General features: G+C 27.9%; 7 protein-coding genes across 8 annotated transcripts; 4 read left to right on the forward strand and 3 right to left on the reverse strand.

Annotated features, from left to right (window-relative positions):
• Window positions 1-6308: 6308 nt before the first annotated feature.
• Window positions 6309-7804, reverse strand: LOC128963472 (uncharacterized). The gene is made up of 2 exons (XM_054309984.1): window positions 7421-7804; window positions 6309-7336 (listed from the first exon to the last, which is right to left on the reverse strand). The coding sequence occupies exons 1-2, from the start codon at window positions 7644-7646 to the stop codon at window positions 6309-6311; spliced, it is 1254 nt and encodes a 417-aa protein (XP_054165959.1). The 5' UTR covers window positions 7647-7804.
• Window positions 7759-10924, reverse strand: LOC128963122 (mucin-2-like). Its single transcript, XM_054309602.1, has 3 exons — window positions 8633-10924; window positions 7938-8539; window positions 7759-7819 (listed from the first exon to the last, which is right to left on the reverse strand). The coding sequence occupies exons 1-3, from the start codon at window positions 10788-10790 to the stop codon at window positions 7802-7804; spliced, it is 2778 nt and encodes a 925-aa protein (XP_054165577.1). The 5' UTR covers window positions 10791-10924; the 3' UTR covers window positions 7759-7801.
• A 524-nt stretch (window positions 10925-11448) lies between these two features.
• On the forward strand, window positions 11449-15810 carry LOC128963106 (uncharacterized). Of its 2 annotated transcripts, none has more exons than XM_054309582.1 (7): window positions 11449-11843; window positions 11948-12748; window positions 12828-13298; window positions 13524-14528; window positions 14601-15071; window positions 15157-15626; window positions 15686-15810. In XM_054309582.1, exons 1-7 carry the CDS (start codon window positions 11664-11666, stop codon window positions 15702-15704), a joined length of 3417 nt encoding a protein of 1138 aa, XP_054165557.1. In that variant the 5' UTR covers window positions 11449-11663; the 3' UTR covers window positions 15705-15810. The 2 variants fall into 2 exon arrangements, with proteins under 2 accessions (XP_054165557.1, XP_054165566.1); XM_054309591.1 differs by having other exon boundaries at window positions 15157-15552.
• An 8079-nt stretch (window positions 15811-23889) lies between these two features.
• Window positions 23890-27214, forward strand: LOC128963481 (ATP-binding cassette sub-family C member 3-like). The gene is made up of 8 exons (XM_054309996.1): window positions 23890-24302; window positions 24366-24602; window positions 24735-24790; window positions 25014-25477; window positions 25616-25730; window positions 25810-25844; window positions 25936-26482; window positions 26582-27214. Exons 1-8 carry the CDS (start codon window positions 23957-23959, stop codon window positions 27212-27214), a joined length of 2433 nt encoding a protein of 810 aa, XP_054165971.1. The 5' UTR covers window positions 23890-23956.
• Window positions 27215-28191: 977 nt separating this feature from the next.
• Window positions 28192-31669, forward strand: LOC128963491 (probable serine/threonine-protein kinase iksA). Its single transcript, XM_054310008.1, has 7 exons — window positions 28192-28251; window positions 28304-28795; window positions 29780-29903; window positions 30153-30236; window positions 30325-30438; window positions 30487-30853; window positions 31561-31669. Exons 1-7 carry the CDS (start codon window positions 28192-28194, stop codon window positions 31667-31669), a joined length of 1350 nt encoding a protein of 449 aa, XP_054165983.1.
• Window positions 31670-32720: 1051 nt separating this feature from the next.
• On the forward strand, window positions 32721-33373 carry LOC128963502 (uncharacterized). Its single transcript, XM_054310020.1, has 3 exons — window positions 32721-33006; window positions 33096-33283; window positions 33353-33373. Exons 1-3 carry the CDS (start codon window positions 32727-32729, stop codon window positions 33371-33373), a joined length of 489 nt encoding a protein of 162 aa, XP_054165995.1. The 5' UTR covers window positions 32721-32726.
• A 22823-nt stretch (window positions 33374-56196) lies between these two features.
• LOC128963513 (RCC1 and BTB domain-containing protein 2-like) lies at window positions 56197-58420 on the reverse strand. The gene is made up of 3 exons (XM_054310031.1): window positions 58357-58420; window positions 57260-58123; window positions 56197-56759 (listed from the first exon to the last, which is right to left on the reverse strand). The coding sequence occupies exons 1-3, from the start codon at window positions 58418-58420 to the stop codon at window positions 56197-56199; spliced, it is 1491 nt and encodes a 496-aa protein (XP_054166006.1).
• Window positions 58421-72089: the final 13669 nt, after the last annotated feature.

Below are 72089 nucleotides of genomic sequence, written 5' to 3' on the forward strand. Positions count from 1 at the left end.
ACGATATTATTAAATATAATCATATTAAAAATAACTAACAAGATCAAATATTATATTATAAATGTAAACTTAATCTAAATAATTTTTATTTTCCAAAAAAAAAAAATATTTTAGTACATATTGTATCCAAATACTTAAACAAACAGCTATTATGTGGATCAATAGCAATACTAGTTGGCATACTGGTCACCCTGGTACCAAATTTATCCACACTAACCCAGTTTACTATTGTCCATACGTTGATAATATTGGCAAACATTGGTAGCTATATACTGGTTAATGTATGGATAGTTGAAATGTGGGACCGGCAATGTGGGCCATACATACAAGGGCTGAGTATGGTTATCAGTTTATCAAGTGTTTTTAGTCCACTAATATTTAAACCATTTCTATCATCGGAGATAACTGTTCACATGGATAATTGTACCAGTAGTATCAATATGACCATGCTAAATAATACTAGTAGTCTATCATCATCATCATCATCATGTGAGATGACCCAGATAACCGATACCCATATATATATACCATATATTATTAGTGGATCTATAATCATATTGTGCGGTATATTAGTGCTAATTGTTTTTATGTTTAGCCGATATATTCCCCGACGACATAGTTATAACAAATCTAATAATCAAAATAATAATAATCAAAATAGTAATATTAAAATTAATTGTTTGAAAAAATTATTTAAACAATTTATCAAACAATTCAAACAAGATTTATATCCAACAAAATGGATATTTTTTCAATTATTGATTATATTTATCATATATTTCTGCTATTATTCAATGAAACATTCGTTTAACGTATATTTTCCGACATTTGTCCGCTTGTATGGCCAGAATGTTACACAACAAACGGCTGCCCTGATGTGTACCGGTTTAGGTATAGCCCTAGTGGTCAGCCAATCGACGTGTATTGTACTGACCAAATTCATACGACCACAGCCAATGCTAATGGTATCGCTATCGTTGACTACCTGTGCCTTTATTATCTACCTGTTCACCAACGACTATACCGTCCTATGGTTGGCTACCATAGTCTATGGTTTAGGTTATGCACCGCTATTGGGATGTTTGCTGAATCTGATTGAATTGATTACACCAATCAACGATTCAATTGGCCTGGTAATTACCTTGCTAACATGTTTATCGGAATTTTTTGTACCATTATTGTTCGGTACGTATATTGAGGATAATCCCCGTGTGTTTTTATATTTTAACATTTTCATATCCGTAGCCTGTTTGGTATTATTAGTGTTAATTATTTATCTAGGTAAATATGTTAGCAAGTTTAATGATAATAATGATAATAATATCAATGATAAAACTACTATTGATGATCAACTTAATACTATTGATATCGATTTAGTTGATGAAAGTGATGATCAATTGTAAACTAATAATAATTATAATTATTAATAATAATAATAATAATTTAAGTATTATAAGTATTATGTATATAAATTTTTCAACAACAACAACAACAAAATTTAATATTGTTATCACAATTTTTACCTTTTTTTTAATAAAAAAATATATTTATATAAACTATTATATAATTAATTTTCTACTCAAACATAAATTCATGTATTTTTTTATATATTTGTTAAATTTATAATAATTTTGTTTGTTTGTTTCTATGTTATAAAAAAAATAACTTAATATAAAATAAACAACAACAACAAAAATTTAATATAATAAAAACTTGTAGTTACATATGTATGTAAACTGTCATCACCCCACCCCATCCCACCCCCTCCACCCAGATCTCAACCCTAATGATTATAGTAGTCAACAAATTATTAAATATTATTTAAGGTATTTATAAATAATTTAAATTTAGTAGAAATGTATATATATATATATATAATTTAAACATACCTGTATGAATAATTAAATATATATTTTTTTGAAAATATTTACTGCCACATGATGAAACGTAAATTTAAAAAAAATAAAAACATTAAATCTTTTTATTTAAAAAAAATAACTTTAAAAAATTTTTCAAATATTGTTAATGTCATGTAATATAAAATTATTATATATATATATATTGATTTACAGTATATATATTACATTTTTATAAAAAAAATTAATAAAATATTTTATAACAATAATTAATAATAATTATTATTATTGTAATAATTAATAATAATTATTATTATTGTAATAATTAATAATAATTATTATTATTGTAATAATTAAAATATTTCCATACACAAAAAAAACTAATAATGGATCCTGGTAAAACTAATAGAAAAATTGATAAATATTTAATAACATTTACAATTTTTATGTGCGCTTTTTTCCAGGTAATCTAAAATATATTTGATATTTGTATATAAATTAATTAAATAATATATTTAAAAAAAATAATTTTAAACAAGTTTTTATTGTTTATAAATTAGAAGCAAAAAAACATAAATTTTATTTATTTATTTTTTTAAATCAATCATAAATAGTCAATACCGCCTATAATTTTCGGTGTAGTCCTAAATGATCTGGCAACCATATATAAAACTGATCTAGCTGGCATATCGCGTGTATTGCAAATAACATCAATTGCTACAATAACTGCATCATTAAGTAATTTTTAATTTAATTTTATTTAAAAAAAAAAATTATATTAAATTATTATTAACTAAATAATTATTTATAGTTTAAGTAACTTATTATACCAGATAATGCCAATTAAAAGTTTAAATTTGAGTAAACAATTAACTTTACGCTAAGCAAGGTAACTTAGTATACAGTTAGCTTATATTAGGTAAGTTATATACTGTATAGTACCTTGATAAAGCATTATATAATATTACTCAAATTTAAACTATTACAGTAAGTGGCATAAACTGTATATAACTTTATTAGATATTTAGATAAAAATTTTCAAAAAATTATTTTTATAGTTTTTATTTTAAGTTATTACTATTTTAAAAAAATATATATATAATTAAATTAATATTAATATATACTGTATAAAAAAATTATATAAAATCTAATCTACAAATTATTTTTAATTTTTTTTTATTTTTAAAAACACAACAAGTACATATTGTGTCCAAATATATAAACAAACAGTTATTATACGGTTCAATAGTAATACTAGTTGGCATATTGAATACACTGATACCAAATCTGGCAACACTGACCCAGTTTACAATTGTCCAGACACTGGTAGCATTGGCCAACATTGGTAGCTATATATTGGTTAATGTATGGATAGTTGAAATGTGGGACCGCCAATGTGGTCCGTACATACAGGCGTTGGGTATGGTTTTTAGTTTATCAACAATTACTAGTCCGCTAATTGTTAAGCCATTTCTATCATCGGAGATAACTGTCCTGGTGGATGATAATTGTACCAATAGTCTAGTTGTCGATGATATGGTCAACGATATTATGACCATGCTAAATAATTCTACTAAATCACCATCATCATCATTATCATCAACATGTATGATAACACAGATAACCGATACCCAGATATATACTACTTATATAGTTATTGGATCTATAATATCCCTGAGCGGTATTATAATGCTAATTGTTTTCATGTTTAGACGATATACAGGTGAGGAGAATAAAGTTGAAAACGTTTTTGATGAACGATTTACAAAATATGGCAAATATTAGATATTATTTTTTTACTAAAAAATAATCTCCAAATATGTAAAATTGTTGTGATAAAAATTATTTTAATATCCGATTAAAAATTTGGCTACAATTTACTTTCAAAGTTGGAATACACTTTTAGTGATTTTTAAACAATAATAATTATTATTATTTAATAATAAAATATTTTAAAACAAAAAAAGTGATAAAAATCATAATTTCTAATATTAAATGTAAACATTAGTTGAAAAAATTGCATAAAAGTTCTAAAATTCCAAGTCCAGAGACAAATAAAATAAGTTAAATATACCTCAAATAAATGAATTTAAATTAATAATTGTTATATTAATAACTATAATTAAAAAATTAAAATTTAAAACAATTAATTAGTTCTAAAACTTCAAAATCCACAGCAAAATTTTATAAAAATTTCTTAAATTAATAAAGGAAAATCACATTAATATAAAAAATTATACTCTAGTTAAAGTTCGGAAATAAATTATATTTTCCGCATTTTATATAGTCATGTCTAATGTATCAAAATTAAATTATATTTTAATAAATATCTAAAAAACAAATATAGAAAATCTTGAAGATATACTCAATCTTATCATTGTTTAAGACTGTAAAGTTTTAGACAAAAATTTTCATCATTAATTTATAGTATTTAGTATTTTTTTTAAAGATATCTTTAAATTATTAATATTATTTTTATTTAAAGCATATTTAGTTATTTTTTCACTATTATTAAAGATATTAACTAAAATAATAACTTTAATGTCTATAGAAATTTTAAATGGTCAAAACGACTATTGCTTTTATTAAAAATTAATTTTATTTTTTAGCAAATGATGCCTCTAAGTTTTACTATGTTCCCAAAAAATAACAGTTTTTTAATATTTAAAATACTCTTTTAAACAAACAAAAATCACTAAAATAATTTTGGTTAAAAAAGCCTAAAGGTATATCTCAACTTTGAAAGTAAATTGTAGCCACATTTTTAATTAGATTTTAAAATATTTTATATGATAACAATTTTACATATTTGGAGATTATTTTTTAGTAAAAATCTATTATCCAATATTTGCCATAACTAGTAAATCGTTCATCAAAAACGTCTTCAACTTTATTCTCCTCACCTGTATACCCCGACATAATAGCTATAGTTATAGACAATCTAATAATAATAATAATGATAATCAAAATCAAAATAATAATAATTGTTTGAAAAAATTATTTCAACAATTTATCCAACAATTTAAACAAGATTTATTTCCAACAAAATGGATATTTTTGCAATTATTGATTATATTTATCATATATTTCTGGTACTATTCAATAAAACACTCGTTTTACGTATATTTTCCGACATTTGTCCGCTTGTATGGCCAGAATGTTAGCCAACAAACGGCTGCACTTTTGTCGACCGGTTTCGGTATAGCCCTAGTGGTCAGTCAATTAGCATGTATTTTGCTGACCAAATACTTACGGCCACAATCAATACTATTGGTATCGCTATCGCTAACTACCGGTGCCTATATTATCTACTTGTTCACCAACGGCTATGCTGTCCTATGGTTGGCTACCATAGTCTATGGTTTAGGTTTTGCACCACTATTAGGCTGTTTGATGAATCTAATTGAATTGATTACACCAATCAACGATTCAATTGGTTCAGTAATCACTTTGCTCACATGTTTGGCTGAATTTTTTGTACCATTTTTGTTTGGCACGTATATTGAGGATAATCCCCTAATGTATATTTATTTTACTATACCAATGTCAGTGGCCAGTATTGTATTATTAGTGATAATTATTTATCTAGGTAAATATGTTAGCAAGTTTAATGATAATAATAATAATAAAACTACTATTGATAATCACCATGATACAATTAACAATAAAAATCATGATGATTGTGATAATCAATTGTAAATTGAAACTAATTTATGATATATTTTTTGAATATTTAAATAATTATTTTTCATGCAAATTATTATTATATAACAGTATTTTGATTTTAATTTTTTATTAACTAGCTAAGTTTTATTTGTGTGTAATTTTTTTTCTATTATTTTTAAGTTTTTATTATTTATTAATTATTTATTAAAACTTATTAGAAATTTAATCCAAACATAAATTCAATTATTTAATTAATTTTAATGTTTATTATGTATTCAATATAAAAATATATATATAACAATTTGACAATATTTATAACAATCAATGAGATCTATAGAGTGGTAATTGTAAATCTAAAAATATAATTGTTTTTTTAATAATAATAAATTTTATATTATCAATATATATATATATACTGTAACATTATTAGTAAATACAGTTAAAATGATTACTGTATATAAAATTAATACATTTTATTTGTCTACTGTATTTATTTAATTAATAATAATAATAATAATAAAATATATGTATTGCAAAAACAAACTAAAAAAATATTATAATACTAATTAAAAAATTATAAGTCTAATCAATCAATCAAAAAAAAAAACAATATAATAAAATAAAATACTAAAACAATATTATAAATTATTTTTGTTGTAGAAAATGTGTAATGAATTCTATAATGAGATACAAGAAAAAATCATAAAATAATTATTTTAAAAAAAAATTAATAAAAACATTAATTATTATTATTATTATTACTATAAGACATATTATTATTGGTAACTATTTTCTCAGATTATAGTTATTATTTTTATGGCTTTTCGAGTGTAAATAGAGTGTCTCTTTGAATGCATAACTTTTATTGCAGCCCTCGTAATCACAACGATATCGGCCCTTCAGTGTTCCCGCCACCGCCGCCGCCGTCGATAATGATGATGACGGCGACCGTTTCGGGTCAGCCAACGACAGCTGTCGCGATCGGGCCAACGGTTTATCGGTACGCAACTGATAGGTCAGTCGTGAGCTACGGTTATGCGAACGTCGATGTAAATGAAGTTCTGTTTGGCTGTCAAAACGTTTTGTACAGCCCTTCCAATTGCATGCCAGTGCCGGAGTGGGCGGCGGCGGAACCGATGATACCATGACTGGACTACTATTCATCATATGTTCCTCTGTCTTATGTTTTTCAAGCAATGCACTGCTGGTGAATGTCTTGGAGCACCTGTAGTTGCCGTTATTGTGTCGACACTTCCAGCTGTAGCCGCCGCCACCACCACCGTTATCGTTGTCCACTTTTTTCGGACTACTCTGTTGTTTCGGTGACGACGACGATACCACTGTTGCCGGTATTTTTGGCTTTAGTTTTGTACGCAATGAATACCGTTTTCTTTTATTACTATTATTATTATTAGTAACTTTGTTGGCACTGGTAGTAGTAGTTTGTGACTCTGCAAGTGGTCTCTGAGCCGATGATCGATGACTACGACTACTGGTTTTTGGCCGCAATTTTCTATTGTTTTGTACAACAATTGTTTTATCGGAATTATTCTTAAGTCTCGGCTTCGACTTCGACTTCTGTCTTAGCTTTCGATGATATTTATTCTGATGGTGTCTAACATAGATCTTAAGGGCAAACGTTTTGCCACAAATATCGCACTGGTATTGACTACCATTGTTGGTGTTGTTGTTGGTTTTGGTGTAGTGTGTAGCGTAATGTTGTCTCATCAGGTACTGGTAGATATGATTAAAATTGCAGTCCCCATGCTTGCACTTGAAGCCCAATTTTTCATTGCTATTCGCAGCGATAACGGCTAATTAAAAAATCAATGGACAGTTAGCTTATTGTATGGAAGGGTGGGTGGGAGTTGTCATTGAAGTCAGTCACACACACTTACCGGAATACATTTTATTGCAGTTATTATGATTTGAACTATTCGGCCGTAGTGTATACTGTCCACTGGCCAGTGCCGACTTAAGTTTGCCTAACGTATTCTGTTTGTCCATATGTCGGTCAACGTGAACCTTGAGCTCGCGACGTGAGCTAAAACGACCCGCCGTACACTCTGGCCATTGGCATTCATAGGTATCCGATCGATGAATACGATTGTAGTGGTCTTTCATTGTGAATGTCGTTTTGAACAGTAGTTCGCAACCCGAGTGCTGACAGCGGACGGACCTCTCAGTGGTTGCGATAGTAGTGGTGTCGGCACTGGTAGTCAATGTTGTTGTTGTTGTTGTTGAGGTAGTATTTAATGGTAATATAGTTCGATACTGTTTTAGTGGTGCTGCAGATGCTGTGGTAGAGCAAACAGAACCGGTAGTTGTAGAAGCAGTAGTAGTAGCAGCGGTAATAGGAGAAGTGGTAATACTAGTAGTATTAATAGTTAGATTAGTAATACCAGTGGTGCTAACCATCATCCTCATCATCGGTGATGACAATGACGACGACATCGACGACTTATTACGTGAATATGTCATCTTCGGTGGTTTAGTAATGCTTGGTTTTGGTGGCGATTTTACAGCCGAATTCGGTCTAAACTTTTTATGATTGACTAACCCGTCGACAACTGATTCTCGGCTAACAACAGGTGTTGGTGTTGTTGTTGTTGTCCTATCGGACTGTGCAGTGATGACTGGTTTCAAACAAGTTTTTAACGATTCGCGTCGACAGTCGCCAACAGTTTCATCATCTTTGCCGCTGCTGTGCTGAGCATTACAGTGCATAACCAGCCGATCTTTGCTGCCGGTCCAGTAGTGACAACCACGGTAACGACATCGGACTAACAATTTGTTGCCGCATTGCGGATGAATCAATAGCTGATGGCGTTCATAGTCGGCAAACGGATAGGCTTTGTCGCACAGATCGCATATAAACGGATTGTCTGCGAGATGACGATGAGTGTGCTGTCGGGTGGTGTCCATCGACGGCGACATAAACGTACAGTCATTGTAATTGCATTTATAGCCGACAGCCGTTGTGCCGGCTGTCTGTAAACCGATATTTTGGTGAATCGCTGGAAAAATAAATCAAAAAAAAACAAACATTTTATTATTTACTAAATTAATAAAATAGATATAAATAATAGACATTTAAGACAATTAGTTACCACAAATCAATGGATCGTCGGTATCGACCATAGATACGTACTGACCACTGGACACTAATGGCTTTAAACCACTATTAATACTAGTAATGTTGTGACCAATTGGAGGTACTGGTGGTGATGGTTGCGGTGCCGTCGTCATCGGTGGCAATTCATTGCACTTTGTAGTACTACTACTACTACTACTAAGTCGACTATAGGTAATAGCACTTTTGTTAACGTTTAGCAGCGGACCAGTTGTAGTACCGGTAGTAGGAACAGTAGTAGTTGATAGGGCAGTGCTAGGAATACTACGGGTGACGGTTGTTTTTGTCGACAATTTGTTTGCCGATCGTACATTGATGGTGTTAGTATTGGTACGATTGACTGTATTACTACTACCAGTATTACCGGTAGTAGTAGTTATTGTTTTTATGGCAGTGCTAGCGATTTTTGCCGACAATTTGTTTGCAGATCCACCAGTGGTGGTGTTGGTATTGGTAGTAATGGTAAGATTGACTGTATTACTACTACTACTACTACCACCAGTAGTAGTGGTGATTGTGCTGCTGACCAAAGCTGATGATGAAGTGATAACTGGTGGCACCGGCTTCGTCCGCGTTTTGTTGTTAGTGTTGGCTGAAATGTTGGCCACTGGCGGTCTACTAGTGCTGCTGACCACCACCGGTGGTGATGTTGCTGATGATTTGTTGGCGGTAGTGGTCGTCACAGTAGACCTATTAGCAGTAGTAGCACTACTGATGGCCAGCGGTGATGATGTTGATGACGATACTACTCTAACAGTACCATCATTTTTGTTGAAAACTTTTTTCGTTACCGTTGTCATCGGCGGTGACTTTTTCATCGACAACACTGTATCGGCAACAGGTGTTTCAATACGTTTGGCAGCGGCGGCGGCAATATCAGAGCCAAACGGTTCGTTATTCCAGTCGATATCGTCCAGACTGTCGGTACTTTCGCCAGTACTGCGATTGTCCGACAACGGCGACAACAGTGACGATGACTCATGAGTAGTGGTATTAATCCTATTATCATTATTATTATTGGTTACAAAATTGTTTAACACCAATGGTCTAACTGTTGCAGACTTTCGACTATTACTACTACTACTAGTAGTAGTAGTAGATGTTGTAGTCAACCGTTTGTTGTTATTGTTGTACGATTGGTACCGTCGATGGTCATCTGTTTTGTTGTCTACCGATACCGTCGCAGTCGAACCACTACTTTTAGTCGACAAAGACTGCCGATAACCACCACTACTACTATCGACGGTTTTAGTCGTTGCAGTTGTCTTTGTTTTAGCCATTGATGTTGTTGTTGTGGTTGTCGTAAAATTATCGGTTGTTTTATTAAAACTTTTGCTAATCGATTGAAATGAGGACAACGGCGACGACAAATGGCTAGTCGTTATCGGCCACATCATCGTTGGCGATGATAATGACGAAGATTGTTGTTGAGCTGCTTTACTAATGGTGGCGACAGTAGTGGACGCCGCGGCTGCTGTGATAGCCGTTGTAGTAGTGATAGGACTGGTAGTAATAGTAGTAGTGACCACTTCATCGACTGTTTGCATGATTGGTACAACAATTACAGTATTGTCTTCATCATCCATCACCACATCATTACTAATAGTAACAGCGGATCCAGTCTTTTGTTGACCACCACTATCATCAACACCGATACTGTCGACGATATCAATTGTCGGCGACAACTGATCAATGGTTTTTGTAGGACTATTTGTGGTGACGACTGTGTTGGCCACATCGGTAAGCGTGTCGTCAATCATCATCTGGTGACCATTTGATGGCCGAAATCGATTGGTTTCTGTAGCGGAAGCAACAGTAGTGGTGGTGGCGGCGCCGCCACCGTCACCGCTGCCGCAACCGATGGTGTTCATCATCTTATGGACCAATTGATGATCGGGTCTGACAATCTTTGTGTACTGTTTTTCCAAATCCATTACAACATTCAATTGGATCAGATGATGGTGATGACCACCACCGCCGCCGGCATTATCGGTAAATATGATCAACCATTTCCTATATGTCTCCAATAGGTCCACGTATTTCCTATAATAGGCCAGTTCTTCGACTTCGGCGTTAATGGTCGGCGCCGCCGTCGGCGGGTTATTATTGTTGGCCATTACGGGTGTCGATGTCATCGATCGATCGATCGGTTGGCGGTCAGCGATACAACAGTGATGTCTGAAAATACATGTGTTTTTTGTTGTTGTCTTTAAAATTCAATAAAAAAAATAATTAAAATAAAAATATCATTCAATATATTGAATGCAATGTTGTTTTGTTGTTATTATTATTATTATTATTATTATTATTGTTGTTGTGGTGTATGTACTGTACTATATGTATGACATTATTATTATACATATAATATTAACAGAAACTCTACACAAAAACAACGTTACGATTAATTTTGTTGTTGTTGTTATATAAAATAGTTATAAATTAATTGTATAGTGTACTACAAAATAGGTACTTTTTGATGTTAGTGTTTTCTACAGTTTACTGTACTGTACATATAATCACAATTTTTTGATACTATATTAAAATTACAGCAAAAAAATTCTATACTTCAATAACGCATATATTTTTTTAATACTATTACTACTACAGTACATACATAACATATTGACTCCATATGTTACTCGTTTATACACTATATGTATATATATATTATAATTGTCATTGAAATGTTTGTATTGAATTTTTTTATGCAAAAATAGCGCTTAAAAATTATTAATACAATAATAATAATAATAATAATGACATCAATAATATAATAGTATTGTAATTAATAAATGTTTATCTAATGTAAACATTAAGTAATAAAAAAATGTAATTCAAAACAACAAACAACTCATTGATATTATACAGTAATTGGTGTTTAGTTTTTAGTTTTTTTTGTTTGTTTGTTTTAGTTGAAAGTGGGATCAGCTCTGCTAAGTGATAATAATAATAATACTAACTCAAGTGGCCATCACCACCATCACCACCACCAAAAAACAGCAACTCATATGAGTGGCCAAAAATTCGGTGAATGGCTATACAAAGGCCAAGTGTTTGACATTCAACGGCCAGCGGGTTGTAAATCTGAATCCAGATTTGATCCAATCTTGAAACAGATCCAACAGATTATACCCGTAATCGATGGCCGTTTCGATATTGCCGTCGACTTTCAGTCGCATCAGTTTCAGGTATTTTTTTCATGCATTTGATTTGTCTTCAGATATATCATATGATAGCTATTAGTGGATCAGCTTTTTTTTAATGATGTCTTTGTTTTTATCTGTTTTTATAGCTGTTCAGCAGTCACTACAAGAAATACTTTGATATTATGTCGGCTGACGAACCAATCAAATCTGGTTCGGCCATCAAAGTTACCGTTCGGCCGCAAGCCGTACTACAATCTCAGCCGCAAGTGATAACACCAGTACAAGTAGTACTGCAGCCGCCGCCGCACAGTCACCACGGATTAGTACGACCGTCACCGTCATCGCCAACACCTCCAACACCGGCGCCGCATCTGAGAGATCCCAGATCTAATCGTCAAATGGCAAACGATAAGCTACATCTAATGGCTTCGGGACTACCGGTATATCCTCCGCGGCGAATACCTCATTATCCGTTGTTGAACAACAAGAATAATAATAATAATAATAAGCGTCAAACCAGTGATTCGCGATCTTCCTCCACATCATCATCTGATCCACGACTCAAAGATTATAAACAGAACATTTCAATGGCAAAACCTTGTTTTCGTCAGAATAATACTAACAATAATAAGGATCGGTTGACACCATCACCACCGCCGCCATCATCGTCGACAAAAAATGTACCTCAAACTACCGGTGCCGTCACCATTAGTGGTGGTAGTAGTAGTGAACATCTATTGATTAGCGAATTGAATAACGAAATTCGCGAAAAATACTCATTATTTTTGGACGTAATCAAAGACTATTCATCCAATAACTGTGATCTGATTGTTGACTTTGAATGGCTTCATGTGATACACCAGAGAATGACTTCGAAAGGCTTCAAAAACTATGATCCATGTGTTTGGGAAAAGTGTTACAAACTATATGTCGATAAATATATTGATGTAATATTAACTGATTGATTGATTAATAGATGAAAATGAAGATAAAATTTTTAATTGTTTTTTTCTCTGTATCTCACAGTCTCTACACAAGTATCAGACCGTTGCCGAAGCCAAGAGTCAGTTCGTCTACTTTTCCGAGTTTAACACACTTTACTTTAATCAACGAAATTCTCGATACCGTAAACTGATGGCCGGTCGACATCTGTTTGTCAAAAATTTTGAACGAAAGTGGTCTCAGGAAATAATGGCCAATACATTGCCGCCGATCGAAGCGGACGACTTGGAAACACTGAAAAAGACAATCAGTTCGCAACAGAAACAGGAAAAATATCGCAAAGATTACAATGAATTACAAATGAAAGTGGAAAACAATGTATTGGCAATCAAGACATTCAATTTGATAGCTCAGGCTATCGCAGCCTTGAAAAGCCATTACAAAGAACCGGGACTTTATGTTAAAGTATCGAATCTGTTGGCCGATTCGTGTGTCTATCGATCGGCCGACGATTGCGAACAACTGCTCAAAGCGTGGATTATATTTTATGATAAGGTTTTCTGAGAGTTTTTATTGTATTTTTTTTGTTTGTTTGACTATTTTGTTGTTGTTTTTTATAACTAGGATTAGGATCAGAATCCCTTCAATTATTACATATTTTCCTAACAGTTCCCTTATGTTTCCTGTGGATGGGGGGGGGGGGAATTAACCGAACCCTAATTATAACTAATAATATTTTTGTTTGTATTTTTTTGTATACTTTTAATTTTTTGTGGACAGCATTTAGATAGCTATAAGAAAGCATTGAAACACTACTATAGAGTTACCGAATATTTGTTTGAATTTCTGAATATTATAACAACTATACGATTGGACGCTGTTTTCTACTCTAATGTCAAGATTACGAAAATACTGGAATCAATTGACAGACGATCACTGAAAGGCTGTAAAGTTCAGCGAAGATTGAGATTAAATGAAAAAAATTTCGATACAATTGTCGGTTCGGTTCAAAAGGTTCAGCAATTGAATAGTTATAAACAAGACGACGATTGTTTGATTATCGACGAGATTATCAAACCGTCCGATAAGTCAACTACCGGTGCGTCGGCTACGGCGTCGACGACCTCCTCTGATAGCCAAAAGTCGTCAAAAACAGCGGACAAATCATCGACTAAAGGGTCGAATAATAGTGTGGATGACATCGAAAAAGGTGAACAAAAATATTCGAAAAAATCTACGACTACTAGTAGTGACCAGAAATCTAGTGACCACCGAAAATCGCCGACAAATTCCAGTGACCACCAAAAATCGCCGCCAATTCATAAATTTGTTAATAGTTTTCGAATAGTCGACAAACGTTTCGCCAAAAAGTTTAAACCATCATTACATCAATCGTCTACTATTACTAATGTTTTTCAATCGACTCTTTGTCCAACAACACCACTACCACCATCATCATCTGCATCATCATCATCGACAACATTATCATCTACCAGTGCCTCCTCCTCCTCAGCATCAGCAGCAGCTGATGATCGTACAGTCCTATCGACACCATCGCTATCCGATTCGCTGAACGAACCGTTGATTACGTGCGAATCGGACGTCAAAAAATACGAGTCAATGATGCGCGTGATTTTGCAACTGTCGCAGTCGTATTGCGATCTGATATCAACCTACGAATGGTGTACTGTTGTACACAATCGTATGCTAACTCAAGGTTTTAACTCCCAGTCCATCGACTGGTGGGAGTCGGCCTATCATAGGTTTACCGAACTATACTTAAAAGTAAAAAAATTTTTTTGACATTTTGTTTTTACCGATAATTACCGTAAAATTATTTTTTTGTCTATTATATAGACATTAATCAATTGCCGTGACTTTGAATCGGCTAAGATACAGTTCCCGTTGTTTTTGGCCTACAATCAGATCATATTTACGACAAACAATGCCCGCTATAAACTGTTAACCAAAGCCCGTGAAAAGTTTGTCCGATGTCTGGGTAGAGTCAAATCAGCTGATGAACACCAATTGGTTCAGACTATCGACAATCAGATACACTCAGATAATACCAATTTGAAGCTAAATAGTCTACAACTGGAACTGGTCGGCCGTATTGATGAACTTAAGTGCTTGAATCTGATGGTTCAAGTGATCAAAGCCCTACAAAAACACTGTCGAATGGATACCAATACCGGTCTCTATCGGAAAGTTGCCGAAGTTATGTCGTTAACAGGATTTCGGGTAAAACACGGACAACAATTGGTCGAACAGTGGCGTCCGTATCAGTGCGAGGATGTACTACGCTATTGGACTATATTTTGCGCACAGGTATTGAAATTGTGGACATTTTTTTTAATAAAAAATTTACTAAATATTTTCGGTAAACTCTTTTTTTTGTTGTTGTTATACACAGAATATCGGCGCCTATGATATGGCCGTCGACTGTAAGGCCCGTATAGTTAAATACTGTCTGGAATTTGTTAATATCATACCATCACTGATAACAACTGAACCAAACGTTACCAACTCCTACTTGTTTAGCATTGATAGACCCGATGAAAGTCGACTAACCGACGCACTGGTAGTCCTACGAACCAAACGACCCTCACTGACAGTTAGCTATTTGTACATCAATTCCAAGATATCGGAAGCCATTCAACGGTATAATAGTAGTACCAGTGGTTGTGTTATGACCGATAGTTATGACCAATTGACCGAATCGGCGGCCGATATCGACTACAGGAGTCCAGCGAAAAATACTACCAATAAAAGATCTCTTGTCAGCGACTACGATAGCCCTAACAAACAGGTTGTTATTAGTGATTACAATCATCACCACCGGTGGTCACCTACCGGTGCTTATCAATCAAATGATTATTATCAGTAAATTTTTTGTTTATTTGTTTTCTTTTTTTGTTTTTTATGTATTTTTAATTTTATAGTATAAACGACATCATCTGAATCTCGATTACTATTAGTCAATCAATCAAACAAACAATACAATGGATTTTGAATACCAATTAATCGTTAATTTACTCATTATTTTTTTTGTTTTATTTAAGTTGAGACAGCTATACATATATTTTTTATGATTCAAAAAAAAATTATGATTTCTAAATATATTAATATCAGACAAAATTGACTGAAAATAATTTAGTGTTAAAAAAAATATATTTGATTTGTTGTAATAATTTTTGTTTTTTTTTGTGTATAATTACGATAATTGTATTTTTTTAACCGTAAGTATCGGTAAATGTTTTTTTTACGTTTAAGTAAAAAAAATATATTTACCGGTAATATACAAAACAATACAAAAATATTTTATTAAAAATACAATTATTTTTTTTTACTTATAATACAAGTTAAAACTTATAAATTAAAATTTATTTTAGTTTAATTGTAAACTAATTAATTAATTAATTAATACTGTGATATATGATATATAATACAGTAATATCATACATACCACACACATTGTGTTATCATTTTGTTGTTATTTAATATTATTATTATTACAATTAATTGACTGATTATTTTTGTTTGTATCAAAAAAATAATTTTCAAATATTACACATCAATAGTTTTGTATGGAAAAAAAAATTTAAATAAATAATCATCAATAATTTGTTATATAAAAAGTTAATTATAAAATATTAATAATAAAAAAAATATTTTCAATAATATAAAATGTGTAATTTTATTTTATTAATTTTTTTTTAAATTGACACAAATAAAACTATTAGTATTATTTTTATTTAGCTTGCTACTATTAACTATAACCTTTAAAATTAACTAGCTAACTATTCGAAATATTTTTTTTAAATATAACGCCAATTGAAATCATTTTTTATTTATTGCGATTAAATTGTTTTTTTTAACATTAATTAATTTAAACATTGATGTACATAATAATGGGTGTTAACAAATCACACACATTAAAAAATTGTTTACTGTAAAGATGGATGCAAAAAAAATGGGAATTTACTAATTGTGGAATAAAATTAAGATTTATTGATTTAATAAATTAAACTTTATTGCTCATCAAATTATAAATATATATAATATCAAAATAATTATAATTAATTTTAACCCGATTACCCGCAATACACTTTTCTATTCGGGAAGTCATACTCCCGATTAGACATAATGTTTTTCTGTATGTTTTCATTAGAAATACCCGAATAGAAAATGGTTTTGCGGCCAATCGGGTTACAATTAATTATTAATTGTAATTATTCTATAATTATATATAAATAATTAATTTAATCTGCAATAAATGTTTAATTTATTAAATCAATAACTATTAAATTTAAACACAATTAGTTTATTCCCATATTTTTTGCACCTATCTTTATAATATTTGTTAGTATTGTTTCGGTTATATCATCAAAAATAAGGTATAGGGGGGTACATTCATTAAAATTTTGATATCTCTTCGGGAACATGGAGAAAATGGCGGCTAAAGTTAAAAAAAATTTAGGTAAAAATTTTTAACGTTTAGAATTGCATAGAGAATCAAAAATAAATCGACACCGACACCGACACCGATAACACAGATGAATATAAAAAAGAGGGTAATAAAAGAAATTTTTTAAAAAAAATGATAGTCAAATATATGACAGATAAATGTGATTATTATTATTATTAACTACCGGTGCTTTATTTTGTAGTAAACCTAAATAATGAATTTGGTGAAGGAACCAGTGTTGGTGGTGGTGGTTATCAATTGGCACCAGTAGATGATAATAATTATGATAACCAACACAACCGGTCGACTACAGCCGATACACACCAAGTGCTGACTAATAATAATAATAATAATACTATTACTAATAAAAGACAATTAAATAATAGGGACAGTAATGATGAAAGCATTGATAACAACAAACAGGTATTATATATATATATATATATATATATATATATATATATATATATATATATATATATTATTTAGAAATATATGATAATATAGTAATTATATTTAAATTTATTTAATTATTTAAATTATTTTTATTTAGCCTAAACGACATCATAATCTGGATAATTAATAATTAATAAAAAAAACTAATACATAAAGTTAAAAATTAAAGATTGTTTTTTTTTGTTTTAGTATTTTTAACAATTATACTGTATATATATTAATTATGAATTTTTTTAATTAATCATTTTTACACTTTAAACGACATTACTATTAATCAGATAAACAAAACAATACATTTCAATTAAAATACTAAATTAATCGTAAATTTAATCAATATTTTTTTAAAATAAAATTTGTTAAGATAACTATAAATTATATACTGTATATACTGTATACTATATATTTAATTCAAAAAAAATAATTTTTAAATTATATTAATAGTATTAATAGTTTTAAAATTGACTTATAAATAATTTAGTGGAAAAAATATCTTATTATTTAATTTATAGTATAATATAATTTATTATGTATATAATTAACAATAATTGTATTTTATTTTTATAAATAAGTTGTTAATTAAATGTGTGTGTGTTTTACCGTTTAAGTAAGTAAAACAACACATTTAAAACAATAAAACAATACAAAAATTATTTTATTAAAATGCATTTTTTTAAACAAATAATACAATTTAAAATTCAATTATTATAATTCATGTAGTTTATTGTAAATTAATTAATCAATTATTTATATATATATATATAAGACTAGCAGTTTTATTGTTAGTATTATTATATAATACTGTAGTATTTTGATGTGCAGTCGCCTAGTTGATCCACTAGTCTATTAGTTGATTGTAGATGATGATGATGTTAATGGTGGTAAAATGAATTGAGACACCAGTTATTGGATTAATATAAGTTTGTAATTTATTATTTTAATTAAACAATAGGATTAAATACATAGATTAATATATAGTAATTGTTAACAATTATTGAATGTAAAAAACAGGATAAAACAGATAAAAATGAGTAGATCTCAAAGTGACTCCTGTATCCTCATATGGGGATCTCATTAATGATTGGTTTTATACTCAATTATGTTGAAGTTGATGGCTCCGGTACTTACCAATCAGAGGTCAGATTCATTGTTGCAATTAGTACTCCATTGGAGGACTGGAGTCTTGATGCAACACTGGGTACATGTTTGGAGGTCTGTAACTCATTAGTAATAACTTTAGATATATGTGACTAAAATTCTGGTTTTATTCAATAAAATATTTGCTTTAAAACATGAAAATATGTGACTATATTTGCTTAAAATTGTAAAAATAGGTGCTTATAATTGTTTTGAAAAGTCTAAATATGTGATTATATTTAAAATTACAATTACAATTAAGTAATTTTGTGTTACAATTAATGATAAAACAATATTTTATATTTTTCTTATTTAAACTTAAAAAACATAATATAAAAATATTTAGCTTTTAAAATTTTGGTATAAATTTTAATTAATGCAAATAATGCTTTCACTCCTATTGTCTTTTAGTAGACATTAGGAAATTGTTGAAAATATATCATAAATATTATGTTATTAATCTACAAAAATAACAAATAAATTTGCATTCATATAAAATACTATTTTTTTAAATTTCAACACAAATAATACATAATAAAAATGTAATTCAACTATTATTTTACAGTTATATGCGAAATATGTGCTAATAATTGATAATATATAACTACCTTTAAAAATATGTTGTTATAAGTGTTTATGTGACTAAAACTTTTGATATAATTATTAGTTTTCAATCAATTGCTTTTATATCTAATTATTTGTTAATATCTTTAATCACTAAAAATATAAGTTATTTGTGAAATAAATGCTCTACTCATTAGTGTTTGGTTGTACAAAGTTTGTACCCAATTAATTATTATTTGTTTATAGCTCTTCTACTCTGAAATCAATTTTGGTATAAATCGCTATCCGGGAAGTATTAGATTTATGACTTTTTGAAAATTTGTTTTTTAAATGACAAATAAGCATTGATAGGGAGAAAATATAAAACATTAATTAAAAGCAGTTGTCTCTATAGTGGACAACACATTATAAACAAAATAGATATATTGAGAAATGTTTTTCAAACAAATTTTTAAAATTTGTTTTATGGATTCTATGTGTGTGTGTGTGTGTGTGTGTGTGTGTGTGTGTTGGTTTTCGAACTTCGAATTTTGAAATTCTGATTTCAGATTCGGTTAGATCATCAAAAATAAGGTATAGGGGATCAACATTAAAATTTTGATATCTCTTCAAGAACATAGAAAAAATGGCGGCCAAAGTACAAAAAAATTAGTAAAAAAAATTTAAAGTTTAAATTTGAATAAAGCATCAAAAGTAAGTTATAGGAATAAGAAATAAAATTTTGATATCTCTTAAGGAACAGATAAATTAAAAAAAAACTAAGGTTTAGTTGTCAAAATGTAAGTTAAACATCTTAATGCAGTTAATTACAATGTTAAGTTATAACAATAATTTTTTTATAAAATGGTGGATAAATATCCATTAATATTGCATCATATATATTCCATAACGACAAATATTGCATCTTAAATATTGCATCACTAAAAATATTGCATCATAAAAATTGTCACTTAATAGTTTAGTAATATGACTCATATGGTCTAATGGTTATCATGAGTAAATATTTTGTTTATATGATAATAAAAAGTAATTTGCGTAATAAAAATTTGTTTTAGATAATGCTTTCTAGCATTTTCAACTGGTTTTTAAATAGTATTTATTGTTTAGTGTTAATTTTTCGCATATGTCTTACATATATATATATATTACAAATTATTTTTTTTTATGATAATACTGTGTAAATTAAATTTACAATAAATTCAATTTAATGCTCATTCAATGTGATTAAACAATTTTTATATTTATAGCAATTATGCTGTTGTCATTGTAATAAAAATTTTTAATTTAATTAATAATATTATTTCTAATTTAATTATTGTATGAATTAAAATGAAATTGATTTTTTTTGTTGTTGAAAAAATTAATAATATTTATTTAAACAAATAGTTTCAAAAAATATTTAACAATGTTTGAAAATATATGTAATGATAAACTATTGGTAAGCATTAAAATAATAATAATAATTAAAATAATATATTAATAAAATAGAAAATAAAATTTAATAATAATAATAAAATAATAATATGTTTTTATTATAGGATAAACAAATTGTATGGTTTACTAGCAGACCATCACTGAGCTCATGTATGCTGAATACGTGGTTTGTATGGATACCCAGTCTATTCATGTGGTTATACATACCGTATCTATTGTACAAATACAACAGTGTCCGCACCGGTATCAATAAAAATCTAATCAAATGGAACTTATATAACACTAGTAGACTGTTTGTAGCCATTTCAAGCACCGGTATCCTAATAGCAATGATAGCATTAAGTTTGTGCCGCAAATATCAATGGTCGGACAGTCCCAGTACGGCATACATTATAGCCGTTTCTGTACAAACAATCACAAGACTAGCCCTTTGTTTTGTGTTTTTCGTTCACCGATTGTCCGGTATTACGACCAGTGGTTGGATTTGGTTATACCTAATACTGGACACTGTTTTAGGTGGTCTATCAATGGCTACATATGCTACACAAGATATGCTACGAAACTATGAATTCATACTCTATTGTATAAACTTTGCGCTAACTGTYTGTCTATTAATCTACTGTACATTTGCCGATCAATTGCCACCAGAAAATAGCAACAACTGTTATATGGATACTGACCGCGACTTATGGACCAAACATACTGTTTGTCCCAAATCGGGCGCATCCTATGCGTCGCGCATAACCTACCAGTGGRTGAATCGGCTACTATTGAAAGGTTGGCTAAACAAGTCTCTAGAGTTTRACGATCTATGGGCACTGCGCCGGGAGGACAGTACTGTCTATAATTATAGACGTTTTTCGAGACAATGGTCACCATCACCATTATCATCATCATCATCATTGGATAAAAAAATTATAAATAGTAACAATAAGCAAAATAATAATAATAATAATAATAATGAAAAAATTAAACATGGTAATACTAGAAATTTGTTTGCCATCATTGCTAAACTATATTTACCAAAAATTATTTGGTCACTATTGTTTTGTATACTATCGTATTGTTTGCAAATGGKATCGCCAATTATTCTACAGTATGTGCTTGTTTATTTTATTTATATTATTTATTTTTAAAAAAAAAAAACTAACTTTTTACATACTTACTAAAAATAGTAATTATAATAACTAATAATATATTCAGTTTGATTTTTTTGTGCATATAATTATATTTTTCATATTATTATTTACAGTTTAATGATTGAGTTTATTGAAGATCCCGGTGCTCCCCAATGGCACGGCTATGTCTATACTGTACTATTGTTGGCCATCAATGTTATCGCTGCCATTGTCCAGGCAATGTCTAGCGAGTATATCGGTGCTACATGTATATATAATAATTAATAATAAAAAAAAATATTTAAGTTATTTTTTAAAGTTTTTATTATAATAAAAAATTATTTATTTATTTTATTGAATTATTTAAAGGTTTACGTATTAAATCGTGTCTAACATCAGCCGTCTATCGCAAGTCACTAGTGCTGAGCAATAGTGCCAAACGGCGCACACCTACCGGTGAAATAGTCAACATTATGGCCATTGATTGCCAACGAATTAGCGGTTAATTAATTAATTAATATTTATATTAATATATTTTACTTTTTTTTTAACTTATCAATTACTTTTTCTATAAGTATATATATATACTGTATATCAAATCAGGGTTGCGAAAGGTTTACGATTTCAGGGGGTGGGTATAGGGGGGGGTAAAATGGCAAAAAAATTTAAATAAGACTTAACTTTTTTTTTAATTAAAAGTTTATGAATAAATAAAATCTCTCTCTCTCTCTCTCTCTCTCTCTCTCTCTCTCTCTATCTATCTATCTATCTATCTATCTATCTATCTATCTCTCACTTACTATCTCTTTCATATTAATTACATATTTTAATTTTTGTTTTTTTTAAATTAAAAAAAATATTTTTTAAAATTTACTATTGATATATATATATATCAGAACAATCCGTTAATCTGGTTAGAGTACTATCAAATCCCATTCAACTTATAATAGCCGTCTATCTGTTATACCTACAGTTAGGTGTGGCCGCATTTGCCGGTCTATCCTATATGTTTGTATCGCTTATCATCAATGTTTTAAACGGTTTATATACTGTACTATTGACCAATCAATTGATGTCAATCAAAGACAAACGTCAAAACTTGATGAACGAAATATTGAACGGAATTAAAATTTTAAAAGTATTTAATTAATTAATTTTATTTATATTTTTTTTTTGATTAATTAATTAATTAATTTTCATTTTTGAATCAAAATCATACGCACACCAGTTGTATGCCTGGGAGGAGTCGTTTATGGGTTTAGTTGAAAAAATTAGGACCAAAGAGTTGAACAAATTTGTTAGATATGGCCAATCGGTTACCGTTTATAATGTATTAAGCCTTACCAGTCCAACAATTGTCCAATTGATTACCTATTGTACGTATGTTGCCATCAATCAGGGTGACCAACTCAACCAATTAAATGCATCCAAAATATTTGTATCGCAATCATTGTTTAATTTGGTTGGAAATATAATGTTTGTTTTACCATTATCGTTTAATGCAATTACCTTGGTAACTATTACTATAATTTACTTAAATTATTATTTAATTATTTTCTATATATATATATTATTTTTTAGTTAGTATTTAATTCTAATATACAATTTTTTAAATTTTTAATTATAGCTTATAATTATTGTTTGTTTAATAATCATTATTGTAAAATATTTTTATACAGTAATATTAAAATTATTTAAACAAATTTATAGTTATATTTATGTATTGATAACAATTATTGTTTACTACTACTACTACTACTAMTAATAATATTAATATAAAAAATCAATTTTATTTTTAGATTTACGTATCATTCAAACGTATTGAAAAGTTTCTCAATAGTGATAAACACTTGGATTATATTGAAAACAATATATCAAACAATAATTGTTTGATTAATGTTGAAAATGCATCGTTTAATTGGGAATCCGATACTAATAATAATAATAGTCAACCGATTTTACATAATATTAATCTCAATGTAACTGATGGCCAGTTTGTGGCAATAGTAGGCAGTGTCGGGTCCGGTAAGAGTTCACTGATGTCGGCCCTGTTTGGGGATATGGATCTGATAAGTGATAGTAAGGGTAAAGTCAACATACGGTCGGACATTAAGGTAGCCTACGTTCCACAACAGGCCTGGATATTGAACTGTACGGTCAAAGAGAATATATTGTTTGGTAATGACATGGATCGGGAACTGTATGACCGGGTGCTCGACACGTGTTCACTCAGACAGGACTTACGACAGCTATCGGACGGCGACGAGACAGAGATCGGCGAAAAAGGTGTTAATCTGAGTGGCGGTCAAAAACAAAGAGTCAGTTTAGCCCGAGCTGTCTATTCCGGTGCCGATCTATACCTACTCGACGATCCACTTTCGGCCGGTATTTAGTTATAGCATAATATAATAAGCATAATAAATAACATAATATTTTTTCAAAATCTAGTGGACAGTCATGTTAGCAAACATATTGTCAGTAAAGTACTCGACTCAAGAACCGGTATTCTCAACAATAAAACCCGTTTATTAGTAACAAATCAATTGTTTGTATTACCCGATGTCGACCTAATTGTTGTCATAAAAGACGGCATAATTACAAGTGTCGGTACTTATGATAATCTATTGGAAAATGATTGTTATTTTTCCGATTTGATTCAACAATATTTAGCTGAAAATAGTAGTAGTATTGATAAAAATCCAGATAATACTAATAATAATATCGATTATGAAATTAATACAATAATTGATAATTATGTTAATTATAATAATAATAATAATAATAATAACAGTGATTCAATTGATATTATTATTAAAGCTAACAACAACATTACAAATCCATTGACTGATATGGAAACGGTAGAAATTGGCCAGGTTAAATTTGGTGTATGTACCCCCCCCCCACTATCATCATAATTTATCTAATTTTCTATATACCGGTATATACAGTATATAGTAACACATTTAATAATACATATTATATAAATATGTATTATATAAATAATTTACTAACATATTTTCACAATACATTACAAACACACAGTAATTTTTTTTACAAAAATAAATAAATAATATACTTTATATACATATATCGCAGCTATATATGAAATATGCCAAACAGTTAGGACCGTACTGTTCAATGGGCTTCCTATCGACGATAATCGCATACAATGCCTTAACATATGGTTCAGCGTTTTGGTTATCAATATTTAGCAACAATATTGACAGTATCAGCACCAGTAGTAGTAGTAGTAGTAGTAGTAGCAGACAATTATCATCGGACGGCTCATCGGGCAGTACTATAGCTACCGACTACTACTACTACTACTATTTAGGCATTTTTAGTGCCTTTATTGCCGTCTCAATAATAGCTGCAATCGCCAGTCGTTTGTTTCTCGTATACGGTGTCCGTCGGGCCTCCGCTAGTCTACATCGGCAACTGTTGTCGAGTGTAATGCATTCACCGATGAATTACTTCGATAGGACACCAATCGGCCGACTGATGAACCGATTTGGTAACGACACCGATGTTTTGGATCGATCGCTACTGTTTACTATCGAGTATTTAAATTTGATTTATTCATTGATTGATTGATTGATTGATTGATATAATTAGTTGTTATAATATACAAATAGTTTATACTTATATCTCTCAATATATAATTAATTTAAATGTTATTTTCAAAAACAAACATAAAGTTTAACTACAGACGCCTTTTTATTATTGATTGGTATAATAGTAACGATATCTATAAAGACACCATTGTTTTTGGCACCACTGGCACTGGTAGCTGTTATTTACTATATTATCCAGGTTTTACTATACATTTATATACAATATATATATATATACTTATTTTTAAATAAATAATTTTATTAATATACTTTTATAGTTTATTTACATTAAAACTTCACGACAACTAAAACGGTAAGCAATTAGTTTATAATAATAATAATAATTGAAATATTTTTATTATAAATGCTTTTTATACAAACAAATAAAATTGCAAAAATTATAGTTTAGAGTCGACCACCCGATCGCCAATATATTCACATTTTGGTCAAACACTGGCCGGTGTGTCCAGCATTAGGGCCTACAAGTGTATCGATCGGTTTGTACGGGAATCCGATAGACTAGTGGACATCAATCAGATGTGTCTCTATCCTAATGTTGTGGCCAACAGTTGGCTACAGATTTGGTTGACATCACTCAGCAATTGTTTGCTATTTTTTGCCGCACTGTTTGCCGTACTGGGGAAGGGCAGTCTAACCGGCGGCGATATAGGACTATCCCTATCCTATGCAATGTCTTTGACCATAACTTTAGACTTGTTTATCAAAACGTTTGCACAGTTGGAAAACAATATGGTTTCAGTCGAACGTATTGACGAATACTGTCGATTGGAAAGTGAATCCGATTGGCATCGATGTGATGATGACTACCCATTGTCCGATAACTGGCCCGATAGGGGAGCCGTTAGATTTGAAGGTTATGGCACCAGATATAGGGTTGGATTAGATTTGGTACTCAATGACATTTATGTTGATATTAAGCCGGGTGAAAAGGTATTATTATTATTATTATTATTATATATATATATATTAATATTAAAATATATAAACTAAAAAAATAATATTAAATATTTCTATTTTATGGATACGCAGATAGGTATAGTTGGCCGAACCGGTGCGGGAAAGTCGTCGCTAACTTTGACTCTGTTTAGGCTCATTGAGCCAGCAATGGGTCGAATAGTCATCGATGGTAWAGATATCGGACGGTTAGRTCTACACGAGTTGCGCTCTCGGCTAACAATTATACCTCAAGAACCCATACTGTTTTCGGGTACAATTCGCTTCAATTTGGATCCGTTTGGCCAGTTTTCCGACGATCACTTGTGGACAGTGTTAGATCAGTCGCATCTCAAAGAGTTTGTTTCCGCCAGTGATCGGGGACTCGACTGGTCGGTCGCCGAATCGGGTGATAACCTGAGTGTTGGTCAACGACAACTTATATGTCTGGCACGGGCTCTGTTACGTAACACTCGTGTCCTTATCCTCGATGAGGCCACGGCTTCCGTCGACGTCGAAACCGATGCACTCATACAGCAAACCATACGTCAAGAGTTTAGGTCGTCGACTGTCCTAACGATTGCCCACCGAATCAATACAATTATGGATTCCGATCGGGTGTTAGTCCTCGACAGCGGACGGGTAGCCGAGTTTGCCGAACCCGACTGTTTGCTGGCAAACAAATTGTCAATTTTTTATACACTGGCCAGAGATGCCGGCATTGTTTGATTTAGTTATATAAAGTTATGACTAATAAAACAAAAAAAAAATATATTTTTGAATAGTATAGTGTGTCCCTGGTAATTTTATTTCATATATGTTTTTGTTTGTTTAAAGTGTTTTTAAAAAATAAGATATTTAGCTTGCTAATAAAATATACTTATATTTATATACAGTAATTAAACATATATTTAAATATGACGCCAATTTATATATAAATTTTATATATACTGTATATATATTATGCAATAATTTTATTTAAGCGTTTTATTTTGTTATCTAATGTTTACATGACTACAATTAGCAATACATTAATATAGTTGTTATTATTATTAATATTAATAATAATTATTAATATTTATTAACATTGATAATATTTATTGATGTAATTATAACCTTTTTTTTTGTTGTTGTTTATTATTATAAATATAACATTGATTACCATTAAATATCTAATATTATTTTTCTTTTAATATCCCAATAATATGTTTTATACTATACACTGTATATTATTACAAAAACTATAATTAATAATAATAATAATTTATAAGTTATCTATATTTTTGTTGAATTGTTTTTAATTTTTTGTTGTTGATTATAATAATTTTTAAAATTTATAATAATAATCAAATATTATTTATATTGTCACAAATTTATGTAATATTTGATTATTAAAAAAAAATTTTTTTTTGGTACTGTATTTGATTTTATTATACCTAAAAAATATATATATATATATATATATTGTTTATATACTAACAATATAATAATAATAATTTAGTTAATAATATGTGCGATTTATTTGATAAAATTAGAAAATATTTTTCAATACGAAATATACAGACTAATCAAATCAAACAATTTTATTGCAAAAGAAATTGTTTGTGGTTTACGACCAATGATAACATTGTCTGTACATTAGGTGACAATAAGTGTGGTATACTGGGGTTGGGTCACAACCAACCAGTTGATGATAATCAAGAATTATGGGAATTAAAGGGGAAAGACTATCCAGAAATTTATTATCGGATATGACTTTACATTATGTATGACTACTACTACTACTACTACTACCGGTGTTAGTGATGGCGATGATGATGGGGTTGCAATCAATACAATCAATTGGGTAGACCTACAGCCAGTGGTGCCGACTATAGCCGACCAGCGATTGTCGATTTTTTCACCGATAAAACTATTACTGATATCGCTTGCGGTAACTATCAATCACTGGCACTGACCACTGAGGGCGCTGTCTATGGTTGGGGTGATAACAGGTTAGGACAGTGCGATTTTCAGCAACAACAACAACAACAAGAAACATGCGATTTTATTGCAGAACCAATTGTAGTTGAATTTCCAGAAATTGAAACAAAAATCAAATCAATTTATTGCAATACAAACAGTTCATTTGCAATCGATAGTAATGGCCGGGTATACAGTTGGGGTAGTAATTATTTTGGACAATTAGGACACAATGATAATGATGATAGCGATGATGAGGGTGATGCTGATGATCATATTATCTATGATAATGATGATGGTGATGATGGTGATGATGGTGATGATGGTGATGATGGTGATGATGGTGATGATGGTGATGATGGTGATGATGGTGATGATGGTGATGATGGTGATGATGGTGATGATGGTGATGATGGTGATGATGGTGATGATGGTGATGATGGTGATGATGGTGATGATGGTGATGATGGTGATGATGGTGATGATGGTGATGATGGTGATGATGGTGATGATGGTGATGATGGTGATGATGGTGATGATGGTGATGATGGTGATGATGGTGATGATGGTGATGATGGTGATGATGGTGATGATGGTGATGATGGTGATGATGGTGATGATGGTGATGATGGTGATGATGGTGATGATGGTGATGATGGTGATGATGGTGATGATGGTGATGATGGTGATGATGGTGATGATGGTGATGATGGTGATGATGGTGATGATGGTGATGATGGTGATGATGGTGATGATGGTGATGATGGTGATGATGGTGATGATGGTGATGATGGTGATGATGGTGATGATGGTGATGATGGTGATGATGGTGATGATGGTGATGATGGTGATGATGGTGATGATGGTGATGATGGTGATGATGGTGATGATGGTGATGATGGTGATGATGGTGATGATGGTGATGATGGTGATGATGGTGATGATGGTGATGATGGTGATGATGGTGATGATGGTGATGATGGTGATGATGGTGATGATGGTGATGATGGTGATGATGGTGATGATGGTGATGATGGTGATGATGGTGATGATGGTGATGATGGTGATGATGGTGATGATGGTGATGATGGTGATGATGGTGATGATGGTGATGATGGTGATGATGGTGATGATGGTGATGATGGTGATGATGGTGATGATGGTGATGATGGTGATGATGGTGATGATGGTAATGGTGACAATCATATTATCTATAGTCCTAAATTAATTAACGATTTAAAACATATATCAATCAAATCGATTGGATTTTATTCAAAAGTCATAAATGACTTAATAATATTACAAACATATTTCCTATCAACCAATGGTCAGGTATATCAATGCGGAACACTTACAACCGATGATAATAATATGGATGATAACCAAACACCTAAACTAATCAGTCAATTGGATAATGTTTTGGAAATACATAATAATTACATACAGAAAAATGATAGTATTTTTCTATATAAATTAAATTATAATATATTAAATACAACAACAACTTCAACAACACAACCAACAAAATCAACAATCAATTTACTAAAACTAGATTATAATAGTTTTCAATATTTATTTATCAATATAAATAAGGAAACCGTCGAAATAATTAAAGTTGATCCACAATTTGATTATTATCATCAATATACTAAAAAATCAGATGACAATTATCTGGATAATAATTTTACTAAAAATTATGAAATAGGTTCGGGTGGTTATGGTATTGTCTATCATTGTAATCATATAGATAGTGGCAAACAGTTTGCTATTAAACAAATCAATGATATAGGTATGTATATAAATATTTATAATTTTTAATTATTTAATTATTTTTAAAAATTTATATGAATTTTTTGTTGTTGTTGTTATGAATTTAGATGATATTAGAGAAGTAAATAAATTGCGTAAACTTTGGTCACCATATGTTGTACACTATTTTGATGCATGGATTCAACCAAACAGTAGTCGACTATACATTCAAATGGAGTTATGTTAGCAAAGTTTACGTAAATTTATTGAATTAATTAATGAACAAACAGTTCAACAATCGTCTACTGAATCGGCGATGGATTGTATGGTTTATTATACTTGTAGTCAACTAATGCTTGAAATTTGTGAATCGGTTAGATATTTACATACCCGACAACCGCCGGTTATTCACAGAGATCTCAAACCCGATAATATACTTATCGTTGAAAATCCGTTTAAAAATAATCGGTTTATCAAAATATGTGACTTTGGTTTGGCCAGCGATCACATACGTGACGGATCCAGGTCCTACTCGCATACAGCTGATTGTGGAACCGGTATCTATAGGGCACCGGAAGTTATTGGACCTATTGATGATAGGTTACCATACAATGAAAAATGTGATATCTATAGTTTGGGTATTATATTATTGCAATTGTTTGGTATATGCAATAAAAATCATATACAGTAAGTCTATAAATAAACATAAATATTTATTTTTTATCATTTAAATACAGTTAACATAATTTTATATTATATTTGTTTCTACTTAAAAATTTATTAGCTAAAATTATTATATTTTTTTAGTTATTAAACTATTTACAAGATTTAAAAAACAAAATCTAATTAGAACTACTAATTAAAATTAAATTAAATTATATTAAAATTTTAATTTTTTTTGATTGTATTTATTTTTTTTATCATTATAGAAACATTGTTGACGATAAAAATACTAACAAGGTTAAAATATATGAATCAATTGTACATATTATAAAGTAAGTTATATATATATATTATATATTATTTAAATTATTTATTAAAATTTTTAAATTTATTAGAATTTATTTATTTATTTTATCTAAAGTTGCTGGACTGAAAATAACAAATATAATATGAAAATTATTAATTACATAAATCTAATTAGTAAACTATTAAAATCAATGATACACTACGAGTCAGGGGAACGACCCAAAAGTACAACAATTAATTTTATAATAAAATTGAAAAACTTGTCCAATATATCAATTGTTATTTAATAATAATAATAATAATAATAATAACCATAATTATATTGATAGTCTATTTAAACTATCAATTAGTGATGATGATAATAAAAATGTACATGATCAATTAACTATTTATAGCGATACTATCATTGATTATGATGTCTATTATGAATCATCACTAGAAGGTCTCAATCATAAACTAGAATATAATTATTCATTGATTGATGAAACCGATGATCAATTGTAAGTAATTTTTGATATTTATTTTTTTTTTAAATAGATATACTGTATATACAGTATATATATATAAAGTATATATAAAGTATATAAAAAGTATAAAGTATATACAGTATATAAATAAATAAATAATTATTTAGCAATATAGTTGAATTGGAAAATAAAATTAAACAATTGCGAATAACAATTATGTAAGTATAGATATTTTTTAATTAATAATTATACTAACATCAATAAAAATGTTTTTTCTTAAAAAATAAATTTACAATTTTTTTATCCAAAATATATCTGTTTATTATGCAATTGATTTTCAATATGTTATCAATGATATATTGAAAATTTTTGGCAAAAATCAATTGAATGATCCAGTAATCGATTGGCAGGAATTTATTTGTAATATTCATAATAAATATATACCTGAAATATCAACACTAGATATCGATATTAAATTCAATTATCAACAATTATTATGTAAATCAATGGCTAGTACTATATTTAAGATAATATTTGAGACAAAATATACGTAAGTTTTAAATTATTTAAAAAAAATATTAAATAATTATTTATTTATAAAAAATATTTGAATAATAATTTATTTATTTATTTAATTTTATAGAAACACTGTTAGAGAAATTGTTAGACTATTGAAAAATATGGTTAAATTAAATCTAAAATATGATTTATGCAAATCGGTACCAAATAATAATAAAACTATAGCCACCTGTGCTGACAACAAAAACAATAAATTTGGTGAAGGGACCAGTAATTGGTACAACCAATCATCATCATCGGCACCTGTATCTAACCAGTTCCAATCAAATTTGATTATTGAAAAATCTGTTCAACAATTACTATCCACTATAAGTCCTACCATTAATACACTAGATAGTAGTTTACTATTGAAAAATCTAATTGACCAGGCACTAGTACTAGTACCCCTACAATCATCGGGTGACCTGGATCAAATTTCACAATTTCTTAATCAATATTTTTTAGCTTTAAATTTAGCTAACAATGATAACAATAATTTCAATACCAGTAGTAGTAGTAGTAGTATTGCTAGTGTTATGCCTTTATTATCATCAGATAGAGTATCAACAATTGATGGCCAGTTATCTATAAATAGTCCCAATCAGTCTAATCATTCGGACCTAAATTTTGGCCATACATTGAATAATATATTGGATTTATTGAAAACATTTAGACAATTAAATCTATTCAACAGTACTATGACTACTACTACTACTACTACTACTACCAGTGATGAGGACTCGGATTTAATGCCACAGACAGTGATCAGTGATATGGAAGTCAACGACACCGATGACAACGATGTCAACGAAAAAGGTAATGAAATTGTTGTCTTCAGATATGACTATTAATAATGATATGTTATTATTATTATTATTATTATCATCATCTACCTGTGCTAATAGTATTAGTAGACACAAGTAATCAATTTGATGAAGTAACCAGTGGTAATGGTAATGGTAGTTATCTATCGGCACCAGTAGTTAATGATGTTGACAACCAATCGACTCTAGTCGATACACACCAAGTGCTGACTACTACTACTTATAAAAGACAGTTAACTAATAGCAATGATAACATTGATAACAAAAAGGTATTAGTATTTATCAATAAATATATTTAAAAAAAATTATAATTAAAATTTTTCAATTTATTTTTTTAGTCTACACATAATATGGATTAATTAAAATATAATATAATAATAATTATATAATATATTTAATATATTCATTTTACATTAAATCAATTTACAAACAAATAATTAACAACTTATAAAAATATTTATTATTTAATTTAATACAAGTTGTTAATTATTTGTTTGTAAATTGATTTAATGTAAAATAAATATATTAAATATTTTATATAAATAAGGTACAAATTAGTTTATAAAGCTATTGTTGAAAAAAATATAAGTCTTAAACTGTAAAATATTACACAAATATATGTAAAATTACAAAAATTATATATAACTTAAATGTTTTTTAATTCATATTTTTTCTAAAAATGAAAATAATTTCCATATTTGTGTACATATACTGAAAATATGGATCATATATCATTTTGAAATAGTTAAAAAATTAATAACTATTTAACTAGTTTTCAACAATATTGCTAATTGTAGTCATATAAAAATTAGATAACAAAATATAACAGCATAAATAAAATTATTGCATAATATATATCTTATATTTATATATATATATAAAAAAGTATATACTGTATATTTAAATTAATGTGATAGTAAAGTATAATTATAACAATAGAATTAAATATTTTATTAGCAAACTAAACAAAATATTAATAATTTTATTTTATAAATACAAAATCAATATGCAATGAAATTACCGGGACAAGCTATATTATTGAAAATATTTGTTTGTTTTTTAATTAATTTTATATAACTAAATAAAACATTGCCGTCCTATTTTTCCCAAATTATACATAATTTTACAAAATTTTTAACTTTTAACATAGTTAACTTTTTAAAAAATAATAATAAGCTTATATATAAATTTACATATTTATATTTTTTAAATGTTCTAAAAAAATTGTTTAAAAATATTTATATATATATTTTTATATATTTAACTTTAATCTACAAATACATTATTAATACAATAATATTCTATAGTTTTTCATATCAATAATTAAATATCATAAAAAAAGTGTTTAAATAACATTTATTTATTGATGTAATAAACAGTATTTATTTATTGACATTAAAATTACAATTAAATATCACAATTATATATTAAACAATTAAAATCTATTATATAAAACACTAAAATTATAATTAATAATTTATTTTATTTTATCTACTATTTGAAAATCTAAAACAATATACTTAATTATTTATCAAAATTAATCCAGGATTATTTTGTAGATAAGTATATCAATAATTTTTTTTAAATGTTTCAAAGTATATACAGTATATATATATTGAGGTAATATTTATTGTCATGGTAATTTACTTTAAATGATAATTGAAATCAAACTATATAAGAAAATAGTTCACTTAATTTTAGTAAATTTAATATTATTAATATGTTTTTTTTTAAAAATATCAAATAGTAGTTAAAAATTATTAATTTATTAATAAAAGTTTTTGTTGTTGTTATTTATTTCTATTTTATATATACTGTATATATAAATATAAAATGTATGATTTATTTGATAAAATCAGACAATTGTTTCCAACAATTGATATTAAAACAATTGATATTAAACAATTTTATTTGAATAATATGAGTCTATGGTTTGTTACAAATAATGATCAACGTGTCTATACGTTGGGCGATAATACATTTGGTTTACTAGGTTTGGGTCACAACAAACCAATTAATTATAGACAAGAATTAGTGGAATTACGGGGAAAGTCTATCAAAAAAATTATTACTGGATTTGACTTTACATTGTGTATGACAACTACTACAACTACTACCGGTGTTAGTGATGGCGGTGATGATGGGGATGACCAACATATATACAGTTGGGGTCGCAATCAATTCAATCAATTGGATAATACCAGTGCTAATGCGTTTAGCCGACCAGTCATTGTTACATTTCCTAGAAATACATTTATTGTTGACATTATTTGCGGTTATTTTCACATACTAGCCCTGACCAGTGCGGGCACTGTCTATGGATGGGGTAATAACTCGGACGGACAGTGCGGTTGCGGACAAACAGCTGATGCTATTCATAGGCCGACTCCGGTTTACTTTCCAACCAATAGTGATACTAATGTTTTAATTAAATCAATTCAATGTTATGCAACTAATTCATTTGCTATAGATAGTAATGGCCGGGTATATAGTTGGGGCTGTAATGATGATGGACAGTTAGGTCATAACAATAAAACTAGTGGTATACGCGTTTACAATCCGATTGTAATAATCGATTTAATAGATATTAATATTAAATCTATTGGTTATTATTTGGATTCAATTGATAACATATCTATACAACAAACATATTTCTTATCAACCAATGGTCGGGTATATCAATGCGGAACACTTAYTACAGATGATTATGATATGTATAATGATAGCCAAACAACAACATCAATAAAAATACCGAAATTTATTAGTCGATTGGAAAATGTTCGGGAAATACATGAAAATTATATCCGTAAAAGTGATAGTAATTTTATTTATCAAATTAATCATAAAAATTTCTTATCAGATAATATCAGTTTATATCAATTTAAATATAATAATTTTGAAAATCTATTTATTGATAAACATCAGAAAACAATTGAAATTATTAATGTTAATTATAAAAATTATTTCCATATTACTGAAAGACAGATAAATTATTTTACTGACAATTTTAATAATATTGATCGTATTGGTTGCGGTAGTTATGGTAGTGTTTATAAATGTCAACATAAAGTTAATAGTGAATTATATGCTATTAAACAAATTGCAATAGATGGTAAGATAACAAATATATATATATATATATATATTTATACTATATTTTGAGAAAATTTTTTTGGAATTTATACGGGAATTTTAGGAAATTTATACTTGATTTACCCGTGATTTAGGATTTTTTTAAAAATAATTTGAGCTTAAATAAAAATGCAATAAAAGTCTACACCACACCCTAGACCCCCACTCCAAGATTTATCGAGTAGACCCCCCCTTGACCAAATCCTAAACCTTGCTTATCCCTGATATATATATATATATATAKATATATTTATTACTAACAAAAATATAATATGTATTATATTAATCTATTTTTTAGAAGATACAAATTTTATTGATAATATTGAAGTAATTAAATTACGTAAACTTCGGTCGCCATTTGTTGTCCACTATTACGATGCATGGATTGAACCAAATAATAACATACTATACATACAAATGGAGTTATGTTCGCAAAGTTTGAAAAAACTAATTAAATTTAAACAAAAAACATTTCAACGATCTGTAAATAAACCGATGGATTGTATGGAATATTACATTACATGTCAATTATTGAATGAAATTTGTGAATTCGTTAGATATTTGCATACAAGAGATCCGCCGGTTATTCATAGAGATCTCAAACCCGATAATATACTATTGAATGATAAACTAAATGATAATCGGTTTATAAAATTATGTGACTTTGGTTTGGCCACTGAACATATACGTGAAGGTAACAAATCATACTCTCACAATAATGATTGCTGTACAGGTATCTATAGGGCACCAGAAGTTTGCGATGATATCGATGATGATAGTAGACTCGTATACAATGAAAAATGTGATATTTATAGTTTAGGTATAATATTATTGCAATTGTTTGGTGTATGCAATAAATCCAGAATATAGTTAGTATAAGATTAATAAATAAATATATATATATATATTTAATAGTAATATTTATAATATAATATTTAATATTTTACTGTTAATTTTAATTTTAAATTTATTACAGTAAAATAATTAATGAAAATGATAAAATTGCCGTACATGAGTTATTCATCAAAATGATCAAGTAAGTTATTAACAACAACAAAATATTTATAATTTCTATTAAAAATATATAAATTTTATTAATAATAAATTTATATTTAAATAATTATAGTTGTTGGCATCAGAAATATATTAACAACCAATATATTTATAATGAAATAAATATAATTAGCAAATTGCTAATATTAATGTTACATTTTGAACCCAATGAACGACCTACTAGTACATCGATTTGTTATTTATTAAAATTGCACAATATTTCTAGCGTTTCATTAGTTGATAAATATATTGAAAGTATTTTAGATAATAATTGTAATAATATTGATACGAAACGTGATTATAGTGATGGTACTGATTATGAGACAGATGATGATGCTGATGATGATGATGACGCTGATGCTGATGCTGATGCTGATGATGATGATGATGCTGATGCTGACGCTGATGATGATGATGATGATGATGCTGATGCTGACGCTGATGATGATGATGATGATGCTGATGCTGATGCTGATGCTGATGCTGATGATGACGCTGATGATGATTATGATGAATCAGCTATTAATAATTATAATAGTAATTTAAGCAACTTTCAAATTGATTCAATGAATCTAGATGAAATTTTACAATCATTGGAATTATTATTAGATTATCAATATTCATTAACTAATGGAAACTATTTGTAAGAACTTTTAAGAATTTATAATAATTAAAATTTATAATTATTTATTAAAAATTTAAATGTACAGTATACGAAAAAAATTTAAAAATACTATAAACTTACATCAAACAATTATTATGTAAGTAACTTTTCCAAACAAATTTTTAATTAAGCTATTTGTTAATTTATTTTATTTCTAGCATTTATATTTCTAGCATAGTTATAGCAATATACTATAATAAAGATTTTCAATATGTTATCGATAAGCTATTAAAATTTATTGACCATGATAATAAATTTTCTAATATTTTTCATTGGCTAAAATTTTTCAACAATATACATAAATATACTAGCAAAAATAGTTCATCGATTAGTATAAAATTCATGATACCATATCTAAATAAAAATAATATACTTCATAAAATTTTCTTAACAAAATATACGTAAGTTATAATTAATTAATTTTCTTAAATTTACTAATGATTTATATTAAATTATTTAATTTCTATAAGATTTTTATATTTTTTTGTATTTTTAAATATCATAGAAACAAAGTTTCGGTAATATTTTGCATATTATCTAATTTTAAAAAATTGAATTTAATATTTAAAAAAATTACTGACAAATCGTTAACAGATGATAACAACATAGAAACAATTGATAAAAATATTGATCCAAAATCACATGATATTAATCAATCTTCTATAGAAATATCTTGTAATAATAATAATAATAATAATTTATTTGAAAATGATATTTTATCAAAACTTTTTGAACGATTCAATATTTTTGGCGATAACAACCTTAATTTGTTAACATCAAAAATATTTAGTATTGACTTAAAAAATAATAGAGATTTATTAGATACATATGAAAAACTTTTAAAATTAAAAATTTAACACTTAATACTAAATATAATAATGATAATGATAATGATAATTAAATTATAACTAGATTTTATTACTATATTATAAAATTATAGCTAAATATTAAAAAGTTTATGTTAATAATTGATATGTTAAATATAATTTATTTTTATAAATAAAAAAAAATATAAACTATTTAGATTTACAATAATTATTCTATAAGTTTTTTTTTAAATAATTTCATTATAATTATTAGTTAAATTATAGTGTATTATATAATAAATTTTTTAAAATTAATATATTATTGTAATATTTAATTGTAATTTTAATGTCAATAATTAAATACTGTTTATTACATCAATAAATAAAACTTATTCAAACACTTTTTTAATGATTTATTTATTTATTCATTTTTATTAATATGAAAAGCTATAACAGTTAGAGTATTATTGTCTTATTAATCAATAGTTGATTATAAAAAAAAACTCAATGTATTTATACAGTAGATTAAAGTTAAATAAATTTTATATAAAACTATTTTTAAACAATATTTAAAGACAATAATAATAATAATATAAATATGTGCGATATATTTGATAAAATTAAAAGATATTTTTCAATAAAAAAATGAAAACACCGATCAAATCAAACAATTTTATAGTAAAACTAATTGTTTATGGTTTACGACAATTGATGACATAGTCTATACAGTGGGTGACAACTTATTCCGGAAAACTAGGGTTGGATTACAACCAAGTAGTTAATGATAGGTTTACAGTTGGGGTTGCAATCAATACAAACAATTAGGTAGACTAACCACTAATACTGATGATGACCCGGATAATCATGATCAGTATAGTCGACCAGCAATTTGTAAGTTTTTTATCGGATAAAAATATTATTGATATCGTATACGGTATTGATTCAACATTCAATGGCACTGACCATTGATGGCACTGTCTATGGTTGGGGTTGATAACAGTTTAGGGCAGTGCGGTTATATCGGTCAACAACAACAACAACAACAACATGAAACAACCGATTGTTTTATTGTTGAACCAATTGTTATTGAATTTCCCGATAATACTAATAATTCAACAGTAATTCAATCAATATATTGCAATATCAACAGTTCGTTTGCTAATGATATCAATGGCCGGGTATACAGTTGGGGGTGATAACGGTTTCGGTCAATTGGGACACCAAACACTAACGATATATATGAACAAAAAAATTAATAGATTATTTTGAAAATATTACGATAAAATTGATTGGATTTTTTTTTTGAAAAAACTAATCAATAAATTAGTAATACTTGAAAACATATTTCCTGTCGACCAATGGTCTGGTATATCAATGCGGAACACTTACTACCGATCGATCAATTTCTATAGCAACTTAATATTAAAATTGACATCATCATCTGTTAACCATGATGAATTAACTTCAAAATTTCTATATCAATATTTCAATGCTTTACAAACGTCTATCGGTGTCACCCCAGTAGTAGTCGATACCGACACTGATATAATCATTGCCAACACCACCACCACCACCACCAACAACAGCGATATTGTCACCGATTAGTGTCGACAACAATAATAGTAATGTCCATAATGATCATAACAGATCACCACCACCACCAGCATCATTACCACCATCATTATCATCACAATCATTAAAAAAATTATATGGATTAAATGTTTGGCTAGACTATTAGTACCAAATGGTATCTATCAGACGTTGGCCAACATTGGTATATATTGGCGCGACTTACTGTCTAGACCTATTGTTTTATTTCAAACAATAAATAAAATAACTACACAGCGAAAAAAAATTAAATAATGAAATAAAATTCAATTATAATATTACTTTTTTTTGTCATTTTTTTTATTCATTTTTTAATAAAATACAATACCTCCAGACATTAAGTCGCGCCAATATATACCAGTGTTGGCCAACGTCTGGTATCTATGGTATTGGCAACGATGATGTACTGTACAAAAGTAAATGTTTAAACGTTTTATGTCATCGGAATTATATGACCAAACCTATGGTAATGTTAACAGATTTGTGGTCGATATTGAAGAAAAAAAACTAAATCTGTATAAAATTGCTAAATGGGTTTGGATTCAGAAATAGCTGATACATCCGATAGCTATGACAATGAAGAAGAAGAAGCGACAGATGATGATAAGTCATCGGATATACCTATTATTAATACCTAATAATAATAATACTATGATATCGTCATCATTATTATCTACCGGTGCCGACAATTATACTAAAATTAATGAATTTGGTGAATGAACCAGTAGTGGTGGTGATCAATGGGCACCAGTATATGATAATAATGATGATGACCAACACAACCGGTCGACTACAGCCGATAAACTCCAAGTGTTTAATAAAAACACTTTTATTACTAATAAAAGACAATTAAATAATAGGGACAGTAATGATGATAGCATTGATAACAACAAACAGGTATTATATATATATATATATATATATATATATATATACAGTATTAATATATATTATTTATATCAATTATTGATGACATAATAGTTATGCTTATATTTAACTAATAAATTGTTAATAATTTTTTTTAATTTCCTATTTTTCAGTTTAAACGACATTATAATGTAAATAATTAATATAAAAATAATAAATTAAGTTTAAAATATTCAATATTTTGTTTTTGTTAGTTCATTATTGTTATTATATTTTTGCTAAATAATGAATTTTTAATTTTACAATTTAAACTACATGTAAATCTCAAATACTATTAGTAACAATAATAAATACATTTTATTTGAATACCAATTAAAATAATAAATTAATTGAAATAATACTAATAATTTATATTATATAAAAATATATAATACAATAAAATAACACTTTGATTGACAGCACAATAACAATAAATAAATACTTAATTACTTAACTTACAGGTGAACCAAATATGTCAATCACAGTACACTAATTATATAATAAAAATTTCAAATAATCAATGAAAATATTAATATATAATATAAAAGTTTATTTATATAAATTATAAAGTTCATACATGACCTAACATACTATTGTCACTAATTTATAAAAATGATATTATATTTTAATCTTCAAACAAATATAATTTTTGTTGTTTCTTAATATTACTTTAAATAAACAAAATTAATTGTCAATTATTACTGATATCATAACAAACAAACATACAAAAATAAATCAATAAAAATTAAATAATTGTATTTATAAAATAAATAATTAAGAAAACATTACATTATTAATAATTATTACAAAAATATATTGTTTAGTAAATATGTTTATTTTATATACTTTATGCAAATAAAATGATTATTTAATTGACAACTAAATTCATAAAAATATAATGTATTTTGTAATCTAAATCTGATTCAATAAAATTTTTTGAATATAAATTCAATAAATTTTTTTTATTAAACTCAACAATAATATATTATGTTATTATTATATAATAATTATTGTTTATTCATACAGAATATTAAATAAAAAAATAATTTAATATATTTATTATAACGGTATATATAATATAAATAAAAGTATTATATCATAGCATTATAGTATATAATAAATATTGTAAAATATACACTAAAAATTTAATTTTTATTTGATTTAAATTTGACATATAATTTATAATAAAAAGTAATAAAATGTATAGCAATACGATATATGATTTATATTCATACAGTAATTTGTTATTAAAAGTTTCTGATAATATTTCACAACAACAACCGTTTAATAAGATTAAGACTAAATGGTTGGAAATGAGTGGCCGACAGAAATGCCAATTGATTATTAAGTTTTTATTTTTTGTTGTCTGCGGTTCACTACTACTATACCAGTCATACCAACTGTTTAAACAATACAACAGCGGTAAGACATTGGTTACTACAAATAATGTCCGATTTAACAATGAATTGTTGCCGGGTTTCACTCTATGCTTTCCGTACGCTCTAAGTATGGACGCACTGGCCAATCGATACACTGAATTACGGGAAAATTATACAATATATAGACAATTAATAGACAATCTCAGTGACAGTGATTATGATAATAAAACATTGAAAAACGATCTACGGATTATTTATAATCAGTTTATTGATTATTATATTCATAAACATTTACCATTAGTTGATATATACAAAAATAATCTAACGGTGCCTTATTTGCTGTACGATTCAAATGATGCCAATAAAACAATTAGTAACCGATATTTATCGGTAAGGATTAAAGTTTTTGACAAAAAATTCAAACAAATCATTGATTTTCGGCCAATTGTATCGTTTACGTTAGCGTATGGTTATCCAAATAAATGTTTTACGTATTTTACTGAACTTAATCCGGATTATCGACAATATAAAACACATTTGGATTCAATATCTATTAGTGTCGACCACAATAAACAATGGTTTCCCACCACACTGTACGACAAGAGACCGTTGTATCTAATAATGCATTCGGCAAACAACACGCCCCATAACTTGTATGACGAAAATATTTTTTCCTTACATATGAATAATAACTATCGTCTTGGATATTCAACGACAAAGACCATAAGGTTGCCGCCCACGTGGGACACCAATTGTCGTGAATACAATATTTACGATTATAATGGCACCGTTGGTAGACATAAGCACCGCACCCGATCCGATTGCCTTTACCAGTGCTTTCAACAGCATATGGCAGCTAAAAGTAGATGTTGTGTCGATAATAACGATAATATAATCAACTGTAATAAAAACTGTATCCCATGGGATGCTAGCCTAATCCCTGACTATTTGGTCGTTGAAAATGTGTCGACGTGTTACAGATATATCGACTATGGTTCCTGTAAACTACCGATTTGGGATATTTGCAATAAACAGTGCCCGGATTTATGTTATGAATTTAATTATATAACAACATTATTAGATCAACAAAAAGTTGATTATAGAGTTAAGGAATTTAATCGATGGGATAATTCTACTTTAAGTGTCTATATTAGGCATTCGGCACATACGGATCAGTTGGTGGAACACAGTCCGCAAATGACCGGAATTGAGTTCCTATCAAATTTAGGSGGACTTTTRGGAATGTGGATGGGAGTAGCCGTTTTTAATATACTTATCTATATTGTCAAAATATTTTAATAAATTATATATTTTTGTTTTGTTAAATATTTTTTACATATATACTAGTACATATATATATTTATATATATTGATTATTTTAAATATTGTATAAATTTTCTTTTTTAATATATTTAGATAGTTATTATATAATATAATATATTATTTTATTAAATTTAAATTATAATTTGTATAAATAATAATTAATTAACACTAATATTATTAAATTTGTTATTAAATTTTTTAGCTATTAATCTTTTAGTTTGTATTATTTAATATTAAATATTTTTTACTAAACATTAGTATTATATTAATAATCTTTATAATAGCCATAATATTGTGTTTAATTCACTAATAAATTCAATCAAATAATACTGTATTTTTTATCTATTTATAGATCACTGTGTTTGACATCGCGACCGGCAAATGGACTGAAGTAAAGACCAAATGTGATCCGAATGTTATGAACGAACAGTTAAGTGGTTTTCCCTGAAGTCCGTCGTTGTCACCGATGTGTCCATCAATTGTTTGCCGATAACAACAACAACTGTATAGTCTATATGTAATCGCCGGTATCGTTGACAACAACAATGTCTTCGACACGATGTCTGGCATCTGGATGTCCGTCAACTCAAATGACAGCTCATGTCTTGTCGATGCCAATCATACCGAGCGTACAAACGAGTTGTTGACTGTATGGCTGCGCATACCGTCACTGAAGACTATATCGTTGGAAGCGATCTGTCATTATCTCCGTCGTAGTCGTCGAAGTCAACAGCAATCGAGCGGTACGACTCCCGGCGCCGATGTTGTCGACGATACATATATTCGCCAATTTCCCAATCAATTGGCTATTAATATAAGTCATTAAAAAGTGGAAATGATATGACTATTACCATAATTATTGTAATAGTTTTTATTATAACTTATATATATATATATATATACTGTATATTCACTTAAATATTGATTAATACAATAATAAACTATAGCATTTAATATCAATAATTAAACATTATAAACCAGTTAAGAATGCTAGAAAGCATTTTCAGAAAAAAAACTTGAATAGCATCGAAAACCATTAGTTTGTATAATTATAGCGGCTATAGAGTATCATAATAATTTAAAAACTGGTCAAATATACATAAATTAAATATTGTCATGTAAGGTATCAAATAACTTGGTATAACAAAATAAACTTAACCATAGAGATGTGGAGTATCAAATGATTTAGTATAGCAAAATAAACAACTATAATCCTACTTTTGCCGCCATTTGTAAAAAATTAATAATTTAGATCTATAATATTATATTTTTAATGCTCTATACAATTCTAAACGTTAAAATTTACTTAAGATTTTTTATGTTTTGGCAGCCATTTTCTTTATGTTACCGATGAGATATCAAAATTTTAATGCTGATCTCCTATACTTGTTTTTATGCTTAATCAAAATCTGAAGTCAAAATTTTAAAATTCAATCAAATGCGGACGGACAACGGACGGAAAGAAATGTAGAATTCAGATAAGTAGTCCTTTCAGGAGTTCGTGAAAATTTTGTTAAAAAGTATTTTGTTATATTTTTTGGATATATTATAATAATTATAATAATTTGTTAATATTGCCTCCATTTTCAAGCCGCTTTTAAATTCTGATAAATATTAATTAATCAATTTTTTAAATATTAAAATATTTGATATATATTTTTCAGATAAAAAAAACCAGTTAAGAATGCTAGAAAGCATTTTCAGAAAAAATACTTTGAAAACCATTAATTTGTATAATAATAGCGGCTACATAGTAACTTATAAAAATTTAAAAACTTGTCAAATATACATAATTCAAATATCTCATGTATGGTATCAAATGACTCGGTAAGATAAAATAAACTTAACTATAGTCATGCTGAGTATCAAATGAGTCGGTATGACAATATAAACTCAACTTTAGCCAAGTAGGTTATCAAATGATTTGTTATGACAAAATAAACTTATTATAGACATGTGGGCATCAAATGAGTCGGTATGACAAAATATACTCAACTATAGTCATGTAATATATCAAATGACTGTATGACAAAATAAACAAATACTCATTTGTTGTTTCAAATGATTTAGTATTACAATATAAGCAACTATAATTATACTTTTGCCTCCATTTTAAAAAAATTATATTAATCTATAATATCTTATTTTTGATGCTCTTTACAATACTAAACGTTAAAATTTTTACCTAAATTTTTTTACTTTGACCGCCATTTTCTTTATGTTCCCGAAGAGATATCAAAATTTTAATGCAATCTTTCAATACATTATTAGTAGTTCTCTAACTGAATTTGAAGTCAGAATTTGAAAAAAATGCTACATACAGACTCAAAAAGCCATTATAGATTTCAGTAAACAAACAAAACATTTCAAGTTTTTTTTTGAAAAACGTCTTGTTTCCAAAATATTATTTTTTTAATTTATAAATTACTGTATATAGCATATCATTAATTTTACAATTTTATTTCAATTATTCCAAAAACTATTACATTTTTTTATCAAATATATATATCTAAAAACTATCAAATTATTTTATTATATAATCATGTGAATAATTAATTAAAACAGTTTTATTTGTATTTGTCTCTCTGTGTTGGATTAAATTCATTACTTTCTTCTGGCTCTTTGTTATCGTTAGTATTTTGATTTTGATTTTGATGTTCATTTTCATTACACATTATTGTTGTTAGAATTACTATTAAAAAAAATAAGAATAAATAAAAAAAACAATTTGAAGTATATATTGAAATATATATATACATCAATTTATTTTAAATTAGTTTAATTTTTAAAGAAAAAAACAATAATTACCAATCAATGCGATTGCAATTAAACAAATTTTCTGGAATTTAGTTAACATTATGTTTGTGTATATAGTCTACTACTTGAATGCCTGAATCTTATTGGAAACTAAGTAATACTAAGCAATAATTAGTTTGATTTTTTTAAATTAAATATTTTAATTATTTTCAAACAAAATTTTAAAAAATGAAATCTAAAATGTGTGTGTGCGTCCGTTGACTTCATATTACAATTTTTTTTAAAAATTTTATTTTAGATTTTTATAAAGCATCTAAAATAAGGTATAGGGGATCATTATTGAAATTTTAATATTTTATCAGGATCATAGAGAAAATGGCGGCTAAAGTGAAAAATAAGATAAAAATTTTTTGAGTATAGAATTGAATAAAGCATCAAAAACAGGCATAAATTATCAGCATTAAAATTTTAATATCTTTTCAGGAACATAGAAAAATGGCGACGAAATTAAAAATATTTTAGGTAAACATTTTGACTCTAAGAATTGTATAAAATAACAAAAATAAGATCTAATACATCAGCATTATTTTTCAAAAAAATGACGGTAAAAATATTTTAAAAATTTTATTGTTGCGTAATGTATGATTTTTTTCAGCTTTATGTTATGAAAATAGAGATAATTAAGTTATTTTTTTATAAATCAAATTATAAAATTTAATAATACTGATTCATTTAATACTTCACATGAATAGTTGAGTTTATGTTAATCATACTGAATCATTTGATACCCCACATGAGTAAAGTAGAGTTTATTTTGTTATACTGAATCACATAATACCCCACATCTCTAAAGTTTATACTGTAGTATTCAGTTACTTGATAAGCAATTTATAAAAGAAAATTTATATTAATATTAGACAATAAAATTTTATAAAGTTTGTTTCTGGCAATGCTTTTATATCAATTTAACTTGTTTTTTATAAAAACATATTTATAATATTATATTAAAAATAATATATTAAATTTTAATGTTAGTTACTACCAGTTTGGTAATTAAGATATTAAAAATTAAATAGTATTTATATACACTTTTTTTATTAAACCACTAATAATTATAATTATTAGTAATATTATATATATATATATTTATAATATCTATATAAATTATAATTTTATTATAAAAAAACGCATTATTATTATAATATTTTAATAAAAAATCATAATAAACGTTTAGTTTTTGAATAATGAAAGTAAAATTTGTAAAATTTTATGATATGCTATATAATTAATAAATTTAATAAATAATATTTAGAAACTAACATTTTAAACATATGTATTTATTTATTTTTTCTGAAAAAATAAATATCAAATATTTTAATTTTAAAAAAAATTAATTAATTAATATGGCGGCTTAAAAATGAAGACAATGTTAACAAATTATTATTATTATAATTATAAATAAATTAAAATATTATTATAAAATATAACAAAATACTTTTTTACTTAATTTTTTTTAACTATAACTTCACAAATAAATTTAGTAAAACATTAATATGTGAATTATCTACTTATATATATATTTTTATTTCAATTATCATTTGAACTAAATTAACTTGACAATAAATAATAACAAAAAAACATATTATTTTACTTATTATTATTTTTAATATTATAAATTTTTTAAACAAAATAATTAAATTTATTATTAAATTAGAAAAATTAAATAATAATAAAAAATAATTATAATAATAATAAAGTTATCTATTAATTGTTGTCTTATTGTGTGTTTGTGTGCGGACTCAGTATAAGACAATCCAATTATGATTTCCGGTTACTTTACCGGGACATGACTTTCCCTTAGAGAGAGAGAGAGAGAGAGAGAGAGAGAGAGAGAGAGAGAGAGAGAGAGAGAGAGAGAGAGAGAGAGAGAGAGAGAGAGAGAGAGAGAGAGAGAGAGAGAGAGAGAGAGAGAGAGAGAGAGAGAGAGAGAGAATTTAAGTAAAATAATTAGTTCAAAATTGAAAATTATAGTTAAACTGTTAATTTTTATTAAAATGTATATTTATGTAAACTTTTATTAATTGTATTACTTATTGTATGATATTACTTATTTATTTTGTAAAAATAAATTAAATTTTAGTATAAACGGCATAATATTAATAATACTTATAAATTATCTAGTTTTTTAAAAATATATTTAAAGTATTATTAATTTTTACTGATTATAAGTTATAATGGACAGTAATGATGATAACATTGATAATCATAAACAGTTAATTTATTTATCAATAATTGATAACATAATACTGTAGTTATGCTTATATTTAACTAATAAATTGTTAATAATTTTTTTAATTACCTATTTTTTAGTTTAAACGACATTATAATGTAAATAATTAATATAAAAATAATAAATTAAGTTTAAAATATTCAATATTTTGTTTTTGTTAGTTCATTATTGTTATTATATTTTTGCTAAATAATGAATTTTTAATTTTACAATTTAAACTACATGTAAATCTCAAGTACTATTAGTAACAACAAAAAATACATTGTATTTGAATACCAATTAAAATATTAAATTAATTGAAATAATAATAATAATTGAAATAATAATAATAATAAATGTTATATAAAAATATATAATACAATAATATAACACTTTGATTGACAGCACAATAACAATAAATAAATACTTAATTAMTTAACTTACAGGTGAACCAAATATGTTAATCACAGTACACTAATTATATAATAAAAATTTCAATAATCAATGAAAATATTAATATATAATATAAAAGTTTATTTATATAAATATAATTTATTTTGTAATCTAAATCTGATTCAATAAATTTTTTTGAATATAAATTTAATAATGAAGTTTTTTTTTTTTGATTAAACTCAAAAATAATATATTATTAGTATAAAATGATTATTGTTTATTCATACTGAATATTAAATAAAAAAAATAATATAATATATTTATTATACCGGTATATATTGTATATATATAATATAAATTAAAGTATTATATCATAGCATTACAGTATATAATAAATATTGTAAAATATACACTAAAAATTTAATTTTTATTTGATTTAAATTTGATAAATAATTTGATATAAATAATAAAATGTATAGCAATAAGATATATGATATACATTTATACAGTAATTTGTTATTAAAAATTTCTGATAATATTTCACAACAACAACAACTGTTTAATAAGATTAAGACTAAATGGATGGAAATGAGTGGTCGACAGAAATGCCAATTGATTATTAAGATTTTATTTTTTGTTGTCTGCGGTTCACTACTACTACTATACCAGTCATACCAACTGTCCAAACAATACCCAACAGCGGGTAAGACATTGGTTACTATAAATTATGTCCGATTTAACAATGAATTGTTGCCGGGTTTCACCCTATGCTTTCCGTACGCTCTAAGTATGGACGCACTGGCCAATCGATTTACCGAATTACGTGAAAATTATACAAAATATAAAGACAATTAATAGACAATCTCATACTGAAATATTTGATAACCCATATAACTAAAGTCGATATTAATTTGTTTTCACTGCTGACTGTTGACTTCGACGACTACGACGGAGATAATGACAGATCGCTTCCAACGATATGTAGTTTTAAGTGACGGTATGCGCAGCCATACAGTTAACAACTCGTTTGTACGTTCGGTATGATTGGCATCGACTACACCGCCAAACACTGATAGTCGTCAGTCGGGCGATACGGAAACCGAATGAAAGTATAGACGTCGAAGCAATCGACAAGACATGAGCTGCCATTGAAGTTGACGAACATCCAGACGCCAGACATCGTCGAAGACATTGTTGTTGTCACCGATACCGGCGATTACATATAGACTATACAGTTGTTGTTGTTATCGGCAAACAATTGACGGACACATCGGTGACAACGACGGGCTTCAGTAAAAACCACTCAACTGTTCGTTCATAACATTCAGATCACATTTGATCAGTACTTCAGTCAATTTGCCGGTCGCGATGTCAAACACAGAGATCTAAATAAAAAAATATTGTTTTTTTTAAAAATTTTATTATACAATAAAAAAATATTATTTGATTGAATTTATTTGTGAGTTAAACTTTATTGGGACACAATATTATGGCTATTATAAAGATTATTAAATATAATACTAATGTTAAATAAAAAATATTTAATATTAAATAATACAAACTAAAAGATAAATAGCTTAAAAAATTTAATAATATTAGTGTTAATTAATTAACTATTATTTATACAAATTATAATTTAAATATAATAAAATAATATATTCTATTATATAATAACTATCTAAATATATTAAAAAAGCAATTTATACAATATTTAAAATAATCAATATATACTGTATATATATATGTAAAAAATATTAATAAGAAAAAAAACAAAAATTTATAATACAATATATTAACATATTTTGACAATATAGTTTAAAAATATTAAATAATAAAATAATTTTTTAATTTATTAACATAGTTCGACAATATAATTAAGTATATTATAAACGGCTAATCCCATCCACATTCCCAAAAGTCCCCCTAAATTTGATATAAAGTCTATTCCAGTCATTTGTGTGTTSACAGTGTTCGACCAACTTATCCGTATGTCTAGAATGCTTGATATAGACACTTAACATAGAATTATCCCATCGATTCAATTGCTTAATATTTTGTTGATCTAATAATGTTGTTATATAATTAAATTCATAGCATAAATCTGGCATAAAACTGTTTATCGCAAATTTCCTGAATCGGTAGTTTACAGGAACCATAGTCTATAATTCCGAAACACATCGACACATTTTCAACGACCAAATAGTCTGGGATTAGGCTAACATCCCATGGGATACAGTTATTATTACAGTTGATTATATTATCGTTATTATCGACACAACATCTACCATTTTTAGCTGCCATATGCTGTTGAAAGCACTGGTAAATGCAATCGGATCGGGTGCGGTGCTTTTGTCTACCAACAGTGCCATTATAATCGTAAATATTATATTCACGACAATTGGTGTCCCACGTGGGCGGCAACCTTATGGTCTTTGTCGTTGAATATCCAATACTATAATAATTATTCAAATGTAAGGAAAAATAATTTTCGTCATATAAGTTGCGGGGCGTGTTGTTTGCCGAATGCATTATTAGATACAACGGTCTATTGTCGTACAGTGTGGTCGGAAACCATTGTTTATTGTGGACGACCTTAATAAATATTGAATCCAAATGTGTTTTATATTGTCGATATTCCGGATTAAGTTCAGTAAAATATGTAAAACATTTAGTTGGATAACTATACGCTAACGTAAACGATACAATTGGCCGAAAATCAATGATTTCTTTAAATTTGTTGTCAAAAACTTTAATCCTTACCGATAAATATTGGTTACTATTTGTTTTATTGGCATCGTTTGAATCGTAAATCAAATATGGCACCGTTAGATTAGTTTTGTATATATCAAGTAATGGTAAATTTTTGTTAATATAATAATCAACAAACTGATTATACATAATTAATAGATCGATTTTCAATGTATTATTATCATAATCACTGTCACTGAGATTGTCTATTAGTTGTCTATATTTTGTATAATTTTCACGTAATTCGGTAAATCGATTGGCCAGTGCGTCCATACTTAGAGCGTACGGAAAGCATAGGGTGAAACCCGGCAACAATTCATTGTTAAATCGGACATTATTTGTAGTAACCAATGTCTTACCGCTGTTGTATTGTTTGATTAGTTGGTATGACTGGTATAGTAGTAGTGAAGCGCAGACAACAAAAAATAATATCTTAATAATCATTTGGCATTTCTGTCGGCCACTCATTTCCAACCATTTAGTCTTAATCTTATTAAAAGGTTGTTTTTGTGTAATATTATCAGAAACTTTTGATAACAAATTACTGTATGAATATAAATCATATATCGTATTGCTATACATTTTATTATTTTATATTTTATTGCCATTGAAGTTGACGGATATCCAGAAGCCAGACATCGACGAAGACATTGTTGTTGTTGTCACCGATACCGGCGATTACATAGACTATACAGTTGTTGTTGTTATCGGCAAACAATTGACGGACACATCGGTGACAACGACGGGCTTCAGTGAAAACCACTCAACTGTTTGTTCATAATATTCAGATTACATTTGGTCTTTACTTCAGTCCATTTGCTATTATATATTTGATTTTATTTCCACGTATTCCTGAAAGGAATACGTATTTGAATTCTATAAGTCTGTAGGTCTATCTGTCTGTTTGTTTGTCCCACGAGGACATAGGTTCGAATCCACGTTCAGCTAAAATTTTTTTTGTGATTTTTTAAGTTTATTTTTCATGAAAATAAACATAATGGTGTCCATTAATTAATAAATTTTTTTTTTAATTTTTAAGTTTATTTTATTAGGAACATAAAGAAAATAGTGTCAAAAACTTTTTTTTGATTTTTTCTTTTTTAAGTATGGAAATGCTTTTGAAGCATTCTCAACTGGTTATAGATAATTTTTTTATACTTTAATATAATTTTAAATTTTTATTTTATTTTATTAGTATACTGTGATTGACTGATTTGCTTCAAATGTTTTCATAATTTTTTAAAAGTATTTTTTAGTAACTGAAAGTAAGTTAATTATTTAATAATTTATTTAATGTGTTGTCCATCAAAATGTTATTTTTATATAATATTTATTATTATTATTAATACAATTAATTTTTTAGTTTAATTGGTATTCAAATACAAAGTATTTTTTGTTGTTACTAATAATACTTGAGATTTACATGTCGTTTAAATTGTAAAATTAAAATTTCATTATCTAAAAAATATAATAATAAAAATAATAATGAACTAACAGAAAAAAACAATTTTAAATATTTTAAACTTTATTTATTATTTTTTTATATTAATTATTTACATTGATGTCGTTTAGACTGAAAAAAAATTAAATAAAATAATTAACAAATTATTAGTTAAATATACAGTATAACTATTATGTGACTAATAAATAATATATAAACTTTATATAATACCTGTTTGTTATTATCAATGCTATCATCATTACTGTCCATATTATTTAATTGTCTTTTATTATTATTAATATTATTATTATTATTATTAAACACTTGTTGTGTATCGGCTGTAGTCGACCGGTTGGGTTGGACATCATCATCGTTATCATCAACTGGTGCCCATTGATAAGCACTACCACCACTGGTTCCTTCACCAAATTCATTAGTTGGGTCTAGTAATACCACTGCTAAAGCACCGGTAGATAATAATAACATACTATTATTTAATCCGACAACAATTTATCATTACCTTTATCGTCGGTCTCGTTGTCATACATATCACTGATCATTGCTATTGTTTGTTGGATTAAATCTTGTGAGTCTTCATCACTACTAGTTTTAGTAGTTTTGTTGAATATATTCAAGTTTTTATAAGTCGACAATAAATCCAAAACATTATCAAATGTGTGGCCAAATATTTCCGATAACATAAAACGATTGGCACTCGTATTAAATACCGGATCATTGGATGCTAACAGTGCACCCATACATTCACGTATAGCCTGTTGTCCAGTTATGTTGTCTACCACTGATTGGTCTACTGGATCTGCTGGTGATTCTGGTGCTGATGACATGTCGTAGTCATTCATACTGGCATTAATGGCACTATTGGTGTTGTTGTTGTGGTCGCTAACTGTCTGGCCGTCTCGGGTCTCACCAATAGATGTGCTTAAAGCATTGAAATATTTGTGTATAAACTGTGATATATGTTGATCGTGGTTAACCGATGATGATGATGGTGATGCTACTGGTGCTACCAAATAGTTATCTATTAGTTGTTTAAGTTGACTATTATCTGATACACTAATTGATTGAAACAATTGTCTAATAGATTGCTGTATTTCCAAATTACGGATCCCATTCCCGGTATTTAACTGACCATTAGTTTTATTGTCTTTGTCTTTATCAGCACTGGTAGCTAATGTCGAATCAGCAGTTGTTTTCTGATTGTTATCATTGGATAATTTTGTACAAATTTTCTGATATTTTTGATTCAATTTTACCAAATTTTTCAATAATCTTACAATTTGTTTAATAGTATTTCTATTAAGTTATTGATAAAAAAAATATTTCAAAATATAGATTAAAAAAATAAATTATTCAAAGATTCGACTTTTAAAAAAACTTACGTATATTTTGTCTCAAATATGGTATTAAATATATTTTTTGGTTCACATATTCCATAATAATTAAATTGAATATCAATATCCAGTGTCGATATTTTGGGAATATATTCATGAATATTACAAATAAATTCCGTCCAATCGATTACAGAATCAATTAATAGATTTTTTTGATTAAAAATTTTCAAAACATTATTAACAACATATTGAAAGTCAGTTTTATAATAAGCATATATGCTTTGGCTAAAAAAAATTAAAAAAAAACATATTTTTACTTCATTATTTTATTTAATAATATAAATAATTAAAAAATAAAAATAAAATTATACTTACATAGTTGTTTTTCGCAATTGTTTAATTTTATTTTCCAATTCATCTAGATTACTAAAAAAATTATTTTAAAATGTTTTTTTTAAATTATTTAATTTTTATGCTATGTATATATTATTCTATATATATATATATATATATATATATATTAATAATTTTCTGTATATACAAAAGTAATATATATATATATTTAAAAAATATATTTAAAAAATTTACTTACAATTCATCATCAGTTTCATCAATCAATGAATAATCATATTCTAGACTATGATTAAGATTTTCAATGGATTGATCATAATATTCATCATAATCTATGATAGTATCGCTATAAATAGTTAATTGATCATGATGATTTTTATTATTATCATCATCATCATCATCACTAATTGATAGTTTAAATAGACTATCAATATAATTATTAACAATTGAAATGTTAGAAATCTTTTCAAATTTCAACATATAATCAATTGTTGTACTTTTGGGTCGTTTTCCGGGTTCCCAGTCTATCATTGATTGTAATAGTTTACTAATAACTTGAATATTTGATTTGATTTTATTATCATAATTTTTTTGACTACTCCAACAACTGTTAATTAATAAAAAAATTATATTAATTAAAAAACTATCATTTTTTAAAAAAATAGATAACTTAACTTGATAATTTCAACAATTGATTCATATATTTTAACACTGTCATTGTTATTATTTTCAATTATGTTTCTATAGAAAAAAATATATTATTAATAATTTATAAATACAATAAACTCTAATAAAATTAATTTTTATATATATAAAAAATAAATACAATTTTTTTTCATTATATATATATAATAAATATTTCTAATGAATCCAAAAAATAGTATAATTTTTAACTATTTAACTAATATTTATATTAATTTTATATATAAATAGTTAATTGTTTAAATAATGTTATATATAAAATTTTTTTATATATCAATAATAAACATTTTTAAGTAACTTACATTATATCAATATCATTGCAAATGCCAAACAATTGCAATAATATAATACCCAGACTATAAATATCGCATTTTTCATTGTATAATAGCCTTTCATCGGTAAGTCCTTTAACTTCCGGTGCCCTATAGATACCTGTCCCACAATTATCGGTGTGCGAGTAGGACATAGACCCCGAACGTATATGATCTGAGGCCAAACCAAAATCACATATTTTGATAAACCGATTGCCATTAACCGGATTTTCAACAATAAGTATATTATCGGGTTTGAGATCTCTGTGAATAACCGGCGGATGTCTTGTATGTAAATATCTAACGGATTCACAAATTTCTAGCATTATATTACTTATAATATAATACTCTATACAATCCATTGCCGATACAGTTGACAATCGTTGAAATGTTTCAGACATTAATTCCGTAATAAATTTACGTAAACTTTGCGAACATAACTCCATTTGAATGTATAGTCGACTATTGTTTGGTTGAATCCATGCATCAAAATAGTGTACAACATATGGTGACCAAAGTTTACGCAATTTATTTGCTTCTCTAATATCATCTTTGATTAATCAATAAAACAACAACAAAAAATAAAATAATACATAAATAAATACATATATTTAAACACGGTAATAACTAATTTATATTTTTAAACAATAGTAATTAAATATATATATATATATATACCTATATCGTCGACAACTTTAATAGCAAACTGTTCGCCACTATTAATATGTTTATAAACATAGACTGTACCGAAACTACCCGAACCGATAATATTATCATAAATAGTATTATTATTATTATTATTATTATTATTATTATTATTATTACAATGTTTAACACATTTAGTAAAATTTTCAATTAGATAATTATCTCTCCAATCGTATTGAAAATAATTTAATAAATCTGATTGAACATCAATTATATTCAATGTTTCCTTATTTATATCGATAAATAAATCTAAAAAACTAATATATTCTAGTTTTGTTAAATCAATTACTGTTATATTATTTTGTTTCGTATTTAGATTTAAATTTAATTCATATATATAATTACTATCACTTTTTCGGATATAATTATCATGTATTTCCTCAACATTTTTCAAATTATCAATTAATTTAGGCGTTATTATCGGTGTTGTTGTTTGCAAATCATCGGTAGTAAGTGTTCCGCATTGATATACCTGACCATTGGTTGATAGGAAATATGTTTTCAATATTATTAAGTTATTTATGACTTTTGAATAAAATCCAATCGATTTAATTGAAATGGCTTTCAAATCATATATTAATTGTGGTTTATATACGCCTTTATTTCTATGACCCAATTGACCGAAATCATTATCACCCCAACTGTATACCCGGCCATTGATATCAATTGCAAATGAACTATTGGTTGTGCAATATATTGATTGAATTACTGTATTATCTGGAAATTCAACTAAAATTGGTTCATCAATACTGGTATCAGATGTACTATGACTACAATCGCACTGTCCTTCACTGTTATTACCCCAACCATAGACAGTGCCATCACTGGTCAGTGCCAGCGAATGATAATTACCGCAAGCAATGTCTTCAATGATTTTATTGTTAAAATATGTTATAATATCGGGTTTGTAGTACTCGTCATCATCATCATCATCACTGGTGGTGGTGGTGGTGATGATATGCCTTCCCAATTGATTGTATTGATTGCAACCCCAACTGTATATATGTTGGTCAACCCTATCATCATAACCATCACTAACACCTGAAGTAGTTGTAGTAGTAGTAGTCATACACAATGTAAAGTCATATCCAGTAATAATTTTTCGGATAGACTTTCCCCTTAATTCCTCTAATTCTTGTCTATCATTAACTGGATTGTTGTTGTGACCCAACCCTAGTTTACCGGAATCGTTGTCACCAACCGTATAGACTATGTCATCAATTGTCGTAAACCATAAACAATTAGTTTTACAATAAAATTGTTTGATTTGATTAGTATTTTCATTGTGTAATGAAAAATATTTTTTAATTTTATCAAATATATCGCACATATTATTTATATTATTATTATTATCATAATAGTCAGTATATATTTAAGGTATACAATACAATACACTACTAAAAAAAATAAATAAATTAATTAATTCAACACAATATAAATACCTGTAATTGTTACATCAATAAATATTATTATATATACAACTATTATATGGCTAATTGTAGTCATGTAAACATTAGATGATAACAAAATAAAATGGCATAAATCAAATTATTTCATAATATATATATATATATATATTAAAATATTATAAAGTATTATAATAAAATATATATTATAAATTGTATATATAAATTGGGCGCCATATTTAAATATTTGTTTAATATATATATATATAGTTAAAGTCAGTTATAGTTAATCAATGAAAAGAAAAAATAATATAATCAGCAAAAATTAATAATACTTTAAATATATATTTTTTTTTAAAAATAGGTAGCTTAAAAATATTATTATGGCTTAATATATAGTTATTTTTTTAAATATAAATGACAAATAATTTAATTGTAAAACAAATATATGTTTATAGTTTACAATAAATTTATTTAAAATAATTATAATATGAATAAAAATTAATTATATTATTATTATTTGACTAATAAGTTATCAATTTTTATTAATGCATATAAATATTATCAGTAAAAAATATAAGTTGAGTTAAGATAAAAATATTTCAATAATAATAATAAATTCATATATTTTTCTCATTGTATATAAAAATATTTCTGTCAATTAGATGATAATAATAATAAATATTTAAGTGAATATACAGTATATATAAGTTATAAAAACTATGGTAATAGTCATATCATTTTCAAATATTTTTTAATGGCTTATATGAATACCCAATTGATTGAGAAATTGGCGAATATATGTGTCGTCGACAACAACAGCGATGGCGGCGCCGGTAGTCGTACCGCGCGATTGCTGTTGACTTCGACGACTACGACGGAGATAATGACAGATCGCTTCCAACGATATAGTCTTCAGTGACGGTATGCGCAGCCATACAGTTAACAACTCGTTTGTACGCTCGGTATGATTGGCATCGACTACACCGCCAAACACTGATAGTCGGCCGTCGGGCGATACCGAAGCTGAATGAAAGTATAGACGTCGAGGCAATCGACAGGACATGAGTTGCCATTGAAGTTGACGGACATCCAGACGCCAGACATCGTCGAAAACATTGTTGTTGTCACCGATACCGGCGATTACATAGACTTTACAGTTGTTGTTGTCGTTGTCGTCGTCACTGTTGTTATCAGTAAACAACTGACGGACACATCGGTGACAACGACGGGCTTCAGTGAAAACCACTCAACTGTTCGTTCATAACATTCAGATTACATTTGGTCTGTACTTCAGTCCATTTGTCGGTCGCGATGTCAAACACAGGGATCTATAAATATATAAAAAAAATTTGTTTTTTAATAACTTTATTATACAATAAAAAATAATATTATTTGATTGAATTTATTAGTGAATTAAACACAATATTATGGCTATTATAAAGATTATTAATATAATACTAATGTTTAATAAAAAATATTTAATATTAAATAATGCAAACTAAAAGATTAATAGCTAAAAATTTAATAACAAATTTAATAATATTAGTGTTAATTAATTATTAATTATACAAATTATAATTTAAATTAAATAATCAATAAATAAATATATATATATATAATATATAAAAATATTAAAATAGAAAAAAATAATTTATAATTTATTAAAATATTTTGACAATATAGATAAGTATATTAAAAACGGCTACTCCCATCCACATTCCTAACAGTCCCCCTAAATTTGATAGGAACTCAATTCCGGTCATTTGCGGACAGTGTTCGACCAACTGATCCGTATGTCCCGAATGTTTGATATAGACTCTTAACATAGAATTATTCCAACGATTAAATTTCTTAAAACTTAAATCAATTTTTTGTTGATCTAATAATGTTGTTATATAATTAAATTCATAGCATAAATCTGGACACTGTTTATCGCAAATTTCCTGAATCGGTAGTTTACAGGAACCATAGTCTATAATTCCGAAACACGTCGACACATTTTCAACGACCAAATATTCTGGGATTAAGCTAACATCCCATGGGATACAGTTTTTATTACAGCTGATTATATTATCGTCATTATCGACACAACATCTACTTTTAGCTGCTATATGCTTTTGAAAGCACTGGTAAAGGCAATCGGATCGGGTGCGGTACTTATGTCTACCAACGGTGCCATTATAATCGTAAATATTATATTCACGACAATTGGTGTCCCACGTGGGCGGCAACCTTATGGTCTTTGTTGTTGAATATCCAATACTATAATAGTTATTCATATGTAATGAAAAAACATTTTCGTCATACAAGTTGCCGGGAGTGTTGTTTGCCGTATGCATAATTAGATACAACGGTCTATTGTCGTACAGTGTGGTGGGAAACCATTGTTTATTGTGATCGACACTAATAAATATTGAATCCAAATGTGTTTTAAATTGTCGATAATCTGGATTAAGTTCAGTAAAATAAGTCAAACATTTAGTTGGATAACCATACGCTAACATAAACGATACAATTGGCCGATAATCAATGATTTGTTTGAATTTTTTGTCAAAAACTTTAATCCTTACCGATAAATATCGGTTACTAATTGTTTTATTGTCATCAATTGAATCGTACAGCAAATCAGGCACCGTTAGATTATTTTTGTATATATCAAGTAATGGTAAATGTTTGTCGATATAATAATTAACAAACTGAACATACAAAATCAATAGATCGTTTTTCAATGTTTTATTATCATAATCACTGTCACTGAGATTGTCTATTAATTGTCTATATTTTGTATAATTTTCCCGTAATTCAGTGTATCGATTGGCCAGTGCGTCCATACGCAGAGCGTACGGAAAGCATAGGGTGAAACCCGGCAACAATTCATTGTTAAATCGGACATTATTTGTAGTAACTAATGTCTTACCGCTGTTGTATTGTTTGGTTAGTTGGTATGACTGGTATAGTAGTAGCGAAGCGCAGACAACAAAAAATAATATCTTAATAATCATTTTGCATTTCTGTCGGCCACTCATTTCCAACCATTTAGTCTTAATCTTATTAAACGGTTGTTGTTGTGAAATATTATCAGAAACTTTTAATAACAAATTACTGTATGAATATAAATCATATATCGTATTGCTATACATTTTATTACTTTTTATTATAAATTATATGTCAAATTTAAATCAAATAAAAATTAAATTTTTAGTCTATATTTTACAATATTTATTATATACTGTAATGCTATGATATAATACTTTTAATATAATACTTTAATTTATATTATATTGTTGCGGTTGTGTTGTCTTTAAGGGACTTCCCAACCACAGATAGTTTTGTTATGATTAGTTAGATCGGTCAATAGGACAGTAATTGTCAGTACACTGCGTGGGTCGGTATGAGACCAGTACTCGACACTCCAACTAATCAAAGTAACAGTTGTCTCGCGTGGGTCCGATTGAGACCAACAACTGATTGTAGTATCAACTGGTCGGCCAGTAATTGACTTAACAGTTGATGATAGGATTGCTTGAATGCCACGGTGTGTGTCACTCAAACAATAGACAGATCTGCAGTAGTGGTGACCCGAGTTAGGCCAGGGAGGAGATCCTAATATACTTGAATGACTTCTAGACTTCAGAGTTCAGTTGACCAGAGGAACAGTAGGTGAACTAGTGATGTGACGTTTCAATGACTTTACTCACAATTAATATTAATTCACTTTATTTAATAATAAGATAAAAATGTATGAATACAATGGTTGTTAACTGTAGGTATTATAAGCACATGTAGTTGAGTGTAATGGTATGAATTACTGTATAAAATGTCAGTACAGTTTGGCGGTTAGGTATACACTCTCTCTCTAGTAGTGTAGCAGTACATTGGGTTTTTATAGTGTGTGTGAGGTACAGGTATGTAATGGTATTAAATGGGTAGCTATTGGTTAGTTCAAATAAAAGACAGTTGGACGGTTAGATCGGTCTAATGGTGCCAATAGGATGACCTAAATGACCGATCATACCAGGAATAGGTGTAAATGGATAGTTGTCGGCAATAAAAGTACTTAAGTATAATATGGAATGCACTATAAAATAGGTATCAATTAAAAGGTATATAAAAATAGATATTCAAAATTATAGCTAAAAGTAATATAATAGATATCCTCAACACTCCCCCGCGTTTTAAGACTGATCCCGGAGGAAGTATGGTTCCAGTTGTCCGACGTGGATCAGGAAGGGTTCGGATGAGTCGTTGTATCGTTTAATATGCGCGTTGACGGGTCCAGGGATTGATGTCACGGTGAACGGTCCTTCATATTTCGGTGATAGCTTTTTGAAATCCGGACGATTGTATGGTATGCGCCGTTTAACCAGTTGTCCAACCTTTAGATCGATCGGGTGGTGACTTTTGTCATACGCTGCTTTAGTTCTTGCTTTGATGAGATCCGTACGATGTTTGGCCAGTCTTCGGGCTTCATGTATGTCGGTTTGGGTATTCAATGTGTCCGTTCCAAACATCAGGTACGAAGGTGTGAATTCAGTGACTGTATGAATAGTGTTGTTATAGTTATCGGTCACTCCTTTCAATAATGTTGTCCATTTTCGGCGAGGGTTAGCCAATAAAGCGATAGATAATCCCTTTTTGACCGATCCGTTGACCCTCTCATTTGTACCATTTGTCTGCGGATGATATGTAGACGTAAATAGATGTCGGATATTGCTATTAGTCAGGAATCTCTTGAGTTCTTTTGACTTGAATGTCTTAAAGTTGTCGGTTAATATAGCGTCAGGTTCGCGGCCAGTTGTCTTAATTAGATCGGTCAACACTGATATGCATGCTTGAGCCGAATTAGTTGGTGTGGCTTTAGTCCAAATATATCGCGAGTGGTGATCGATCACGACTTGTATGTATTTATGTCTTGAGTTGGCCGCTTCACTGCCCATAACTATGGTATCCATAGCGATGAGTTTGAGCGGAAGGTCTGGTGTCGGTAATGGCTGTAGTTCACCATATGGTGTATGATTCGCTGGTTTTGCCAGTTGACAGATATGACATGACTTGACATACTGTTTAATATCGTATATCATTGATGGCCAGTAATAATGTTTTTTGATTTGCTTAGTGGTGATACGGATTCCTGGATGACCACTACTGTCGTGCGCTTGTTCTAATAATGGATGTACTAGACTCGGAGGTATGATGGATAGAGATCGGCCATACTTGGGGATGGTATACAGTTCATCCAAATTAGTTGAATGGAAGACCGATCGATTATCAGATGTTGATTTCGGTAGTGTTTGATCGGTCGATGTTACCACTCGAACTGGTTCTTCATATACCGCGTTAGCTTCGGTGTCCTGTATTTGATGTTGCAATATGACTTGATCACGTATAAAATAATTGATAGGTGCGCGGGACAAGGCGTCGACGTGAGCCATCTGAGATCCGGGTTTATGTATAACCTCAAAGGTATACAGACTAAGCTCTTCAGACCATCTGAAGAGTCGTTTTTTAGTAGATTGAAAATTAATAAGCCATTTGAGGGCCTTGTGGTCTGTGTATAGTTTGAAGTTGACTCCTTCCAAGTATATACGGAAGTATCGTATAGAGTCAAACACTGCTAGACATTCCAGTTCGGTAACTGTGTAGCGTGATTCGGCGTCAGCGAGTTTACGTGAGTAATAACCGATCGGTCGGTCATTTTGGATAAGTATTCCGGCGATTCCTATTGTTGATGCATCGGTATGTAATTCGATAGGTTGGTTGGGATCATATATAGCCCGAACCGGTTCCGATGCCATCAATTCCTTGAGTTTGTCGAACGATTGTTGGTGTTGATCGGTCCACAGGAAGTCCTTTGATTTAGATTTTTTCATTAGTTGAGTCAGTGGAGCAGTTATAGTTGCAAAATCAGGAATATATTCTCTTAAATAGTTGGCCAGTCCATGAAAGCGTTGAACTCCCTTTTGATCGGTCGGCGTCGGGAAGTCCATTATGGCTTTGATTTTAGAATCGGGTGGTCGAACGGATTGACCATCGATATGATGTCCTAAAAATTCGATGTTATGTTTATCAAACTCACATTTTTCTTGTTTGAGGCGAGCGTTATTGAGAGCCAGGCGTTTGAATACTTCAGCCAATATGTTGTCGTGATGCTCCTGAGTTTTAGCGTAGATTATTATGTCGTCGAGGTATGAGATTACGCCATTGTTGTGTAAGTCGCCTAAAATCTTACGGACGACTCGGTGGAACGTTGCAGGGCTGTTCTTCAGTCCAAACGGTAGAACGGTCCACTCGTAGTGGCCGTCGCGGGTTACGAATGCTGTTTTGGTAATATCTTCGGGAGCAACGGCTACCTGCCAGTAACCCGAAGCAAAGTCAAGCTTAGAAAAGATGACCGATCCTTGTAGTCGATCGATCACGTCTGCGATGACTGGTAGAGGTGTCTTATCAGCAACGGTTACCGAATTGAGTCGACGGTAGTCAATACACAAACGAAAGGTGCCGTCTTTTTTGGGCGCCAAAGTAATCGGTGCTGCGTATGGGCTAACGCTTTCCCGAATTAGACCTTTTTCTAGGAGATCTTTTACTTGACGTGCAGTCTCAGCTGCCATTTGATGGGATTGACGGTATGGTCGCTGTGCGATTGGCTGTTGGTCTGTCAAAATGATTCGATGCTGTTCGATGTTAATGAGGCCTAAATCAGTAGAATCGGCGGCAAAAATATGTTTATACTCATTAACGAGTTGTTCAGCTTTTGTTGGTATTGTTCGAACTGATCGGTCATTTGATCGATCAGTTATAGCGTTTGTTATAAGATGACAGTGATGTCCGTTTGAAGTCCGTTGTGTGAAGTAATGTCTATCTTTAGACCATTTGTATGACACTGTCTTGTCATGGGTGTCGATGATAATACCAAAATGTCCGAGAGATTCAAGTGATAGAAGTAATGTATAAGCAAATCCATCGAGTACTTGCGATCGGATTGTTTTTGTCATTCGATTGATGGTAAGTCTGAATGAAACTTCACCGATGGTGCGGACCGATCCTCTCGCCAGATCGATCGATGTCCAATGTTTACGATTGATGTGAAGTTTAAGATGATTCGCTACATGTAATGGCATAATATTTACAGTAGATCCAGGGTCGGCAAATGCGGAGAGTTCGAATCGTCCTATTCGACCAGGAATTAAGATAATTTCTCGTGAATCAGATGCTGATGCCATAGTTTGATGACGGATAAAATGATTAGATGATGCTTGAGATGGTTGTGGAGCGATGGCTGATCCATTATCATTTTGAGGTGCTGTTGGTTTATAAGGGCAATCCTTATGGAAATGCCATGATGTTAGACCACGGTCTCGGCAGATCCTACATGAATAAGGCGGTCGATTTTTATTTGATCGGTCATTTCGATGGTTAGGGTTAGGCCTTTTTGACCGATCGTTGGACTTGTCCTGTGAAAAGTGAGAGCGAGGTTTGTTTTGATGGTACGATTGTTTTGTTTTATCGGCTTCGATGTCCTGAGCCATCTCTAACCAAGCATTAGTACTTTGAAATCTTCGGCCGTAAAAGTATTCTTTGTATTCGTGTTGTAGGCCTTCTGTGAGCAGATTAGCTCTTTGAGAGTCTGTATATCCAGTGACACGACGAAGAAGTTTCATTTTTTCGTCGTAATATGTCTTCATCGGTTCATTACGCTGTTGCCGTCGGCGGGTGGCTCCTACTTCTGGAGGTATATCGCAATGCGAGTACCGATCGGTCAATAGTTGCTTGACTTTATCCCACTTAATGCAGGGATCGATCAGTATGTCTGACCCGAAATAGTTCGCGGCGTCGTCGATGAGAAATTCCATAATGTGGTCGACTTTACGGTCATCAGTATATGTACGGTAAGCCCTTTCAAACATTTGGAGGAATGCTTCTACTTTAAGAGTTGAGTCCTGAGCACCACTGAATTTAGGAACTTTGAGAGTAATTTTAGTGGCCATGTGTTGGACGGTCGGATCGACGGATAGGTTTTGCATAGCCGTCGCCATTGTATTGTCGGTAGAAGTAGATGTGCTTTGAGTTGCAGGCGCTGCTGCGTTGCTCGTATTATCGTCAACCATGTTGTCTGTATTGATAATTTCTTGATTCGGTTCGATGGTATAGCGTGTTCCGTGTCTTGTGAATCCTGTAGCGTTAAGAGTAGTCATTCAGCGTAGATAGGGATCAATATTGTGATCTGTGCCGACTGCGCCAATTTGTTGCGGTTGTGTTGTCTTTAAGGGACTTCCCAACCACAGATAGTTTTGTTATGATTAGTTGGATCGGTCAATAGGACAGTAATTGTCAGTACACTGCGTGGGTCGGTATGAGACCAGTACTCGACACTCCAACTAATCAAAGTAACAGTTGTCTCGCGTGGGTCCGATTGAGACCAACAACTGATTGTAGTATCAACTGGTCGGCCAGTAATTGACTTAACAGTTGATGATAGGATTGCTTGAATGCCACGGTGTGTGTCACTCAAACAATAGACAGATCTGCAGTAGTGGTGACCCGAGTTAGGCCAGGGAGGAGATCCTAATATACTTGAATGACTTCTAGACTTCAGAGTTCAGTTGACCAGAGGAACAGTAGGTGAACTAGTGATGTGACGTTTCAATGACTTTACTCACAATTAATATTAATTCACTTTATTTAATAATAAGATAAAAATGTATGAATACAATGGTTGTTAACTGTAGGTATTATAAGCACATGTAGTTGAGTGTAATGGTATGAATTACTGTATAAAATGTCAGTACAGTTTGGCGGTTAGGTATACACTCTCTCTCTAGTAGTGTAGCAGTACATTGGGTTTTTATAGTGTGTGTGAGGTACAGGTATGTAATGGTATTAAATGGGTAGCTATTGGTTAGTTCAAATAAAAGACAGTTGGACGGTTAGATCGGTCTAATGGTGCCAATAGGATGACCTAAATGACCGATCATACCAGGAATAGGTGTAAATGGATAGTTGTCGGCAATAAAAGTACTTAAGTATAATATGGAATGCACTATAAAATAGGTATCAATTAAAAGGTATATAAAAATAGATATTCAAAATTATAGCTAAAAGTAATATAATAGATATCCTCAACAATATTATACATATATATATACCGTTATAATAAATATATTAAATTATTTTTTTTATTTAATATTCTGTATGAATAAACAATAATTATTATATAATAATAACATAATATATTATTGTTGAGTTTAATAAAAAAAATTTATTATTGAATTTATTTTCAAAAATTTTTATTGAATCAGATTTAGATTACAAAATACATTATATTTTTATAAATTTAGTTGTCAATTATTATAAATATCATTTTATTTGCATAAAGTATATAAAATAAACATATTTACTAAACAATATATTTTTGTAATAATTATTAATAAAGTAATGTTTTTTTAAAAGTATTTCTTAATTATTTATTTTATAAAAATAATTATATAATTAAAAAATTTTATTGATTTATTTTTGTTTGTTTGTTATTGATTAGTAATAATTGACAATTAATTTTGTTTATTTAAAGTAGTATTAAGAAACAACAAAAATTGTATTGTTTGAAGATTAAAATATGATATCATTTTTATAAATTAGTGACAATAGTTTGTTAGCTCAGGTATGTACTATATATATATATGTAAATAAACTTTTATAGTATTATATATTAATATTATTTTTTATCAATTAGATTTTAAAACTTTTATATAATTTGAAATTTTTATTATTTAATTAGTATACTGTGATTGACATATTTGGTTCACCTTAAATTTTATTAATTATTTATTTATTGTGTTTTCAATCAAAGTTTTTTTCATATTTTTTTGTAATATATATTTTTATAAAATATTTATTATTATTAATACAATTAATTTATTAGTTCAATTGGTATTCAAATACAATGTATTTTTTTTAATACTGATAGTGCTAGAGATTTACATGTATAATAGTTTAAATTGTAAAATTAATAATACATTATTTTAAATATATAATAATAATAAACTAACAAAAGCAATATTAAATATTTTAAACTTAATTTATTATTTTGATATTAATTATTTACATTATAATGTCGTTTAAATTGAGAAAAATATATAATTAAACAAAAATATTAACAAATTATTTGCTAACTTTTCCACCATTTATAAGCCGCTGTAAAATTCTGTTAAAATATTTATTTTTTATTTTTTAAATATTAAAATATTTGATATTTAATATTTATTTTTCAGATAAAATAAATAAAAAACATATGTCTTGTTTCTAAATTAGAGATGGGCAAATAGAAAGTTTCTAATAAATTTCCCTGAGAAAGTTTCTAAAAAGTTTCTCAGTAATAAATTTCTATAGAAATTTAACTTTATTTTTATACTATGGTATCTACATATCTATAGCTATTGTAATAATATATAAATAATGAGACATACAACTACTCATATAACATTATACATATTTGGCCTTTTATCTTGTTATAATGATATAAAATATAAATATAAAGCGCATGTGTAATTAAATACAAATATAAATTGTCACAAAAGTTACGTAGAACTATAAAATTGTTTGACATGTTGTTATTTCTGAACATTTTATTAGTTTGACAATCATTAACGCATTATAGGTGTCTACGGACAATCATATAACTCATTATAGCTCTTTACGGACTATCATTAATAGTTAGTGATGGAACTGCTTTAACACTACTCATTGTGTTATGCATCGTAATATTTCGTTACTCCGTAAAGAGCTATAATGAGTTATATGATTGTCCGTAGACACCTATAATGCGTTAATGATTGTCAAACTAATAAAATGTTCAGAAATAACAACATGTCAAACAATTTTATAGTTCTACGTAACTTTTGTGACAATTTATATTTGTATTTAATTACACATGCGCTTTATATTTATATTTTATATTCTTATAACACTTTAGCTGATCAATACTGTACTATACACTACTATAAAAAAATGGGATACCTATATGTAAAATAATTATAATTGTTTAATAATAATCAGTTTTGTAATATTTTAATAAGAATTTTATTATTTATATATAAGAATTTAGGATAATTAAATAAATAAATTTTTACTTTAACTAATAATTAAAATATTAATACTAATATTTTATTATTACTTGTAAAAAACAATGTATTGTAACGTTATAACATATATCGAGAAAAACAAAATTAAAATGGGGATCCCATAGATAGAAATTTATTTTAGAAACTTTCTAGAAATTTCTCATTATTTTATAAATTTCTATTTTTTGCCAACACTATTCTAAATATTATTTTTTTAAATTTATTAATTATATAGCATATATAATTAATTTTTTAAATTTTATTTCAATTATTATTCCAAAATACTATTACATTTATTATTGATTTTTTTCATATACAGTCTTGGACAAAACAATCTGTGAAAGGTTTGAGGCCTAATATCTTAAAAACTGCTGGATCAATTTTAATACAGTTTATAGTAAAGGTAGATTATATAATCTAGATTATATAAAATTACTAAAATTGTTCAAAAATAATATAAGTAATTTTTAAAAATTAATTAAAAAATGACAAAATGTATGGAAGCAACCCTTAATGCTGGTAACGATGTTAATGTAAAACACAAAATTTTTCACTTATATTATTATAACTTTTAAATGACTAATTTTTAAAAATTAATATTAATTATATAAAATCTTGATTATATTCTCTACATTTATGATTAAATTGTATCAAAATTGATTCACTAGTTTTTAAGATATTAGGTCTCAAACCTTTCACAGATTGTTTTGTCCAATACTGTATATATATATATTCAAAAACAATCAAATTATTATTATATAATTTTATGAATAATTAATTAAACAATTTTATTTGGGATTGTTTCTAAAGGTTGGATTTGACTTATCATTATTTTTATCAATTTCTTCGAATCGCTTATGAAAATCTTGATTTTCATTTTGATTTTCATTTTGATTTTCATTTTGATTTTCATTACACATAATTGTTGTTAGAATTACTGTTAAAAAATAAGAATAAATAAAAAAACAAAAGTATTTAGTTAATTTGAAATATATAAACTGTATATATTGATATATATATATATATATATATATATATATATAACTTGAATTAGTTAATTTTTAAAAAAAAAACAATAATTACCAATCAATGCGATTGCGATTAAACAAATTTTGTTGAATTTAGTTGACATTATGTTATTGTGTGTATATAGTCTACTAATTGAATTGTGAATGTTATTGAAAACTAAGTTATACTAAGCAATCATTAGTTTTATATAGCAATAAATATTTTAATTAATTATTTTTTTATTAAAAAAACATATTTATAATATTAAGATTATATAATAAATAATATATTAAAATATTAATGTTTGGTTACCACCAGTTTGGTAATTATGATATTAAAAAAATATATAGTATATAGTATACATACATTTTTTATTTAACCAATAATAATAATAATTATTATTAATATTATATATATACATATTTTTATAATACCTGTATATTATATAATATAGTACATTAATAAAAAATTATTATTTTAAGACTGCTTTCATATTTTAAAAATATATTAAATTTTAATACTAATTACTACCATTTTGGTAATTATTAAATTAAAAAAATATATAGTATATAAACATTTTTTAAAAAATTTTAATAATTTTAATAGTAATTCTAATTATTAGTATAATTATTACTAATATTATATATTGATGATTATATATAAGTTATACTAAACAATAATTAGTTTTATATAGCAATAAATATTTTAATAAATTAATTTTTTTTATAAAAAACATTTATAATATTAAGACTGTATAATAAATAATATATTAAACCAGTTGAGAATGCTAGAAAGCATTTCCATACGAACTCCTTATCCAAAATAAATTTTACTTATGTTTGGTATCAAATGATTCAGTGTGACAAAATAAACTCAAATATAGTCATGTGGGGTATCAAATGATTCAGTATGACAAAATAAACTCAACTATAGTCATGTGAGGTATCAAATGATTCAGTATGACAAAATAAACTCAACTATAGTCATGAGGGGTATCAAATGATTCAGTATGTTAAAATAAACTACATTTATTTTTTATACAATTGCCGGCATTTTTTGAAAAAATAATCCTTATCTGTTATACTTTATCTTTGATGCTCTATACAATTCTTAACGTTAAAATTTTTACCTGAATTTTTTGATATTGGCCGCCATTTTCTCTATGTTCCCGTAGAGATATTAAAATTTTAATGCTGATCCCCTATACCTTTTTTTTGATGCTTAATCCAAATCTGAAGTAAAAATTTAAAAATTCAATAAAAAGCGGACGGACGGAAAGACGGAATGACATATAGAATTCAGATACGTACTCCTTTCAGGAGTTCGTTAATTTTAATGTTTGGTTACCACCAGTTTGGTAATTATGATATTAAAAAAATATATAGTATAAAGTATACATACATTTTTTATTTAACCAATAATAACTAAAATTATTAGTAATATTATATATACATTTTTTAATAATACCTTTATATTATATAATATAGCATTAAATTTTACATGTACAATTATTATAAACTTTATTTTTTAGTACATTAATAAGACTGATATATTCTAAGACAGATATTTTAAAAATATATTAAATTTTAATATTAATTACTATCATTTCGATAATTAAACTGTATATTGTATATAAACATTTTT

Source organism: Oppia nitens, unplaced genomic scaffold (assembly GCF_028296485.1).
Source record: "Oppia nitens isolate AA-2021 unplaced genomic scaffold, nextdenovo-longstitch-racon4-pilon3 scaffold15_pilon_pilon_pilon, whole genome shotgun sequence".
Taxonomy (NCBI): Eukaryota; Metazoa; Arthropoda; class Arachnida; order Sarcoptiformes; family Oppiidae; genus Oppia; species Oppia nitens.

Coding starts and splice junctions, on each gene's coding strand:
- LOC128963491 (XM_054310008.1), top strand. CDS start 28,192: ATGGGAATTAAAGGGGAAAGACTATCCAGAAATTTATTATCGGATATG. Junction 28,252..28,303: donor CGGATATGACTTTACATTAT/GTATGACTACTA, acceptor TGGCGATGATGA/TGGGGTTGCAATCAATACAA. Junction 30,237..30,324: donor TAAACAAATCAATGATATAG/GTATGTATATAA, acceptor TTATGAATTTAG/ATGATATTAGAGAAGTAAAT.
- LOC128963502 (XM_054310020.1), top strand. CDS start 32,727: ATGCCTTTATTATCATCAGATAGAGTATCAACAATTGATGGCCAGTTA. Junction 33,007..33,095: donor CAACGATGTCAACGAAAAAG/GTAATGAAATTG, acceptor CTGTGCTAATAG/TATTAGTAGACACAAGTAAT. Junction 33,284..33,352: donor ATAACATTGATAACAAAAAG/GTATTAGTATTT, acceptor TTATTTTTTTAG/TCTACACATAATATGGATTA.
- LOC128963122 (XM_054309602.1), bottom strand. CDS start 10,790: ATGACATCGACACCCGTAATGGCCAACAATAATAACCCGCCGACGGCG. Junction 8,540..8,632: donor CGACGATCCATTGATTTGTG/GTAACTAATTGT, acceptor TTATTTTTCCAG/CGATTCACCAAAATATCGGT.
- LOC128963472 (XM_054309984.1), bottom strand. CDS start 7,646: ATGAAAGACCACTACAATCGTATTCATCGATCGGATACCTATGAATGC. Junction 7,337..7,420: donor CTGCAATAAAATGTATTCCG/GTAAGTGTGTGT, acceptor TTTTTTAATTAG/CCGTTATCGCTGCGAATAGC.
- LOC128963513 (XM_054310031.1), bottom strand. CDS start 58,420: ATGACTACAATTAGCCATATAATAGTTGTATATATAATAATATTTATT. Junction 58,124..58,356: donor TATTGATGTAACAATTACAG/GTATTTATATTG, acceptor TTGATGACATAG/TCTATACGGTTGGTGACAAC. Junction 56,760..57,259: donor TTATATCCGAAAAAGTGATA/GTAATTATATAT, acceptor GATTAATCAAAG/ATGATATTAGAGAAGCAAAT.
- LOC128963106 (XM_054309582.1), top strand. CDS start 11,664: ATGAGTGGCCAAAAATTCGGTGAATGGCTATACAAAGGCCAAGTGTTT. Junction 13,299..13,523: donor GGATTATATTTTATGATAAG/GTTTTCTGAGAG, acceptor TTTTGTGGACAG/CATTTAGATAGCTATAAGAA. Junction 14,529..14,600: donor TTACCGAACTATACTTAAAA/GTAAAAAAATTT, acceptor TCTATTATATAG/ACATTAATCAATTGCCGTGA.